This window comes from Lactuca virosa, chromosome 5 (assembly GCF_052849685.1).
Source record: "Lactuca virosa cultivar CGN04683 chromosome 5, Lactuca_virosa_CGN04683_v6, whole genome shotgun sequence".
Classification (NCBI taxonomy): domain Eukaryota; kingdom Viridiplantae; phylum Streptophyta; class Magnoliopsida; order Asterales; family Asteraceae; genus Lactuca; species Lactuca virosa.
Genome location: NC_136430.1, coordinates 393781338 through 393853426, shown reverse-complemented (window position 1 = coordinate 393853426; position 72089 = coordinate 393781338). Strand labels below are relative to the sequence as shown.

At 35.2% G+C, this 72089-nt stretch overlaps 3 protein-coding genes and 1 non-coding gene across 4 annotated transcripts; 2 read left to right on the top strand and 2 right to left on the bottom strand.

The window, feature by feature from the left end:
* The first annotated feature begins 13801 nt into the window (after positions 1 to 13801).
* SIEL (ARM repeat superfamily protein) lies at positions 13802 to 19540 on the top strand. The gene is made up of 9 exons (XM_079047130.1): positions 13802 to 14536; positions 14607 to 14687; positions 15786 to 16019; positions 16169 to 16360; positions 16442 to 16582; positions 16678 to 16767; positions 16866 to 17353; positions 17955 to 19049; positions 19316 to 19540. Exons 1-8 carry the CDS (start codon positions 13859 to 13861, stop codon positions 18742 to 18744), a joined length of 2694 nt encoding a protein of 897 aa, XP_078903256.1. The 5' UTR covers positions 13802 to 13858; the 3' UTR covers positions 18745 to 19049; positions 19316 to 19540.
* Positions 19541 to 28411: 8871 nt separating this feature from the next.
* LOC145110817 (uncharacterized protein At5g02240-like) lies at positions 28412 to 30667 on the bottom strand. The gene is made up of 7 exons (XM_079047129.1): positions 30449 to 30667; positions 29481 to 29752; positions 29359 to 29395; positions 29169 to 29266; positions 29009 to 29070; positions 28795 to 28918; positions 28412 to 28711 (listed from the first exon to the last, which is right to left on the bottom strand). The coding sequence occupies exons 1-7, from the start codon at positions 30627 to 30629 to the stop codon at positions 28592 to 28594; spliced, it is 894 nt and encodes a 297-aa protein (XP_078903255.1). The 5' UTR covers positions 30630 to 30667; the 3' UTR covers positions 28412 to 28591.
* A 30077-nt stretch (positions 30668 to 60744) lies between these two features.
* Positions 60745 to 66035, top strand: LOC145110816 (ammonium transporter 2-like). The gene is made up of 3 exons (XM_079047128.1): positions 60745 to 61474; positions 63331 to 63720; positions 65309 to 66035. The coding sequence occupies exons 1-3, from the start codon at positions 60761 to 60763 to the stop codon at positions 65747 to 65749; spliced, it is 1545 nt and encodes a 514-aa protein (XP_078903254.1). The 5' UTR covers positions 60745 to 60760; the 3' UTR covers positions 65750 to 66035.
* Positions 66036 to 70466: 4431 nt separating this feature from the next.
* Positions 70467 to 70539, bottom strand: TRNAD-GUC (transfer RNA aspartic acid (anticodon GUC)). Its single transcript has one exon. It is a non-coding gene; the product is annotated as a tRNA-Asp (tRNA).
* Positions 70540 to 72089: the final 1550 nt, after the last annotated feature.

Here is a 72089-nt window from a genome sequence, read left to right as displayed (position 1 = left end):
TTTGCCTGTTGATAGACTAGATAATGCTTTATTAGTCGAAGTTGCTAGTGGCAAGTTTATACCTGTTAGCCATCGTATGAAAAAAATCTTAATCGACCTGAATGGGAATAAGTTCCACGAGGAATTATTGCCTATCGAACTTAACGGTTTCGACATCGTGTTGGGAATGGATTGGCTTAGCGCCAATGATGCCGAAATACTGTGCAAGAAGAAGATTGTAAAAGTAAACCCGCCAGGGAAAGAGTCATTTATGGTGTATGGGGACAAACGCAGAGTAAATCCTGGAATCATTTCTCTAATGAAAGCCAAAAAGTGTTTGGCCAAAGGATGTACATCATATTTGGCATTCGTGATCGATGCTAAGAAGGAGAAAAAGGAAATGCAGAGCATTCCTGTCGTGTGTGATTATCCGGAAGTATTTCCCGAAGATCTTCCCGGATTACCGCCTGATAGACAAGTGGAGTTCAGAATAGACTTGTTATCAGGGACCACGCCAATAGCAAAAGCACCTTACTGACTAGCACCGACGGAGATGAAGGAGCTAATGATGCAACTTCAGGAGTTATTAGACAAAGGTTTCATTAGACCTAGTTCATCACCCTGGGGAGCTCCGGTGTTATTCGTGAAAAAGAAAGACGGGAGTATGAGAATGTGCATTGACTACAGAGAGCTGAATAAGGCAACGATAAGGAATAGATATCCATTGCCGAGGATTGATGACCTGTTCGATCAACTACAAGGTTCAAGTTATTTTTCAAATATCGACCTAAGGTCAGGATATCATCAGCTGAAAGTAAGAGAGCAGGATATCGAGAAGACTGTATTCAGAACACGATATGGACACTACGAGTTTTTGGTTATGTCGTTTGGACTAACCAATGCTCCCGCAACATTCATTGATTTAATGAACAGGGTTTGTAATCCGTTCCTTGATAAATATGTGATAGTGTTCATAGACGACATTCTGATTTACTCGAAAAGCCAAGAGGAGCATGGCAGACACTTGTGAGAAGTGTTAGAAGTCTTGAAGAAGGAGAAGCTATATGCTAAGTTCTCCAAATGTGATTTTTGGATTCGAGAGGTCCAATTCTTGGGTCACGTGGTCAACCAAGAAGGAATAATGGTTGATCCAGCAAAGATTGAAGCTGTGATGAAGTGGGAACAACCAAAAAGTCCCACAGAGATCCGAAGCTTTTTAGGATTAGCCAGATATTACCGAAGGTTTATCCAAGGCTTCTCTTCGATCGCTACTCCATTAACAGCTTTGACTCACAAAGGAGCTACTTATGCTTGGAGTGATAAGCACAAAGAAGCATTCGAGTTGCTAAAGAAGAAGCTATGTGAAGCACCGATTCTTTCTCTACCTGATGGAGTTGAAGACTTCGTTGTCTATTGCAATGTGTCTGGTGTTGGGTTGGGTTGTGTTTTGACCCAAAGATAAAAGGTGATAGCATATGCGTCTCGACAGCTGAAAGAGCATGAAAAGAACTACCCCACTCATGATTTGGAGTTGGCAGCGGTAGTTTTCGCTCTAAAGATATGGATGCATTACCTCTATGGCACGAAGTGCAAACTTTTCACTGATCATAAGAGTCTCCAATATCTCTTTAGTCAGAAAGAATTGAATATGAGGCAGCGACGCTGGCTAGAACTACTTAAGGACTACGACTGTGAGATACTTTACCATCCCGGTAAAGCAAATGTTGTCGCTGATGCTCTCAGTCGGAAAGTCAATCTTGAGAGAAAAAGGCCAAGAGCGTTGAGAATAGAAGTTGTCTCGACCATTGTGGAAAGTATAAAGAAAGCTCAAGAGGAAGCTTCTGAAAAGAATGACCGAAAGGAGGAATGTTTGGGCAAAACGTTGGTGTTCGGTACAAACGGTCATGGACTGAAGGTATTCCAAGATCGTATTTGGGTACCTAAGTCAGGAGGAATAAGTGATCTTCTGATGGAAGAAGCTCACAAAACCATGTACTCGATTCATCCTGGTAGCACTAAAATGTATAGGGACCTAAAACCCTATTACTGGTGGCCGACGATGAAGCTTGATATTGCAAAGTATGTGGCTGAGTGTGTGACATGTGCAAGAGTGAAGGCACAACATCAGAAACCCATACGGGAGTTTAGAACCTTTACGTGTGCCGATGGGTAAATGGGAATACATCGCTATGGATTTTGTCACTAAACTGCCCAGAACGAAGAACGGTCACGACATGATTTGGGTGGTCGTGGATCGTTTCACAAAGAGTGCACACTTCATAGCTGCCAACGAAAGGTGGTCTATGGATAAGCTTGCAAATGCTTACGTGAAGGAAATTGTGAGGCTTCACGGTGTTCCGTTAACGATTGTGTCAGATCGTGACAGCCGTTTCACCTCGCGATTTTGGAGAAGTCTACAAGAGGAATTGGGTACCAAGTTGTGTTTAAGTACAGTTTACCATCCACAGACTGATGGTCAGAGCGAAAGGACGATACAAACGCTTGAAGATATGCTGAGAGCATGTAGCCTGCAATTCCAAGGTAACTGGGATGAGCATTTACCTTTGGCAGAATTTTCCTACAATAATAGTTTCCATTCGAGCATCAAGATGGCACCTCATCAAGCCTTGTACGGACAGAAGTGTCGTACGCCGTCTTGTTGGATTGAGGCTGGGGAAAAGCAGTTTATGGGACCGGAGATAGTCCACCAGACTGCTGAAAAGTTAAAAATAATCAGGGAGAGAATGTTAGCAGCTCAGGATCGTCAAAAGAGCTATGCTGACAAAAAGCGAAGACGATGACTTTTGAAGTTGGAGATTCGGTTTTACTTAAAGTCTCGCCATGGAAGGGACTTATAAGGTTTGGCAAAAGGGGAAAGTTAAGTCCAAGGTTTATTGGACCGTTTAAGGTTCTTCAGAGGATTGGGAATCAAGCTTACAAGCTCGAATTGCCCGAAGAACTGAATGGAATTCATAACACTTTCCATGTGTGTTATTTGAGGAAGTTCACGGGAGAAGTTCCCGATATAATTCCAATTTCTGAGTTAAGAATTGATGAGAACAAAAGGTTAATTGAAGAACCAGAGGCAATCGTTGACCGAAAGACAAAGAAGTTGCGACGCAAGATGGTCGAATTAGTGCTTGTCCAATGGAAACATACGAATGGGCCAAATCTCATCTGGGAAACAGGGAGTGACATGATGAGTCGCTATCCGTATTTGTTTGTTGATGTGTGATTCCGGGGACGGAATCATTCTAAGGTGGGGAGAATTGTAACGCCCGTGTTTCTGGGCTAGGCATTAATGTTGTTATAACAGTCTAGGTTAACCTTTGTAACTCGTTTTGAAATAATAAGAATGTGTTATTCGAGTATTATGTGTTTTATGCTAAATTATGTGGCTTAATTGAATTAAGAATAAAAAATAAGTGTAAACAAATAAAATATTAGATAAGCTCGATATCTATGAAGGAAGTTGTAGTGGTCGTGGCAAGGTTTCCGAATATATAAAGAATGCTGAAATCCGAGTTATAACGAAGAGGTTATGACCTGTCGAAGTTTCGCGACGGAACCGGCACGATGCTGAAGCACGTAAAATATGAATTTAATATAGAGCGATATCTAACCTTAGTTATCTAAACGAAAGTTGTAGAATGCGTTAAACCGAGAGCGTGCATAAAAAGAACGTCTAAATCTGACTTCGTATGAGGAAGTTATGATTTTTCTAAGTTTCGACTGAGCGGTATGCAGCCCGAAATCTCGAAATCGAGATCGAGTGATAATCGGCCGAAACAATCTAAACGAGAATCGAAGATCTCGTCGTTAGTAGTCCATCGGTAAAAAGATAGACGAAAACGGACGTCGGATGAAGAAGTTATGATTTTATAACGGAGTTTTCCTGTCCCGGCCTACTAAAAATAATATAATAAAAATAAAGTCAAAATTAGCCGACGAAGTCTAAATGAAAGTTGTAGATCATAGTCTCACCTACGCGTGGATATAAAGAACGTCGAAAACGGAGCTCGTATGCGAAAGTTATGAATTTTTGAAGATCGTGACACGCATACCAAAGATTATCTGAAGAGAGCCTGGGGATGCGAGCTACGCCCAGCGTACAAGGAGGTACGCGCCGCGTACATGTCGACACCGAAGTACGCCATGCGTACAAGATGGGTATGCGCAGCGTACTGCTGCTTTCCTCGGTCCAGAAGAGGTCACGTTCCTCCACCGAGACTTCGCCACGTGGAAGCCTTATCCGGAGTATGCCCAACGTAGGGCCTCGGTACGCCCATCGTAGTCCGAGGTCTCGCTGCTATAAAAGGGCATGCGAGGCTGCCGACTTCTTTTGCCAAAATTCTTTCTTTCTCTCCCCAATTTTCCTCGTTTTGCGTGCAAGAAATACCTCGAAGCCCCGCTATTATTCCCGAGACCCGAGGCAAGTTCCGAAGCCCCGAAAATCCCGAGAAGTGAAGTTTACGAGCCGAAACTCTGCCCGCAAGAAGCCCGGTTTTCAAGAAAAACATCCCGGTTTTATCGGAAAAGATTATTTTAAGAGACGAGGTGTTGTCCGATCATCGTCTTATCAAGTGAGTGTATATTCGTTTTCTTCTAACACATAGATATGAAACATTCTTTATAAAATACGTGCTATGTGTTTATATATTAATTGTTTATTTGAACTAGTTGTTGAATGGATGTTTTATACAGGTTTTAAACTGTATATAAATGCATAGATTTTATCTACTAATATGTTGGGTAGAACATGGGTAGACAGTTGGTGTGTGATAAAATAAAATGATGAGAGGCCTCGTTGTTGTTGTTGATTCAGTCATCTAGCGGAGTTTAGATGACGACCACATACTTTTTTAGACAGTCCAGTGGAACGCTAGCAGGCTCATTACCTGTAGGTGTTAATGAACTTGGGTGTTCATTTGCTGTACTCCATCCCCCTCATGGTTGCCTTTAGGACATCTATTGTTAAGGAAACCCCTTTGCAGTAATGTCCGTCCCGATGAAAATCCTAGATTAGGTCCCTTGTAATAGTTGTTGTTTTAGGGACATAAAGTGAGGATAACGGGAATGGGTAATCGGGTTATTGTTGGTTGATGAACTAAATATATTTATTTATTGTGGGTTGAAAACCCTATATGCTCACCAGGCTCCCAAGCCTGACCCACTCAGTTTCTTTGTATTACAGGTAGTGGCGCGAGAGCATAAGTTGTATGACATTGTCAAGATATTTTTGAATTATAGACCAATAGTTATATGTAACTGTTGTAAGGTCTATATTGTATTGTTTATGCTTTTGGTCTGTATCGGAACATGACATTCCGAGTTTTGATATATAATGAAAATACATTTCTTTAAGAAATGCTTTGATAAACTTTATTTTATCATGTTTTGTTTTGGGGACAAATTTCCGCAACTCTTTTAAATCAATGGATTTACTCTGAAATTATTTTAAAAGCATAAATGAAACCGGTCTTTTCTGGCCGTGATTTTGGGGATGTCACATATGGTTATATGAGGTTGATATTTTGGGGGTAACTCACTAAGCCTTCGAGCTTACATTTATCGATTATTGTTTCGGGTACAGCGGCTGACCGCGGAAAGGAGAAGGCGTGACCGTACACTTCCTCGGTTTATGATTATGATTTCTGGGAACTCTGATATTAAACTATTTTGGAAAACCTTTTTGTAATAAATTTTGGTATTTTGAATGTTTTAAAAGTTTATATTTGGCTTGAATTTTATGAGTGTTACAAAAATTTACATTATCGTCAGCTTTGTGAGTTTTTGGGGATGACCCCCTGGGAAGTCCTTGTGCCGAGTGGCCTAAAGCGGACAATATTGTGATACGTGCCGGAGGGGGATGTTACAAATGGTATCAGAGCTAGGGCACAGGTCGATGTGTTCGACAGGGACGTCGAACCCTATAATGGGGGGTGAAGGTGGGTGGTGGGTTGCACCTGATCCCACATCGGCTTGGAAGGAGAACGAAACATTTCCTTATAAAATGGGTGTGGATACCTTCCTTGTCACAACGCGTTTTAAAGCCGTGAGGGCAACAGATCCCATAAGAACTCTGCAGTTAAGCGTGCTCGGGCGGGAGTAGTACCGGGATGGGTGACCCCCTAGGAAGTCCTCGTGCCGAGTGGCCCAAAGCGGACAATATTGTTATACGTGCCGGAGGGGGATGTTACAATTAGATTGTGGTTCTTGTGGTTTTGAAATAGGTTCATTATTGTGGTTCTTGTGGTTTTGGTGTATGTTGATTTGGTTGTGGAACTTGTGTACTTTCATTAGCCCTATTTTTTTTAAGTTCCTTCACCATTGTTGTCTCCAACATCTAATTGTCTTTTGAAAAAATTGTTAATAGCAACCTACAATCAAAATATACCAACAATCAACTCTAATTCTATAACTTGATTTCAAGTTTCAACAACAAATAATCACTTATTATTGACCATAAGTCTCTAATTTAACAATCTTAATTGGTAATTTCTATTTTTTCAACACAATGCCAAAAAATTGAATTTCAATTAACCAAAAAATAATCACAAAATTTCTACTTACTTGCTTCATTGTGCACCGCTTTAATCAATAATCACCCACTACCGGCCACCGGGGGATTTCACCGGAAAACACCCACCACCGGCCACCGATTGGCGCCAAAAGAGAGAGGGAGCAGCGTGTCGTCGCAGGGCAGGGAGGGAAAAAAATTCTAAAGTCACGATATGTTGATTGTTAGGAATTGACGTTCATAAGTTTTTTTTTTGTATTAAGCACTTGGGCTTTAAGGTTAGGCAATTGGGCTACTTATTAATTGGATTATATATTTACAAAAACACCGAAAAAAAAATTAGGGTAGCCTAAAATATATTTTAGACTTATCATGCATATAAACATTAATTTCTTGGAAAAAATTTTGGGATAATGACTTAAAAGGGTAATATATTTTTCGATTTGTACACATTTTGTCACTGAGTTTTTTTTTCGTCCACATTTACCCCTTCAACTTGTTAAACTGTATACATTCAGTCCTTATGACCGGTTACTCCAGGTTAGCCGGAAAAAATGACTTAATAGGGTAATATATTTCTCATTTTGTACACATTTAGTCCTTATTATTTTTGTACACATTTAGTCCTTAATATTTTTTTGTTTCAAAATAAGTCATTTTTGTTTTTGTACTCATTCAGTACTTATGAATGATTTCTTTAGGTTTTTCTCACGACATCTTACGTGGGACAATTATTGATGAAGTGTGTGAGGTTGTTGATGTTTATGTGTAACGTCATATTTTCACAACAAAAAATTTTCATTTTTAAATAAGACAAAACTCTCTAATTATAAATCCATTATTAAGAAAAAAAACATTTATTCCAAAATACATTTATCGAAAATCAGAGTAATATAAGAAACGCGAAATCCTCGATATTGTTGATGAGTGTGTACATTCATGCCTTCGCCTTCCTATGATAAACGATAGAACCTGAAAACATAAACAACTGGGTAAGCACAAAGTTTAGTGAGTTTCCTCCAATATACCCGATACAACAAACGTATTATCATGTATAACGGGCCCACACTCATCAGATTGGAATACCTTGGCCCAATCAGTCATCAGAATGGAATGCCAACATGCAACAGGTCCAATCAGTCATCGGACTGGAATACCTAGGGTTTGTCGGCATGCTGCCTTAACCCAACCGCTCTTCTCAAGCCTCCGTGCCTACGACTTACAGCCCACCCGTACCAGGTATTTTGGCATACAACATATAACAAGACCACCTCAACCTATCCCGCCACCATATGGCTATCATACGTAAGATGTTGTGAGAAAAACCTAAAGAAATCATTCATAAGTACTGAATGAGTACAAAAACAAAAATGACTTATTTTGCAACAAAACAAATATTAAGGACTAAATGTGTACAAAAATATTAAAGACTAAATGTGTACAAAATGATAAATATATTACCCTATTAAGTCATTTTTACCGGCTAACCTGGAGTAGCCGGTCATAAGAACTAAATGTGTACATTTTAACAAGTTGGAGGGGTAAATGTGGACGAAAAAAAAATCAGTGACTAAATGTGTACAAATCAAAAAATATATTATCCTTTTAAGTTGTTATCCCAAAAATTTATACTATTAATTTTTTTTTGGGGGCCTTCTGTGATACCCATGGTCCTTAATTGGATTCGCCTATGAGCCAAACACAATACAATTACGATCTTTGGGCCAACGTGGAAATCTCCTCCACGTCGACTTTGACACGTAAGGAAAAGCCCTCGATACCGGACAACTAAATAAAAAGACAGGCTCTAGGTGAACACTTAGGCTGGAGGGAGTGGTGCCACCGAAACCGCACTCCCTCCCCCGCCACATAAGCGCCATATCATTTTTTACCACACAAGTGTGGTTTCTTGCCACACCAAGGGAGTGGTGCCACACTTTTATTTTCTTTTATTTTTTTTGTTTTTTTTAACTATTTTAATTTAATAAAACTTCTTTTTTTTGTTTTTTTTAACTATTTTAATTTAATAAAACTTCTTTTTTAATAAAAAACATAATTTTTCATTACTTGAAAATTAAAAAAACATTACATTGCATTACCCAAAAAAAAAAAAAAAACGAAAACCACACACATGACATTTAAATAATCCCCGAAACTTAAAAACACAAATAAAATAACTAAAGCAAACTACATAAAGTCGTTCTCCGAGAACTCGTCTTCGGAGTCATCCGGTGGATCCAATTTAAGGTTAATGTTTTGAACCCCGTAAATGTGTTCCACCAAGTCATTGCGAAGATGGTGAAATGTTTCTGTGCAACGTATCTCTGCTCTCCTGTTCATATACTCTTCGCCACCAATTTCTATTGGTTGTGTCTCTAGTATGGTTTCTTCCTCGTCAAACGCACATATCGCTCTTCCTTCGTCTTCAATAATCATATTATGCAATATGAGACATGTATACATGATTTCTTGAAGTTTTTCCTCGCCTAAATAAGTTGTTGGTTTTTTCAATATGAACCATCGTTTCTTCAGAGCTCCAAAAGCACGCTCAACATCCTTCCTAGCTCTTTCTTGAGCTCTATTGAATTTCTTTCGTCTAGAACCATGTGGACACGTAAACGATTTAACAAACACATCATACTCAGGATAGATTACATCGACCAGATAATAACCATACTTATATGGCGTTCCACGCACTTCAAAAGAAGAATTTGGTGCGTATCCATCGTATATGTTGTTAAATATTGGTGAACGATTAAGAACGTTGATGTCGTTAATCGAACCAGGAGAACCAAAAAAAGCATGCCAAATCCACATATCTTGTGATGCAACTGCTTCAAGTATGACCGTTGGGTGACCATGATCACTTCGGGTAAATTGCCCATGACATGATGTAGGGCAATTTTCCCATGCCCAATGGAGACAATCTAAGCTTCCTAGCATTCCAGGAAACCCATGCACACTAACATGATGAGCTTGCAATTGCAGGATGTCATTACGTGTAGGCTTACGTAAATATTTTGGACCATAAAAGTGAATCACAGTTTTGCAGAAAAAATGGAGATTGTCTCGTGCGATCCTAGCAGACATCCTAAAAGTTTCGTCTAACGCATCAGGCGGAATGCCATATGCTAACTGACGAAGTGCGGCTGTCACACCCCCGAACCAGACGGCGGAAACGTCCGAGGGCTCGTGTGACTTAAATTGAAATATCATCACAATGAATATACATGAAACATAACATAAACATCACCATGCATTAATACATTACAACTGACCTTGTTCACATCAAGTACATTGTTTACATTACAACATCACAGAACATAAATTGTTTAACGATTGACATTGCATAAAAGAAATTTCAGAAACACGCTTGATGATTCTTCATTCTAACGGTTACCTGAGAATACAAGTTATTTTGAAAACGGTCAACATATATAATGTTGGTGAGTTCATAAGCATGTTTGATATAAAAATAGTTTGTATTGTTTGTAAAACCCAGAAAATCCGATATTTTCTGTAACAAAAACTGTTTACAAAAAAGATGTGATGATCCCATAAGTGTATATGTATGTGATTTCAGAACATGTAAAAGTGAATGACTTTCCTAATTGTTCCTTGTATTGTAGTTGTCGTATGTGGAAGTGAATAATGTCGTTCCCCGGAAAACCCGATGTTTTCCGATTTAAATAGTATGATAGTTTTTTATTATCGCATAAATCACTTTGCATGGCCACCATGTATGAATTTGCTTCCCCAAAAATGATGATACGGTAACGGATCTCTATGTGAGTCGTTATAACCATGCATGATGATGAATATTTCGTCTGTCTTGGCATTTGTTCTAAATGTCGGATTTGATCAAGATTTTGTCACCCTAGACTGGCCGAGTCTAACTGTAGCGAATAGCTCAGGTGTGGGGGAGTCACCCCCGTATAGATCTATACACAAACTCCCACTCTCCCTCCAGGAGACTCTGATTATAACTACAGGCTACGACCGACACTTATTGGTGCCACCCAATATTTCTCACTAAATCCCAATGAAATTGAATAACATTGTTTTACAACCTGATTGATGTTTACGTGAATATGAAGTAAGCCTAACAGACACGAAATAGGACAACGGTGGCCCATTAATCATGTATGTTATTCTAGGCTGTCGAGTATGCTACAGACATTATAGCCCATTAAGCATATGATGAATATTTAGGGCCATATTAGCAATGCAAATGGGCCAATAAGGCCCAATAGCATGTTAAAGCTGATAAGGGCCCATTGGGCATGTAATTGGGTCACCAAGGCCCAATAAACATGTTTTGATTATATTGGGCCCAACAATCGTATAATTGGGTCACGGAGGCCCAATAAGCACGAGTAGGAAATATTGGGACCAACCATTGAATCGTTTATCTGTTTGTCGATATAAATTGTAGTATAAGATTTGTTTTACACTTAGTGTTAACTTGCGATATTTGAAATACTTGATGTTTGATTTATAACGACTCTTTGGTTATATATATATATATATATATATATATATATATATATATATATATATATATATATATATATATATATATATATATATATTTAAAACCATACGTTATGAATTCAATATCCTGAGACTAATTGTTTAAATATTAGCACGTTGGACCCCAAAATATTTATTTGACCATTTCAGCCCCTTTTTCACATAAAGTTACATTTTCAGCGCCTTTCTTAATGAAATGACATTTTTAGTCCTTTTTGATGGAAAATGACATTTTTGGTCCTTAAATCACTTTCTTGGCATTTTCGACCCGATCATAACTTATATTACAAATTCGGCCCTGAAATATTTTATTTGCCATTTACAGCCCTTAATTGTAAAAAGTTTAGATTTTTGCCCCAAATTTCGTAAGTTTTACAATTTTGGTCCAAAATCCAAAAACTTTACATTTTTAACTCAATTTAGGATTAAAGGACATTTTCAGCCCCTGAATTGGTTTGTTTGCGTTTTTAGACTCATACTTTGATGAATTTACAATTTCAACCCCAAAATTCTTCATTTTCGAAATTTTGGGCCCAAAAATCCGTGAGGCCCAAATATAAGCCCATTAAACAAAATTTTATATTTTTGGCCCTTTGAAAAGTATTATTTTCATAAAAATCAGCTTTTATATAAATAAATACTTTATAACCCTCATAAAACCGAAAATTATCATCTTTCAACCAAATCTTTGTTATTTTTGCAAAAATGACACTTGTAAAGATCTTTGGCTTTGTTTTTCACTTATTAAACTTAAGGACTCTTAGATCTATGATGTATGTTGTTTATTATGTTTTTGTTTATGAATCTTTCACATTTTAGCTATAGATCTCGAAATATAATAAGTATTAACACATTATCACAACATAAACCAAAGAAATCACATATAACATGCAAACACACATAGATCAACACATAACACTTGTACTCTCCCCCCAAAAACAAGTAAAAACCAAAAACAAGGGGGTATGAACTCACCTTGGGTTTGTGGTTTCGGTTTTGAAGAAGAAATGGAAGAAGATGGTGTGGTTTTCGGCCTTAGCAAGCTTCTTGAAGGGACCTTCAAACTTTGATGAGTTCTATGGAGTATGATCAAGAGATTAAGGTTGTAAGAGAGGTGAATGAGTGTATAAAGAAAGTATGTTTGTAAGATCTTACCACTAGTATATAACTTGAAGTGATTTTTGGATGAAATCCTCCTTGAAGCTCTTATGATTCTCGAAATTTTTGAGAGGAAATAAGAGGTTGTTGTTGTGAGTTCTTGAGAGAAACTTCAAGTGAGTTGTGTGTGTGTGTGATTCTCGGCCGAAACAAGAAGAAGAGGGAAGAAGAGAGAGAAGCTTGAAGTGATAGTTTCTTGGAGATATGGGAACTTGCATGGAAATCCAAGAGATAAAAATTAGGTGTCTACTTCTCCTTAATCCATATCTTTCTCTTTATATATATATATATATATATATATATATATATATATATATACATATGGCCGAGAATGGGCTAAAGGAAGAATAAATGGATTAACTTGGCCCACTTCAAATCTTGGTTCGAGATTTTTAAGGCCCATAGAGAAAGTTTTCGGCTAATTGATTTACGGCCCAAATTGTATAAAGGAATGGATTTATGGCCCATTAAGGCTAATTAGGTTAGTTATGGCCCAATAAGGCTTATTAAGATAAACCAATTCATTTTGGATCCATTATGGCCCAAAATGTTAGTTTCATGAAAGTGGGTCCAATTAGAGCCCATTTAAGGGTTCTAAGCCCCAAAATAGTCAAATTGGAAACTTATTGGTCCATTAGGCCCAATAAGGAAATCCTAGTCCACATTGGACTTAAACAGGAAATTTTAGGGTTTCCAATCTTTCATTGACCAATTGAAGTGTTTATATAGGGTTTTTGATGAAATTTGTTGTCATTGAATAAACACCAAGCATGCTTTCAAAATTTTGGTTACAGTTGCTATCATTGTTATAGTTACAAGGATATAGAATTTCCTAGTTGTCACAGCGGCCGTGCATTTTTGTAAGTAAGTGAAACCGGGTGTACCTCTAGCATTGTAGCCTTGTTGAAGAAAACTACACTCCCTCGTTACATCTTCAACTATACGTTCGTATAAACCTTTAAACATTCTGAAGCGCCTACGAAAATAATACCCTTGATAAGTGGCATTCTCTTCAAAATAGTCTTGCACCAAACGTTGGTTGACTTCTTCACGATTTCTGCAAATATATCTTCGTGTTCTCCGTTGAGAACTTGCAGCTGCGTTGTTGCATAAAACATCATATGTTTGTTCCGCCATTTGAACACACGCAACAGCGGTATCAAAAATAGTCTGAAATTCTTCAGAATATGAAGAAGATGACATTTTTGAGAGAGTGGTGATGTTTTTTTTAAATTTTGAGAGAGAGAAGAGGTTGTATTGTGGTTAAAAACAAATGAATTGAATATGTATATATAGGAAAGAAAGGCAAAAAAAAATAAAAAAAATAAATCCGGATGCAAAGGACCGTCAACGGTCAAAAGGTGGAACATCCAATCAGATTGCGCGGTTGTTTCTAGCCGCACTGCGGTTTTGACCGCAGAAAACCGCACCTTGGGAGCGGTGTTCGTGGTCCACGTGGCTGCACTGCGGTTTGGAACCGCACCCCACACCGTATAGCCTTAGGTTTTTTTTATGCCTAAGGCTTTTGGAGTTTTGTTGAGTACTTACGTGTTTTTCTGCCAATCGGGTCATTTGTGTAATTTTGTAAATTTCTTATATCAAACCAAATATGAATCAATACCCTTTGCGTTGCAGAGCTTCTTGGGGCTCAACCAAGACTCCATCAATATGGAGCAAAAGCTTCTCTCGAATTTCGGACAAATTTGCAAAAACCAAACAAAAATATCTCTAAAACCCTTCTCTATCGCTAGAACTCTCCTTGTAAACCCCTCAACCTCCGATCAGACAATCTCTTCCATCCTCCAAAACCTAGAAACCCTATCAACAGCAGTAGCAGCATCAAACCCTCAATTCTACCATCTCCATGTCATCACCCTCCTCTGTGAAATCTCCATCGTCCGCCGCCATTTCTCCCCCCGCATCACCACCACACTCCACTCTCTATCCCTTCACTGCCCCAACATTACCCCACGTGCCGCCGGACTTGCACTCTCTACCTCTGTTTCCATATATCCCGCTTCCGCGTCCAACTTGGTTTCCGCGTTTTCAGAGAGGACCGAGGGATTGTTTTTATCTCTCTGCTTCGGTTCGTGTGTGCATGTGCGTCAACGGCTGCTATCGGATGTGGAGATATTTAATGTCCGGCCGTCGCTTCTGCTCACGGTGTTGACAGGGTTCACTAAGGATCCGTATCCTTACGTGAGGAAGGCTGCTTTGGATGGTTTGATTGGTTTGTGCAAGTGCATTGTCGTTGAAGATCGTGGAATGATTGAAGGATGTTACCTTCGTGCTGTTGAGCTCTTGTTTGATACTGAGGAATGCGTGAGATGCTCAGCTGTTCATATGGTAATGTATTGACAGTTTCTGTTTATTGAATTGATATTGCAGATGGATTTTAATCATTTTGGTGTGGCAGGTAAGTGAATGGGGGAAATTTCTAGTGGCAAATAGTGAGGGCAAAAGCAAAAGAGATTGGTCAGATTCATTGTATGTACAGGTATCAATCAAACCTTATCATTTGTAATTTAGATATAATCCCAAGAGGGATACACCATTCCCAGGTTTCGATTCTTGACATCATAAATTTTCAATATTAAGAATTTAAGATTATCATATATCAGAAACATAAAAATCACTCATGAAAACTTACTTTAAAGGCTTGACTCATTTTCTGTACTTAGCTTTAGCTGAAACCATAAACACATCACTGGTTTTCATTCTTGAACTCATAGATGTTCTCCTATTTGACCGACTCTTTTATGTTAAAAGATGTTTCCCCCTTTTTTCTAGCCATGTTTTCACTCTGAATTGGCTGTAATGGTTGGCACTTGCATATATGAAGGTGATGAATCACCAATACTCTATGTTGGATGATAATAATTATAATTCTAACCTTCTAACTTCTTTTGTCTTCTAAAGCTCATAACATTTAAAATACAACCAATAAATTTGATACAAGGCATGCCTTGCACTTAGGATATAACATCAAGAAGCTTAATTTAAGGTATTATTTTATTATTCTGAAAACTGAGGGTGTTACATTTCCAGAATGTATAATGCAGCTTCTTTCTAATATTGAAAAAAGACTAAGTTTTATTTGAAAATTTAAGCTAAAAAGCATATTTGACCTAGATAAATTAATCTTCTTGTTTATCATATGACCTTTTCTAGCTCTATAGGAATGATTTATGTCTACAATCCTACAAGAACCACAGAAAAGAACGATAACTTGAAGTGCTAACAATATTCTACTTTCAATATTTTTCTTATTAATGCATTGCACTCTGAAAAATCTGCCCAGTTATAGCATTATACTTCCATTTTTTTTTCTCATTAGGACATTATACTTTACAAAATTTACCAAGTTATAGAGGTGAAAATAGTATTGTAGTAGGATGAAATTGCTATAATTGGATAAACTATTCAAATTACAGTGTTATAATAACAAGAAATTGAAGTAGCATGCTTTAATAAACAAATAAATGAAAGTATATTGCTATTTCTTGCCTTTAATCCTAACTTGAATGAGCTATTGTCCAACTTTCTGGTGTTTATCCCATTTTCCCATCATCTTTTACATCAAATGTATCTGCAGCTCTGTTCAATGGTGAGGGACATGAGTATGAATGTCAAAATTGAAGCTTTTAATGCTCTTGGGAAGTTAGGAATTGCATCTGAGTATATTCTGATGCAAACCCTCTCCAAGAAAGTCTTGCCAATCACCAAAGAAAAGACATTACATGGTCAACTCTCAAGAAAGCATTCCAATTTACCAGCTTCAACTGCTGCTGGAGCTTTTATACATGGATTGGAGGATGAATTCCATGAGGTAACTCCAACATATAGCAACATACATTCGTTTATTTGTGTATTAAAGCATCCTACTTCCATTTTATCTCTTGCATGAGGTAACTATATTAGGAAGAAATGAAAGTACATTGCTATTTCTTGCATTAAATGAGTCTGCCTTGTTTGAAGGTAAGAAGCTGTGCATGTTATTCCATGAGGATGCCTGCTATTCTTTCTGCTGACTTTGCTACTGGAGCCTTAGGTTTGTTAATGGATGTGCTGAATGATGATTCAGTTGTTGTAAGATTACAAGCTCTTGAAACCATGCATCATATGGCAGTTTATGGCCATTTAAAAGTGCAAGAAATGCACATGCACATGGTAAGTTTCTTATTAATCCAATTAAACATGTTTTAACTTTTAATTATATTGAATTAAACTATTAATTGTTTACTTTTACAGTTCCTTGGTGCTCTAATCGACATGAACTCATCAATAAGATTTACAGCAAGGAAAGTACTTCGATTAACCAAACTCCATGATCTGATTCTGTTTAAACTAGTTGTTGATAGCCTCATACAGAGTCTAGAGAAATATCCACAAGTGAGTTTCATGTAAAGTTTTCCATGTTCTTTTTTTAATGATATTGGTAAAGAATGTGTGATGTTGACTATGATTTTGACTCTACTTTTTTTCAGGATGAGATAGATGTTCTTTCTCTTGTATTTGATATTGGTCGAAATCATGGAAGTTTTGCTATTAGCATCATTAAAGAATTCTTTCCAGAGGTTGAGAATTTAGTTAGTTTTTTTTTTTTTTTTTTTTTACAATATTTATTTTTATCTCAAAACTGATATAAAGTATAAACACTCTATACATTCTTTAGATGGACCCTTCTTCTTCATGCAATTGGGATTTCAATAGTTCAAAAACTGCTGCACACCTTGTATTGGCCATATCTGTTCCACTCTCTCATGGAAAGCAACAACAGTTGGATTTGGATAGCATTCCATCAATAATATTTTCTTATGCTGTTACAATTCTTGGAAGAATATCTAGAAGCTTGACTGGAGTGATGAATCAGGACACACTTTTGGCTTATTTGTCACATTGTAGTAGATCAAGTGGACCCCACCCTATAGAGTTGATGAAAGGGGAAGACAAGATGGTTGAAGATGATGTGGCAACTAAGATAGATAGTCAAATAACGTGTCCTGTCAGTGTCAGATTAGACATGGTGCATAATAATAATGATGGTGATTTTGAAACGCATGATAATTCAGATAATTATATTAAGTTTATCCTTGCTAATATTGTTCAAGTATGGCCTTTGATGAAGTTTGGATGCATACATGAAGTGCTTACAACACTAAGGTTAGTTTATTTATTATAATTTCATAATTTATAAGCTGCAATATTTGCACTTTTGGTTCCTATGCTATATCAGCTATTTTGGATATGGTCCAAGAATGAATCTTTTTTGCTTTTTTCGTCCCTAATTCACTGTTTCATAACACATTTAGTCCCTGGCTCACAGCCAAGGTTAAGTTTATGAAACCTGAAAATGACCATTTTACCCTTGACTTCTCTGTTTTCATTAAAGTAACAGCTGGGTTGCTAACTTATTAGATGAAACGTGGACTAAAAGTTTTCCAGAAGTCTGAACTGTGAAGTAGGTATAAAAAGACTAAAGGATTCTTTTTTGGACTAAAACATATGAAAATGACCATTTTGCCATTGCCGTCTTCATCTTCTCTGTTTTCATTAATTTATAAAGATGGGATGTTAACTTGACATTTGATGAACTAAATGATTCTTTTTTGGACTAAAAGTGTTATGAAACGGTAAATCAAGGACAAAAAAGACAAAAAGATTCCTTTTTGGACCATATGAAAAAAAATCGATATAGTCCAGGGACCAAAAGTGTACATTACTATACTATGATATCCATTTTAATTATATCCAATTCATGCAGGAGTTGGAAGGAAGAACTAGCAACATTTATCACTGATCCATCATGTCAATCCAGTTCTCATTTAACATTTACTTCACAATATCTTGATGTGGTGAAACTACTTTCAAAAGTATGGTGGCATGTTATGTGCCCAATGGACTTAATATGTAAAGAATCAGGAAACTTGGGGTACATTTTGCAAAAACTGGAAAATAAACTCCGAGAATTACAACACAGGTTCATCGGGTTGAGTAAAGAAGAGGAGCTACATATCCAGGAGCTGACACATGTCGCCTCTACACTAAAATCGTCTATATTCAATGAATCTTTAATAAAAAAACTAGAGTTTTTTTCCTTAAAAGAAATTATATTCCAGAAAAACATAAAATACATGGATGCAGAAGTTGATGTTGGGGACAAATACAAATACAAATACAATGACTGGTTAAATCCGATTCCCTTTGTGGCTGGACTACCTGTTGGAATACCATTAAAGATTAGGTTACATAATGTAGCAATTGAGACTAAGTTATGGGTAAAAATGACAATGTATGAGAAGTTGAGGGAGTATGTGTATGTTGATTTGAAACAATTTGAAGGTTGTGAGAAGGTGAGAGAATTTACGTTTATGCCTCCGTTCCGTAGAACCCCGAAAGTGAATTGTTTTGTGTTGAGGGTATGTGTAGGAATGGAATGTTTGTCTGAGGAGGAGGTTGATGGTTTTAGAGGGCATGGTGGGCCCACACATGAGCTTGTTTATCTTTGCAAGGAAAAAGAGGTGTTCCTTTCTATGGTGGGTAAAAAAGGTTAAAGGTGGTGTGACACCTTTTTATAGGACATGACAAGACATGACAGATTTGAACAGGTTGTACTGTGTTTGACATGTATTGGACCGAGACTGATGTCAATATGTCGATGGGACAAAACCTACCTACAGCCTTTTGTGCCACCTAAAAAGGTGGTACAATTATGAAGACTCGATGTTGATCTGTCAATTGTGGAAAAGACGTGAATGCCCTCTTCATTCTCTATCATTGAAAATAGCCCTTGGATGAATCTTGAAAGGTTTTGGTTGTTTGTTGCAAGTGAAGAGTTTTGTTGGCTTGAAGGTTTCAGGTATATTTTCTTTCTTCAAACTTTGAATACATATTTTTGTTATTTTAATATTGGCTATAATCATTTAAGAATTGTTTGCTTGGCTCATGAGAGAATGCACATGTGTTTGCACTTTGCATTTAAGATGTTATTAGTATTTACTTCTGATTTGTTAACTTTTCCATGTTTTTAATGACATTGTTAAAGCTGCTTGCAGATTTTCCATCTAAGTTTAAAGTGTTGAAAAGATTGTAGGATAACTATGATTTTGTTTCTTATTTTTTCAGGTTGAGGCAGATTCTTTGAGCGTCCTTGTATTTCCTTTAATCCTTCTTGGAATAACGACAGTGATTATGCACCAGGTTTTGCACCTTGCGATGCACTAGGATGTTTTGCAAAATGATTTTATATGTATTTTTGGTTTGTAAAAATGAATATGTATAAAACTAAAAATTTACATGTTTTTACGGCCGAACATATATGAAACAAAGTATATAAACTTTTTGGGAAAATGAATTTGTAACCAAAAGGGTGAAAGAAAACAGACATAAAAATCAATCCGTATAAAAAAAAAATCTTCAAAAAAACTTGCATAAAAATCTACAGAAGTTGTAAAAATTGATTTGTTTTAAAAAACAAACCGTGTAAAAAAAAAAGAACTTGTGAAACACAAAATTATAAAACAAGTCATAATTTTGTAAAAAAAGAAAAGGTAGTTTGTTAATCCTTTGAACAACAAAGTTGTAAAGATATGTTTTCCTATAAAAAAAATGTTTAGACCAAATTCATAAAAAAAAAAAAAAAATGAAAGTTTGACCAAAATCGTAAAAAATGCAAACCTTATCTGATTTTTAACATACTTAACAATAGTTAAAAAGTTGGCGAAAGTCATGTATATATAATAGCAAAAACATAATTACAAAAAAAAAAAGATTTAGTTATGCATCACAGTGCATTTTTTTTTTGTGGAACAATAATATAAAAAATGAAATTATATATGTTTATACAAATCTACATGCATGAAATCGAATATCTAAAAAATGTCGAAAACTATTTTGTAATAAAAACTAATTTTTGAAAATGCATCACAAAAAAACCTCATTAGAAACAATGATATAAAAACGGAAAAATCGTAAAAACAACAAATAAAAAAATGTTAAAAAGTTGGGAGAAAGTTATACAAAATGTTAGGACCAAATTTATAAAAAGGAAGATAAATGTGTTAAAAAAGGACCAAATTTATAAAAAGGGAAAAAATGAAATATGGGATAAATGTGTTGATAAAAAGAAGGCGTTGGAAAAACTTTTGAAAGAAAGATTGAAAATTTGTATAAAAACAAAAGAAATCTGGCTCAAAAGTGTAATGTGTGGCTATTTTATGAAAGGTCCGTTGTTGTTTTGATTTAACACCCCCTTTTAAAATTGACTATATTTACGAATATCTAAACCCAAAAAGTTCGAACTTGTCTAAAAGATTTAAGAGAAATCAAATATCCTCCGTTTTGTTCTTATCTATATATCTATATTCTTACTGATAAGATCAAGACAAGTGTCAAAATTTAAAAAGATAATTAAGAAAAAGAATTAATAGATGCCATGTCATCCTTCTATATGAGTAGGAATATGTATAAAAACAAAAGGCAGAAAGATATTAGATTTTTTTAAGATTTAAATTGGTAATGAAAACATAAAATAGAAAATGTCTTTATTTAGTAGTTTCAAGATCATAGTATAATGCCTTTTAGTGGTTTCACTTTCACTCACATTCTACATGAGCCTACATAAACAAACCATAAAACATTTAATTAGATTGAAATTGAATATAAGAATTACTATGATATGAGTTCGACAATTTTCATTTGACCATAACTTGCTTCTAAGTATTAAATGGCTTAAACTTTATTTAGAGTTTGGTGTCTAAACCTAAAAGACAAAATCCTAAACTTAACCATGAAAGACAACAATTTATATGTAGGGATGAACTTTAGAACCGGACCGGTTCGAAACCGGAACCAGTTTTCCTATATCATAAGAACCGGGAACCGGACCGCCGGTTCTAGCGCCGGTTCCGGTTCCGGTCCCGGTCCCGGTTTTCCGGTTATTTTTCAAATTAGAACCGGTTGAAATGTTGTAGACGATATGTTATTTTTCGGAGCTTGTAAATAATTCAATATTTAACCAAATTATGACTTTTTACACTCTAAATTGAAGTACAAACTCTAAATTACATGATGAAAAAAGAATCAAGTAATTCCGACTTCATATGAGTGAGTTATGCGCATTTTAAAAGCGGGACAGATTCCAAAAAACAAAAAAGGTTGAATCAAAAAATACGCAGCATTGATATGATGTCTTCCGGGGTCTATTGCGAATTCAATATCTAACCAAAATATGTGTTTGTACAGTCTAAAATGAAGTACAAACACCAAATTACATGTTGGAAAAAAAAATGAAGTAATTCCGACGTCATATGAATGAGTTATGCACATTTAAAAAACGGAACAAATTAAAAAAAAACAAAAAAAATGCTGAAATAGAAAAAACGCAGCATCAATATTTTTTATTCCGGGGCATGTGTCTGATTCAATATCTAACCAAAATACATGTTTGCAGAGTCAAAAATGAATTACAAATTCCAAATTATATGTTGGAAAAAAATCAACTAAATCCGACTTCATACGAGTGAGTTATGCGCATTTTAAAAAACGAAAAAAAAAAATGTCAAACCGGGACCGATTTTTATAAAAATGGAGAACCGGTAACCGGAACTTGTTACCAATTACGGTTCCGGTTCCGACGGTTCTAATGCTCATCCCTATTTATATGTCACACATACTAACAAAAAGTTCAGTGTGAGGACAACAAAGAAGGATGATGAAATGTGTAACGCCCGTAGATCCGGGTTAGTCAATTTAGAGATAATAGGGGTCGAAAACGACTTTTCGACAAAAGATTATTTAGAATAAATAATCTTAACCAAGTTGTAGAATATGTCTCAAGGGTTCTGTACATATAAAGAACGCCGAAATCCGAGGTATAACGAAGAAGTTATGGCCCGTCGAAGTTTTACGGCAAAACCGGCACGGCACCGGGAAGCGTAAATAGTGAATTTACGATAGAGCGAATTTTAGCCTTAGTGATCTAAACAAAAGTTGTAGAATACGTTAAACCGAGAACATACAAAAAAAAGAACGCCCAAATCTAACTTCGTATGAGGAAGTTATGAATTTTCTAAGATTTGGCATAGCAGTGTACGACCCGAAACTCGAATTTTAGTTCGAGTGGTTTTTGGCCTACGCGACCTAAATGAGAGTTTAAGATCTCATCAATAGGAACTCAACGGTAAAAAGACAGACGAAAACGGAGTCCGTATGAAGGAGTTACGAATTCTTCGCGGTCATTTAACAGTTTAATCTCCTCCTACTGTTCAATTTAAGATCGGTCGAGAATTAGCCGACAGAGTCTAAATGAAATTTGTAGATCTTGCGTTTACCTACGCGTGGATATAAAGAACGTCGAAAACGGAGCTCGTATGCGAAAGTTACAGGGTTTAGAAGTCGGTAGGGTGCTGCTGCAAAAGGGGTGACGTGGCACAATACAGGCCACACACGTATGGCCACCAGAAACCTGACATGTGGCATGGACTCGGCGAATCGGTACTTCGACTCGGCGAGTCGATCAGGAATTCACCCTATAAATAGAGGTGCCGGGTTCCCTCATTCTTCACACCATCCAAACTCTTCTTTCTCTCTCTAGTTTCTCTCTCTAAAGCCCCAAACCCCCCCTAAAGTCTAGGTAAACCCCCTAGCACCCGAAGGAAGCCCCGAGGCTCCCGGAGTCCCGAGAAAAGATCCTTTCGGCTCAGAAACGCTGCTCCAGCGAAACCCGGTTTTGAGAAAAACCCGCTGTAAGTGAGCTACGCCTAACCTATCTTTAGTATAGCTTATGTTTTAATATAGTAATGCTATTAGGACCTTATAATAAGTACTTGGGCTATTATTATGGGTTATATAAGTACCGTTTAACGCTTATATAATAATAATAATAGTTAGACTATTAATTTGTCTCGGTGAATATTAGACTAAACTCTAGTGGTAATGATACTAGGTTTTGTCCGAGGAAAATTGTGTTAAGAGTAACGAAGTGCTGTCCGAGTACCGAGTCACCACCTAATCAGGTGAGTGCATAGTTACTTTCATCTTAAACATAGATATGAAGTATTTAATATAAATTACGTGCTATGTGTGAATATTATCTATATACTTGCTATCTATGCTGGATGAACAATTTTTATACATGTTTTAAATGATTTAAACTGTATATGTATTTTATATCTACAAAATGTGTTGGGTAAAACATGGGTAGATGAAATAGTTGCTGTGTGATAACACGATGAAAGACATCAATGTTGACAGTGATCCGGTCATCTAGTGGGGTATAGATGACGGACACAAACTGTACTAGATAGTCCAATGGAACGATAGCAGGCTCGTAACCTGTAGGTGTTTCTGAACTAGGTGCTCACTAGATATTTTTGAACTGAGTGTGTTCACTAGATATTTTTGAACTGAGTGTGTTCACTTAGTATTTTTGAACTGAGTGTGTTCACTAGGTATTTTTGAACTGAGTGTGTTCACTAGGTATTTTTGAACTGAGTGTGTTCACTAGGTATTTTTGAACTGAGTGTGTTCACTAGATATTTTTGAACTAAGTGTGTTCACTAGGTATTTTAGAACTAAGTGTTCACCAGATGTTTTGGACTACGTGTTCACCAGTTGTAATCTATAAACCTTGGCAATGATGGACTTCGTGCCAATTCCTTAGGATGATCCTTAGGAATAAATGAACGAGGAATAGTTGATTCTTAGGGTAGATCCTTAAGAGTAAAGAAGATAATGAGGATGAGTAATTGGGTTGATTAATTGTTTGAAGATTAAACATAATAATTATATTATTGTGGGTTGAAAACTCTATGTACTCACCAGGTTTCCCAACCTGACCCACTCAAGCTTATTTGTATCACCGGTGTCGATATTAAGTTACATTACACTGAGAGATTAAGGAGATATAAATCACTAGTGATAATGAATGTAAGTTCTGTTTATGCTTATGTTTCTGTATTGACAATGACATCCCAAATGTTTTAAAATGAATAAAAATTACATTTCTTCGGAAATGCTTTGATAACGTATTTATCATGTTTTTCTGGGAACAAATTCCGCAACATTTTTATTAAAAGAAGTACTCTGATTTTTATAAAGCATAAACAAAATCGGTCTTTTCTGGCCGTGAAAATGGGGATGTCACAAAATGAACAGTAGTTGATACAATAGAAAGAACACGAAACGTGTAATCAATGTGTTTAAAACCCATTAAACCCTAAGGGTATATTTAGTTACGAAAAAATAGATTGTTTTCTGAAAAAAATTTCCAAGAAAAAGGAGGGTGCGTTTAGTTGCGGAAATGGGTCGTTTTCCAGAAAAATTTTCCAAAAAAATGAGAATTTAAAAAACGCGTTTAGTTCGTTTATTTTTCTAAATTTTTCACGGAAAATGAAAATTTTATGTTTTCTAAAATTACAAAGAAGTTTGAAATTTTTGAAAACCTGATAATTATTGCTTTAAATATTTTTCTAATTCCAAAATTTTTCTAAAATATAAAAACACTCGTTCCTACCCCACCTACCTCTACCTACCCCCGTATTAACACCCCCGACCCACCATACCCCTAACCTACCTACCCACACCCACCCACTCCCAAGCCAACCCCCACAAGCACACACACACATACAAACACACACACACACGCACACCCACACCCATCCGCACCCCACCCCCACCCATACAAACACACACACACCCACACCCACAAACACACACACACACCCACAAACACACATACATACACACCCACCCCCACAAACAAACACACACACACACATACACATACACCCACAAACACACACCCACCCCTACCCCCTCCCACAAACATACACATCCACCCCCAACTCCACCCCCACAAATAACCCCCCCCCCCACACACACACACACCCACCCACCCAACACCACTACCACAATCACCAACCTACCATCACCAGCACCACCACCGCCGCTGCCACCACCGTCACCGCCACTGCCAGAATTGCCGCCGCCACCACCACCGCTTGTCATAACTACCACCGCTCCCACCCCACTGCCGCCGCCACCACCACCACCATCGCCATCATCGACACCACCACTGCCCCCCGCCGTCGCCCCCACCCCCACCCTACCACCACTACCGTTTTCTAAAAATAAAAACGGATAGAAAAATACAAATCTAAACACGTTTTCTAATTTTCTAAAACTGAAAATGAAAAATAAATAAGTTTTAACTAAACGCGTTTTCTAAATTTTCCAATGAAAACTGAAAACGGAAAACAAAAACTGAAAAGGGAAAACGAAAAACGAAAACTGTTTTTCCGTAACTAAATGCAACCTGAGAATTTTGAAAAAATGTTTAGTTCAACAATTTTTTCTAAATTTTTCACGGAAAATGAAAATTTTCCGTTTTCAAAAATTACAAAGAACTTAAAAAATTTTAGGAAACCGATAATCATTGTTTTCTATATTTTTCTAATTCCAAAAAATTTCTAAAATATAAACATACCCACCCCACCCCACCCCACACACCTTTACCTACCCCCACCCCACCCCCACAAATACATACACACACCACCACACACACACATACACACACCACTACCATAAATTCCGACCTACCATCACATCCACCACTACCCCGTCACCGCCACAGTCACCACCACCACCCCGTCACCATCGTCACACCACCCCCACCACTACCACCCCCACCACCATAATTGTCGTCATTATCGCCACCACTGTCGCCACCCCGCTACCGCTGCCGCCACCATCGTCATCATCCTTGCGATTTCAAGAAAATTCGAGTGCTCCATCAAGAATCCAAGAACCACCAGCAAAGGTGAATGAGAGGAAAGTGTACACGTTGCGTTGTGTTTGAGGATTTTATATTTTTATAGCTTATCCCGATGTAGTTGGTTAGATCATTGATTTAGATTCTAATTTTTCAAAAAGTAATTTGAGATTAGTTTTTTTTATATGCACTAAATTATATGTAATGTTACAAAGTTAGAAAACAATACATTAATTTAATAATTTGTATATCAGTTGAAAACAATATATCATATAGAATTATCATTATGACTAATTGTAAGATATTTTTTCGCTTATACAATGACTATTTGAGATTGACATGGTAGATCTAGATAATCTTTACAGCTCCGATTAAAAATTAAAATTTTCTTTAAAAGGCTCAGCCTAAAACGATTTGTGTATAAGGATAAAATGAAATTTTATTTTTTAAACATAACTTTATTCCCTTATTAGGGTTCAAATGATTGGAAAACTCTTTGTTACCTTTAATATGATAAAATCTAAACTTTATTTTAATAATGTTTCGTAGAATATAAACTAATGTTTTTAATTGTATATAAATATCATTTTACAAATGTAACATGAAATATAAAATTACAGAAGGTACAAAATATATTTTGTTCATACGTGTTAATTTTTTTTTTCTATATGTACTCAATTAAATCGTTATTTGAGCGATGTGAGTGTCTCTATCATGAAGTTGTTGACCATGTAACTAGACAGACTTTCATTTCATTCGGTAAAGTATTCAAAAACTTGATCATCAAAAACATTTGCGTAGTTAAACTTGCAGTTCTCATTTGCCTCATAATGCTTATGAGTTTTGTTTTCAATATCTTTCTTGTCCATTCCACTTCTTTTTCGAGGATATGGATCCTTTTATAGGGAAAAAAATTATAATTTTGATAATTGTTTTATATATTTTTTATAGACTATTTATAGGGGAAAAATATTATAATTTTTGATAATTTTTTACAGTACACATAAAAGATAAGAAAGTAATCTAATTAAAAATAGTTTTATTTGTTTTTTAAAATTAAATTCTATTAAAAAATCATATATTTATTATATTTATCCAACATTAGGAAAAAAAATTAATAAAAAAAGGTCCGAATAATGTTTGAAATGGGGAAATATACTGTGGATCTTTGGAAAACTTGTGATTTTTTTTAATGTTTTTTCACCAACCGAACAATCAATTATCTGACAATGATATTTAGTCTTATCATCTAACTTATCAATTAGTTATTATTATTATTATTTTATTAGCTACCTTATCAGACAAAAAAAATATTTTACCAATTAAAACCTAATATTTTCTCAATTTTTTTTGTTTATTTTTCTCTATTAGCATTAAATCTACAAGTTTTTTTTTCAAAACAAAATCTCACATTTTCCTGAGTTTAATGACCAAAGGATTAAAAAAACATTCTCCTAATATAACATCGTTATATAGGTGTATTTGACCCTGAAAACGATGTGTAAAATGTTTGATTTGCTTCTTCTCCATCTTTTTAGATGAGAAACTCGATATGCTTTTTGTTTCTCTTTCTCCATGCCTCCTTAAAAATAAGGCTTGGTGCCTTTGTCATTTGGTATGTCAAATAAGCACACTAAATGTACCTAAACATGGAAAAGAAATCATCGCCCCACGTAATACTCATTGTGATAGGACTTCAATAACACTTAGGGGGTGTTTCGATATGACTTGTTGAAAGTCAATAAGTTAAATTGAGTAATAAGTTAAATTGATTGTTTAGGTAATGAAAATAGCTTTTTCCCCACCTCTAATAAGCAGTTTTTAGAAGTCATTTTCTATTGACTTTTTATGACTTTTGAGTTTTGAAATAAAGAGAACATAGTACCCTTAATGAAACTACAAGTAGTTTTGTCAAACACTTTCCTTCCCCTATTGATCATTTTACAACTACTTAATCTATTTTCCTTCTCCTATTTGATCATTTTACAACTACAAGTAGTTTTGTCAAACACAAAAAATGGTTATAAGTTATAACTAATAGCCTTTTGCAGTCACATAAATTAATCCAAACATTTTTAATTTTTTTTGTAACACATATGCTAATAAATACTTTTACCAAAAAGTGTTTTATTTTGAAACACAATCCAAACACCTCCTTAGATTTCTTATTATAATAACGTCTTCGATATCTAACACTTTCTTAGCATATGCTCTTAGTACAATCTTCAACATCCATAAAAGTAGAGTATATAATTCCTAACTCATCCTACAAGTGGGTTAATCTCTCTACAGTGAATAAAATTGACTGGTAGTTAATTTAAACTAATTTAGGGAAAGGGAAGCACTATTTATGGGTTGAAAAGCCAATTTGGATGCTCCCTCTACTTTGTGATTGAATTGTATAGCATAGTACTTAGAAGCACATACACAAATACACAAACACCAAAATATAAACTTCAGTCTCGAAATGCCTTCCACAACCTTTTACCATCTCAAATATCATAATTCTCAAATTCAAATTCTCGAATAATTCTAATTTGAAAATATCCGAAATTATTACAACTCATCATTGATTCTTATAATCAACATTCCTGTCATTGCACAAATGGCAAGACATGTATGTATGTAGCTTAAAACCGAGTATTGACTTGTGAAAATAAAGCCTTGAAATCTTTTGTTGGGGTCCCACTTCCCTCAGGTTTGGATGCAAGATCAAACGCCTTAAATTTCGCCTCCTCAAATTGCAATGCCTACATTTACAAAAATGTCACAAGACATGTCCCAAAGGGCAAAAACGTCATTTTTCACAACACAAATGGATGTACATCTGTACCTGAATACAGACTTCAGCCACATCTGGTCTTGCAATGGTTTTGGTTTCAGTCTCAAGAAGCTCATCATCTTTCCCAATAAGCAGCTCGCGGACCCCACCTTCCTTGTCTTGCAATCCCCCAGCCCTACATCATCATCATCATCATCATCATCATCATCATTTGTGACAGTTAATTTAGTTAGTTAAAAATTTTAACTGTAATTCCAATTATAACCTTATAATTGTGTATGGAAGGCCAGAGTCTGCTAGATACTGTTCAGCTTTTCTCTTCCACACCTGCAACCAATAATCACAGATGAAAAAAGTTTTTATTTAATATTAATTATACAGACACTACAACTGTTATCTTTAAATAAAAAAAAAATTAAACAAACCAGTATATTCCCATTTCCCAAGCTGTTTAAAGGGTGGTTAATATTTGTTCCACCCATGGACCCCACAAGAACAATTTGCTTCACTCCAGCAGCTTTAGCTGTATAATTTATAAAGATTCACCAAAATTAAATAAACACAAACCAAAAATATAAAAATAGGTAATAAGTGGAAAGACCAAAAGACCCTTACCAGCATCTATCTGATTTTTCTGCCCTTCCCAATCAACCTAAAACATAACAAGTTTAATAATTTATATAGTAACTAGTTAAGAAACAACTATTTGAATGTAAGGGTATTAAAGTAATTAATACTTGTTCAGGGTTTGATCCTTCTTCAAAATAGAATTCAGGTCTTCCACCTTTAGTTGGATCAAAACCAGGTTTCATTTTAGGGACTGCACTTGTTAGAATTACAAGAGCATCGATTCCTTGAATAGCAGGAAGGATAGTTTCGGTATTTCTTATATCACCAATGAAAACATCATCTTCTCCACCAATTTTCTCCTTGCTTTCTTCAGTTCTAACCAAACCTCTTGCAATATACTCGGTTGATCTCTCCTTCAGCTTTTTATAAACTATTTGACCTACAAAATGAAACAAGTAATACATGTACACACCATTAAAGGAGCTAACACTTGAGTTTCATTCAAACAAAGATGAAATGGATGCATAAGTCAATCAAGAATAAGATTGTGAGTGTATCCTTTGACTTGAGAACTACAAAAGTTAGTATGAAATCATCCAGTCTTCTGGTAATGAATTAATCAACTACATACAAACAGGAAAGAATTGTATTTAGAATGTACAGAAGCTTATACCATCTCAAATTATGAAACAAACGTTTGGGATTTTGGAAATAGAAACTCTAAGATCTTCTTCCTTTCTACAACACAAGAAGATTACAAACTCCAAAGAACAGATTGATTCGATAACTTAAGTGAGATTGTACTGTTTTTGTTCGCTAGTGATTTACTTTAATTCAGATCTACAGTAACTAATTTGACTCGGACATTTTCTGTTTGAATTGTTGGGAAATCACAAGTCAACCAAAGATGAAACTCTGCTGTTATCAAAACCGCTGAACCCTATAAAACTCAAAACCGATAGCAAGGCTACTCAATTCCATAGCAGATAACCGAAAAGCCGTCTACTTCTACCAAAAATTACGCAATTCAATATAAAGTGTCAAAAATGATAAGATATTTTGGCGAAAAAAGCAAATTTATGGGCGCAGAATTGAGGAGATAAGTAGGAAAAGTGGTGTAGATGAAAGTTAATACCAGTTCTGCCACCAGCTCCGGTGACGAGGACGGTGGTGCGGTTGGATTCCGACATCGAGAAAACTGAGAATCTCCTTCGGGTTGTGGAAGAAATTGTATAAATTTTGGTGCAGGTAGAAGTGGAAGAATGATGAGGAAATTGTGAAAAGGTTGGTAGGAGGACACGTGTGAGAGAAGCCATGGAGAGAGCTATCCAATGGATTTCAAGGAGGGTTTAAAAAGAATTTGGGCAAAACTCCCTTATTTCTTAGTTTCTTTCATATAACATAAAAAAAGATATTATTCACTTATTTACAAGATTTGTTTAATATTTCAAATTATTTTGTTTATTGACTTCATATATTTTATCTTAGAGACGATTTTGGCTTTTGGCCATTTGAGGAGTGTCGAGCAGTTATGGCACAATGTTGCATGTACCATCAAAGACATTCTTTGAGATGTCGACATGAATCAAGGAAATAAGGAATGGAAGGATTTGAAGAACCAAAGAAATAAACGATAATATGGGCAACAAAATGATAATCTCTCAGACCTAAGTTTCCAAAATAGCTTACTAACCGGTTGGTAAACGATATAGTTAAGTGGAAAATGTGGGTGTTTCAAAAGCTAAAGAAATTGTCAAAAATGGAAGTAAAGCAAAAAAAATAAAAATAAATAAATAATAAAAAAAAAATCACAAAGTGTTGGCTTTGGGCTTCCCTCCTAGTTAGGTTGCCAGCTTATTTGTATCTATACTGCTAAGTAGTTTGGGCTTTGTTGAATATTGGATCAACTAGTCTTAAAATAAGATTTTTCTTTAGAACAACTCCAAGTCTAACACTAAAAATCATAGTAAAAATCATTTTCAACTCCAATTGCATATTAAAAATTAACATTATAAACATATTTTAATATTATAACTATAAAATAATATTTCTTTTAAAATTATATGATTTTATTTAACTAAGTTTATTATAATTTATTAATTATTATTAATAATAGTATTAATTGATTTTACAACATAAATAAGATGAAAATTACATTTTAAAATTAGATTAGAAATATTATATAACTAAAAAAAACATTACACTTATTTCAATATTCGAATACAATGTAAATAAAAACTAGTTGTATGAGTTAGTATACTTATCCCACAAATGTTCAATTAATGCATTTATTGATTTGAATAATATCTCTGATCATGAGTTTCGTGACTATATTCAAAATGAGCAAAAACGGATAATGAGAAAAAGAACAAAAAAGTCTTAACGAGAAGAACAAGGTCAAGGATCTCACGGATAAGGATTTCAATATTAAGGATCTCAATATCGAGCATCTAAAAACCAACCACATCAATATCAAGGATCCGGAGAAGATCATGGAGAAGGAGTTCAAGATCAAGACCAACGATCTCAAAACTATAACCATACTTTGAGTACCTTGGAGGAACGGGAAATGATCTTCACAATCTCTATATTTTTATTTTATTTATGTTTTTCATTTACTATCTATGTTGTGTTTGTTAAGGTTGATATATATATATATATATATATATATATATATATATATATATATATATATATATATATATAAGTTTGTTATTTCATAAAACCATTTTGTATTAATTATTTTATTTTGTTAAATCATCAAAACTATAAAATATATAACAAACGAGTGGTTTGTATATTTTTTAAAGTACTTCCATAACAAATGAATAAAAATAATCTTTTCTTTTATTATTATAAAAGGGATAAAAAAGAATATATGTAATATTATAATATGTATATAGATTTAGTGGTGATAATAGTTTCACACCAATTTGTTGGGATACCATAGCGCTACATCAAAATGCCGACAAGTACAGAGGTCTATTGAAGGAATATGGGCCTACAAAACACAAATTTGCAGGTTCGTTGGAGTTGCTCTTATGCGGAAAAGGGAATGCAAGAAGGCAAAAAGAGAGCCATAAGAAAGGCATAGCTTAATTTGAGGGTTCTTAAACTTTCGTCCAATTTTATGTGTCAGAAGAGAAGCATAGCTTAATTTGAGGGTTCTTAAAATTTCGTCCAATTTTATGTGTCAGTGCACATTCTTTAATCATTAGATCATCCTAAAATTTGGTGTGTGGCTTCAAGACTAATAGTTATTTAATATGGATGAGGGAGATCGTCAGTGGAGTCTTCGATAGAGTTTTGTAAAGGAATATGTTCGCACAATAGGTTTTATTTACCAGGGAACTCTGCTTGTTCATTCTTCCTTCGGGGGTTGTTTAGTCATTGGCTTTTGGCTGGTGATTTATATCTAGTTTGTCCTAGAAAATAACTCTCTTGTATTCTCTAATTTGCTGCTATTGGATTGGTTCATGGACTTGGTCTTGTGATTTTTACTCATTGTTTTGAGGAGATTTTCCACGTTAAAAAATTTGGTGGTTTGCATTAGTTTATTGCATCGATATTAGTTTACTTCTTGTTGGATTTTTGGAAGTTAAAGAAATCAGAAAATGGTTTTGAACCATTTAATTAATTCTCATTGATAATGCTAGAAGGTATATTTCAAGTTGCCAAAGAAACCTAAATAAAATAGGAGACTAAATATTCACTAAAAAAAGATAAGTATAAGTTTTTGTTGTTGTAATCAAATTCTTTTACCCCCCTCCAAGTTGGAACATGAAGACCGCGAACGCCCAACTTGCCATGAAGATATCGAAATTTCTCTATCTCAAGTGGTTTGGTGAAGATATCGACAACTTGTTCATTACTGTTGACAATGCAAGTCTGAATTTCTCTAGACTCGATGCGTTCATGCACAAAAAGCAATCCTTTTTATATGTTTAGTGCGTGCATCAAATATGGGATTGTCGAAAATATGTTTAGCTGCTTGATTATCGCAATAAAGATAAGTATGACCAGATTGAGGTGCTTCAAGGTCTTGTAACAACCAACAAAGCCACAAAATCTCATTGAAAATAGAGGTCATGGCTTGATATTCAACCTCTACAGATGACCTGAAGACGCCATATTGTTTCTTCGTCTTCTAGAAAATAAGAGCACCACCCAAGGTGATAAAATAACTAGTCTTGGAGCGTCGAAAACCAAGCCAATTTAAGTCACAAAAAGCCTTAAGAGCGAGGTTACCAGTTGAGGGAAAAATCCTTTTTGGCATAAGGATTATGTAACACATTGTTCAGAAGATTCCACTCGTAATACTCAAAACCCCGAATATTTCTCATTACCTCATTTCATACCAACATTTCCATATATACAATCTAGAATACTTACTTCTTGCCACAAAAGTTTGTTAACATCTGTATCAAAATTAACGAAACCACATTGTATGATGAAACATGTGAAAGTTTAGAATTGGTAAAATCTATGGATATTGAACTTAATGCATTGGAACATAATGACACATGGAAAATGTTTTTTTTACCACCAACCAAGACACATATTGGTTCAAAATGGGATTATAAGGCCAAACTACACCTTAATGGTACTGCTGAGAGGTACAAAGCGAGACTCGTCGTGAAAGTTACAACCAAATATATGGTATTGATTATGTTGATAGTTTCTTACTAGTGACAAAGATTAAAACCAGTAGAGATATTACTCTCATTATATGCATCAAAAGATTGGCCTTTACATCAAGTAGGCATCAAAAATGCTTTTCTTTATGGTTTTCTTGATTAAGAAGTGTACTTATCTCCACCATAAGGTTATTTCAAAGAATATGAAGGTGAAATATTTAGGCTAAATAAATAGCTGTATGGTTTCAAATAAGAAACCAAGCAATGACATACTAATTTCTACAACAAAATCATCATTTTTGGATATAAACAGACTTAACGTGATCATTATTTGTTTGCTAAAGGAGAATAGAGTGATTATATTACTTTGGTGGTTTATGTTGATGATGTTCTAATAACAATACCTAATCTAAAAATTATTGAAAAAATACAACTATATCTTCATAAGATGTTTACAGTCAAAGATTTAAGACATGTTAGTTATTTTCTCGGGGTTGACTTGCTTAAAACAAAAGATAGTTTATATGTAAACTAAAGAACATGTGTATTTGGATATTCCTGCGGATACAAGATTAAGTGGAGTCAAACCATCTTATACTGAAGTTGTTAAAAATATTCAACTGTGACAGGAAAATTACTGTAAGATTTGGAAAGGTATATAAGACTTGTGGGAAGATGACTATATCTCAATTTTACAAGACCACACATAAGTTATATAGTATAACTATTGATTCAATTCTTACACTCCCCAACTGATTTACATTGGAAAGCTATTATGCATGTTCTGAATTATCTGTAAGGAAGTCCTAAAAAAGGTTTATTCTTTCCAAAAACATCCTCGACAATCACGATTAATGCATACACTGATTTTGATCGAGCAACTTGACAAATACAAGAAAGTTCCCAGTTAAATAAACATTTTTGAAATAATGAAAGTTATTTTATTAAAACCTTCGGGATGTCATTCGTTTATATCCGAAAATACGTTGCAACGGAAATAAAAAGGTCCTAAAATAACTAATGCAAGCCTATCATTTATTCCACTCAGCATCCTAACTAGGCAATTTCAACTTTGGCTCCACTACCTGTGATGCAATAAAATGATTGGGTCAGGTTTGGGAAACCTGGTGGGATACGTAAGGTTTTCAAGTCCATAACATTTTATTGATAAAATATCATTCCTACAAGACATATATCAGGTATAAATATATAACTTGTCCTAAGACAATCTACCCAAGCCCAACTGATCCTCACAGATCCTAATTTGATAATCATTCGGAAGAATTACCTTACCGGATGAACTGTCTAAGCAACTTTTTGACTACACCTACTAGGGGAGTCCTTGGCTAGTGTAAGTCATATAGGGCAACCAATGTTCAGAGATTTTGATGAATATGGTTTTCCTTTTCATCTATGTCCATGGGTTATAAAGCCATGCTAGCAACGTAATTCACAAGACCGTCTAAAACAGCGAAGTAGTGGTCATCTACTATGGTCGATGACCCAGACATACCGTCCGGTTGTCTGATCGGGACCCACCATTTCTGGTCATCCCAAGATGAGGAGGATTACACTCTGATCTGGTCCCACACTCTAACCCAACTATGAGACTTAATCGATGTTAAGCCTATTCGACACTAATCAATCCTTTATAATTCTTATTCATAATCTAAGGCAAGACCTACATCTAAATGCAATTGATTTCTACAACAATTCCTAATCCAAATGTTACTATCTTACCTTTACAAATAGCATATAATATAGATAATACAAGCAACATTTATTATAGGGATATTTTTAGGTTAAGATTATGTTCTTGATAATAACTACGCACTTACTTGACAAAGTGTCTGGTGTTTGGTGAATCGGGTAGAGCTTCGCCTTACAGCTTTCTTGAAGGACATAGATGTACATAACGCTACATCTTAGTCTATTTTCATACTACGTGGAACTATTATCTTAAGAGTTTAGATTCCTCAACAATTCCAAAGTCTACTTCAAGATCAAACAAGTAAGGATCATCCAGCCAGGACAGTCGGGAGGCAGGATCATTTCGACATATAGTCTTTATGAAATCCAACAACCAAGCTGACATGACCATTCTAGACACCTCTCCCATAGCAGATCAATCAACATAACAACTTGGGATCGTTGATAAATCTTAATTATAAGATCCTAGTAACGACTTAAAAGTATAATTATAAATTACACAGGGACATAGTAAGTGTAGCTCACTTATAGAGTACAATAGACGAGAATCGGGATCTAAACGGGCAGAATACCGACTTAAGTCCTTCCTAAGTCGGTATAAAATGCATAACTCTCACATCTGTCGTCCTTTTTCGATGGTTTTTATATCGTTGGAATCCTAACAACGAGATCTTCAACTCTCGTTTAGATTTTTTTGGCTAACAATATATCGATCTAAAATTCGATATCGGTGCGTCCACTACTACGCCGAATTTTAGAAAAATCATAACTTCCTCTAGTGAAGTAAGATTTAGACGATACCTATACGCACGAATTCGCTTTTACGACATCTATGAATTCCGTTTAGACTTCCTAAGCTAAAAAGCAATCTAACCCAGATTCACTTTTTACGCTATCCGTAGCCGTGTCGGTTTTATCGCGAGACTTTGGCGCTTCCTAAATTCTTCGTTCTAAGTCGGATTAAGGCATTCTAGATATGTAAAGGATCCTAATTACGAATGCTATAACTAGGTTGCTGTCACACCCCCGAACCAGACGGCGGAAAACGTCTGGGGGCTTGTGCGTGACTTCATCTTGTAATATCATCACTATGTATATAATTGAAACAAAACAACACCATCATCATACATATCAAAATACAACCAACATTGTTTACATCAAGTATAGTATCATAAATTACATGCAAAAATATTCAATGTATGATGATAACAAAATATGACAAATTCCACATGTTCTTGTAGATCATTCCGCTCAACGATTCCCTTTGAATACAAGTTATTCTGAAAATGTCAACATATATAATGTTGGTGAGTTCATAAGCATGTTTGAATGAAAAGTTTTGTATCTTTCGTAAAACGCCAGAAAATCCGATATTTTCTGAAAAATGGTTTTCAAGTGAAGTGTCAAAATCAAGTACTAATGCATGTGTGTTTTCTGTTTTTAGAATGTATATAAGAATGTAAACCGGAAAGGATCCTGAAATTTTCTGTTGTAATTAGAAGGTATTGTTTAACTGTATATTTCCCCAGAAAATCCTATATTTTCTGTTTACAAAAGTGTCGTGGTCTCAAAACCCTAAGACCGAATATCACTGTACGTATGTTTTTGTATTAACAAAATTCTATATGTATTCCATAAAATTATGATGGAGAGGATCTCTATGTGAGCCGTTTTAACCATACTTGATTATGACCTAGTTTAACTGTAGCGAACAGCTCAGGTGTGAGGTGTCACCCCGTATAGATCTATACACAAACTCTCGCTCTCCCTCCAGGAGACTCTGATTATAACTACAGCCTACGATTGTACACTCGAGAGGTGTCAACCGACATGTCTCACTAGCATCCTTAACTGAGTTTACGCGAATATTGTATTATGTTATGTATAATGTTTTCCGTGTACGCTTTATGTTTGAAAAGTCCAACGAGTATGTATGTGAATGTATGAGGCCCAACAGACATGTAGAAGGATTACTAAGGCCCAATAAATATGTAATGTATAGTCTAGGCCCAATAAGCATGTAAATGGGCCACTAAGGCCCACTAAACATGTATTGTATAATCCAGGCCCAAAAAGCATGTAAATGGGCCGCTAAGGCCCAATAAACATGTATCGTATAATCCAGGCCCAAAAAGCATGTAAATGGGCCACTAAGGCCCAATAACATGGATTGTAGGTATTTAGTCCACTTTGTGTAATGATGATAGTTTTGGCCCATTAAGCCGAAAAATTACCATTCAGGCATATTTTTTATGAAATTGACACTTTAGGTCCTTCAAGACCAAAAATTTATATAAATGGGCTTAGTTCAAATAAAATGACATTTTTAGCCCACTTTTGTTAAAAATAACACTTTTGGCCCAATATCATGAAAATTGACATCTTCGGCCCAAATATATATAAATAGGCAATTTCGGCCCCTTTATATAGAAATTTACATTTACGGGCCAATTATATAAAAGTTTACATTTTCGGTCCAATTTAATAAAAGTTTACATTTTCGGCCCAATTTAATAAAATTGGCATTTTCAGCCCCTTATTAGACGAAAACAACATGTTTGCCTCAAACTTGTCTAAAATGACAATTTAATCCACAAAAGTCAAAATTTTGCAAATTTGGCCCACAAAACCGTGAAGGCCCAATTTAAGCCCATTTTGTGAAAATTTACTCTTTTGGCCCTTTTTAAACCATGGATATCATAAAGGCCCATATATATATATATATATATATATATATATATATATATATATAATGACTCTTTTGGTCCTTGAAAAAAACGTAAATGTCATAAAAGTTTCATTTTTTTTCGTTTATTTGTCAAAAATGGTCCCTTTATAAAATTTTGTTTAGTTTTTCAACAATCTTTACATGTTTAACACTTTCATCTTCATGGCATATTGTATAAAGTGTTTAGTTTACAAATATCACCAAGTTTTGTTAGAGTTTTCGAGATTTATGAAGTTTCATCACATATTCACAACTTATACCAAGAAAACACACATAAACATGCACAAATACATAGATCTAACACATAAGCAACTTGTATTCTCCCCCAAAACATAGTAAAACAAAAAACAAGGGGGTATGAACTCACTTTGGGGTTTGGATTCGGTTTTGATGAAGAGATGAGAGGAGATGATGTTGTTTTTGGCCTTGAGTGCTTCTATGTAAGGAAGAGTTCTCAACATAAAATGGAGAGTAAATATTTGTGTATGATAACAACTTACCAAGAGTGTGAAAACTTGATGAAAACCTCTTGAAGACACACACCAAAGTTACGAAAATGGCAAGGGAAGTGAGGGAATTTTCCTTGAGCTTGAGAGGAATTATGAGAGAGCTTGAATAAATTTTGAAGTGGAGTGTGGAGTGAGGGGAGGTCTCAGCTGAGAGATAGAGTGAGAGATAAGAGTGAGGAGATTAGTCTTTACTTAGTGGTTAATTTGCTAGTTGCCTCAATATTTATGGGGTAATATGCATGTTTACATGCAAAATAATATGGAGGTGGCACAATTCTAGCCATCTCCACATTTCTTTTTTTTATAGTTGGGCCGAGAATAAGGGAGAAGAGAAGAAAGGAGAAATAGTTTGGGCTTGATTTCGATAATATGAGGCCCAATTGGATGGTTCTCGGCCCATTGGGATAGAAGAAATGGAGTTTATGGCCCATTAGGGCTAATGAAATCATTTATGGCCCATCATGGCCCATTAGGGATAAAATGAACTATTCTAGGCCCGCATGACCCAAAATGTATTAGTTTCATGAATGTGGGTCCACTTAGAGCCCAAAGTAGTCAAATTGAAAGTTTATTGGTCCATTAGGCCCAATAAGAGGATCCTAGTCCATATTAACTTGAACCGGGATTCCTAGGGTTTTCAACCCATAGTTGACTATATGGAATATATTGTATTAGGTTATGGGCTTCTTGAGTGAGGTTCGATTCAAAAGGATGATTTTGATTAAGCATAGAGTATGATTTTCACTTAGAGTACATGCCTTATAGTAGATGATGTTTACATGAGAATAGAATTTCCTAGCTAAAAATGCTAGTTGTGACATCATTCCCCCGTTAGAGGGAATTTCGTCCCGAAATTCTTTCGAAAGGTAGGATCATGAATGAGAGAATAAGTGAGGGTACTTCTGTTTCATTTGGTCTTCGCGTTCCCATGTGAATTCCGGTCCACGCTTGGCGTTCCATCGAACCTTCACAATCGGAATGCGACTATGCTTCGTACGCTTCACTTCTCGGTCCATAACCTCGACTGGTTCTTCGACGAACAGGAGATTCTCGTTTATTTCGATTTCTTCTAGAGGAATGGCAAGAGTTTCATCTGATAAGCACATTTTCAAATTCGAGATGTGGAACACGGAGTGTACGTTGCAGAGCTCTGAAGGTAGCTGCAACTTATAAGCTACCAGACCAATTCGGGCAAGGATCTCGAACGGTCCGATGTATCGCGGGTTCAGTTTTCCCCGTTTCACAAAACGGATCATTCCTTTCCAGGGAGAGACTTTCAATAGCTCCCGATCCCCGACTTGGAATTCCAGAGGCTTTCACCGTTTGTCAGCATAACTCTTTTGTCGGTCTCGCGATGCTTGAAGTCGGGCTTTGATTTGGATTATCTTTTCGGTTGTTTCTCGGATGATTTCTGGCCCTGTGAGAGTGCTGTCTGGTGATTGTCCTTTTGCTAGTTGGGTGTCATCCACCTCATCCCAGCATAGAGGCGATCTGCATTTGCGACCATATAAAGCCTCAAAAGGAGCAACCTTAATGCTCGTGTGATAACTGTTGTTGTATGAGAATTCAACCAAAGGCAAGTGCGTATCCCATGACTTGCCAAAATCAATCACACAGGCTCGGAGCATGTCTTCGAGTGTTTGCATGGTTCGTTCGCTTTGGCCATCGGTCTGAGGGTGGTAAGCAGTACTCATGTCTAGTTGTGTTCCCATTGCCTTCTGAAGTGACTGCCAAAACCGTGAGGTAAATCTACTATCTCGATCCGAGATAATAGACACTGGCACCCCATGAAGTCTTACGATCAATTTGATGTAGATTCGTGTCAACCTTTCCATCTTGTAATATTCTTTTATTGGCAGGAAATGAGCGGATTTAGTTTACCTATCGACGATTACCCAGATAGTATCCAATCCGTCTGTCGTCTTAGGTAATTTGGTCACGAAGTCCATAGTAATCCTTTCCCATTTTCACTCGGGTATTACTGGCTATTGTAATAGTCCTGAGGGCTTTTGGTATTCCACTTTCACCTTCGCGCAAGTGAGACACTTGCCCACGTAAGTGGCGATCTCTGCCTTCATATTTGGCCACCAATAATGCTGCTTTATGTCTAGGTACATCTTATCCGAACCCGGATGGATGGAATATCGCGTCTTGTGGGCTTCGTTCATGATCACTTCTCTGAATCCCCCAAGTTTAGGGACCCAGATTCTGTTCATGAAATAATAAGTTCCATCCTCCTTGGCTTCATAGTTCTTGTCCATCCCACGCAGTGTCTCATTCGTGACATTCTCCGGTTTCAATGCATCTGTTTGGTCTTCCTTGATCTGTGAGGTTAGGTGGGATTGGATGGTTATTGATAAGGTTTTCACCCGACGACCTGAGTATTCTTTTCTGCTCAGGGCATCGGCTACCACGTTAGCCTTGCGTGGGTGGTACTTGATCTCACACTCGTAATCATTTAGCAGCTCAACCCATCTTCGCTGCCTCATGTTTAACTCTGTTTGGTTTAGAATGTGCTGGAGCCTTTCGTGATCGGTGAAGATGGTGCACTTTGTACCGTAGAGGTAGTGCCTCCAAATATTTAGGGCGAAGACCACATCTACAACCTCGAGATCATGAGTGGTGTAATTTACTTCATGCGTCTTTAGTTGTCAGGATACGTAAGTTATCACCTTTCCATGCTGCATAAGGACACAACCTAACCCTTGATTCGAAGCATCACAGTAGACTACTAAATCTTCGGTTCCCTCCGGTAAGGATAGCACTTGTGCACTACAAAGGGCTCGCTTCAGGGTTTGGAAGGCGGCTTCTTGCTTTTCCGTCCAGTTGAAAGACACACCCTTTTGTGTCAAGGCGGTGAGGGGTTTGGCTATCTTAGAAAAATTCTGGATAAACCTTCGGTAGTAGCCTGCAAGACCCATGAATTTTCGGATTTCCGTTGGGGTTCTTGGGATCGCCCAACCTTTAATGGCCTTGATCTTGGAAGGATCTACGTGAATCCCCTCCTCGCTGACTACGTGACCCAAAAAGTTTACACTGCGGATCCAGAATTCGCATTTGGAGAGCTTCACATATAATCTTTCAGCTCTTAGGGTTTCCAAGATTTGTCGGAGATGTTGACCATGCTCTTCTTTGCTTCGAGAGTAGATAAGAATATCGTCGATGAAGACAATCATGAATTTATCAAGGAATGGGCGGCAAACTCGATTCATGAGGTCCATAAATGCAGCGGGGGCATTTGTTAGACCGAAGGGCATAACGACAAATTCATAATGTCCGTATCGAGTTCGAAAGGCAGTTTTGGAATGCTCTCTTCCCGAACTCGGAGTTGATGATAACCGGATCTCAGATCTATTTTTGAGAAATAACTAGCTCATTGAAGCTGGTCAAATAGATCGTCAATTCGAGGAAATGGGTATCGGTTTTTGACAGTGAGCTTGTTTAATTCTCTATAGTCGATGCACATTCTGAAGGATCCATCCTTTTTCTTGACAAACAAGACCGGAGCTCCCCAGGGTGAGAAGCTTGGTCGGATGAATCCCTTGCTCAGCAGCTCCCTTAGTTGGCTGGATAACTCCAGCATTTCGGCGGGAGCTAACCTGTAGGGTGATTTGGCAAATTATGTGGCTCCTGGTATTAGGTCGATTCGGAATTTGACCTGTCTTTCTAGGGGTATTCCCGGAAGATCTTCTGGAAATACTGTTGGATTAATGTCTAAGTCCATAACTATAATTGGTAAGACTTGACCCGACCCGGCATGGTCCATTTGGGTTGCATGGCATCATGCATTTGGATAGACTATAATGAGAGAAATAACACTTAAGGTTGGTTAATATATTATAAGTTCTAATATATTAATAAGGTTATTTAATTAGTATTGATCAAGAATTAATTTGGAATTAATTAAGTGATCAAAAGGAGACTAATTAAATATATGGGTTGATTGTGTAAATCATTCATTCTTATATATGTGGGCTTGTGATCCAAGATTCCTTATGTTGGACTAAGTCCATGGGGTGACCCATGGATACTCCATGGAGGTTAAAATCCATGGAGCATAAGGAATGGGTAAAGTTATGAGTTACATGGTGTAACCCTAATAGCCACCATATAAAAGAATCCCATGGCTCAAGAAATCGTGCACTAATGTGTGAGTGTGAGGGCTAGACGATTTCAAGGAGTGTTCAAGTTTCTCTCAAGTTATTCCAAGTGTATTTGGTGTTGTGTGAACCATTTGAGGTGTCACACTTGAGGCACTAGGCACTCAAGCTTCATGAAGACATTCTACATCAAAGAGGTATGTATTCTATCTTGTTATATTTATTATTTTGTATGCTAGATTAGGATAATACCTTGGATGTTCATAATTGTATGTATAATAGAGAAAACATAGATCCAAGGTATTTAGGGTTGCATGTACACTTAGGAGTGTTAGAATGCTCATAACCCAACAGTGGTATCAGAGCCTAGGCTTGTTTTCTTGTTATACTTGCAAAAGTAGCTGAAAAATCGAGTTGGATGCATATATTCGATTGTTTTGGCTGGAATTGGACTAGGAACATTACCCTAAGATGTTTTTGGACTTATAAACTTGTTTTTGATGTGGTAATGTTCATGCTAATCCAATTTCTAAGATAATTGTCATAATTTCAAGATTTGTATTAGTTTGTATGTTCATGCTAATTTCTTGAAGATTGATGATTTGAATTATCTTGTTCTTATGAGGTTCTTAGATTAATAGAAAAGTTGTGTGAAATAGTTGTTTTCAATCCATTTTAATCTAAGAGTTGATTCCAAAGTGTGTTTTTGTAACTTGTCCTCAAGTTATATGAAAAGTCACATTTAAGAATCATAAAACTCATAAAAGTTGGCAAAGGTTACAAAATGAAGAGTCTAGTTCTAATTAAATGGTTTTATGACTCCATAACTTGTCCTCAAGTTATGGAGGTTCAAGAGTCTCTTCATTAAATTAAAAAAAAGTGTAACCTTAATTAGTTCCATAAGTTACAATAAAAAAAAGTTATTTTTTTTATTAATTAGTTTAAAGTCTTCTATAACTTGTCCACAAGTTATGGAACTTGAAGAGTTTTTTTTTTAATTAAAACTAATTTAAACTCATAAGTTATGGAATTAATTAGTTTTGAATAGTTTCAAAACTTGCCCTCAAGTTTTGGAATTTGAAAAGTTTTCACTTATGAATACTTTAATTCCAAGTTAGCCCTTAGAATTTTAAAAGTTAAAATTCAACCCTTATACTTTATAATATTATAAGTTAATAATATTTATATATATGTATAAGAGTAAAGTCAGTCTTACCGTTAGTAGGCCTAATTCACGAAGCCGGTCTATAAGGGGGGTATAAGGTTACTGCCTATAAAATGGCAGTTTAATGGGTGTCCACTCTCACCCACCGCTTCCTTGACTGGTGGAGGGTCGTTAGCCGAACGGGTAGGACACGGACTATAATTCTCCTTTCATTAAAAGTATTAATGATAAATACTATGTAACTAAACTCTTATTAATACCCAATCTTAGTTACTTAGGAAAATGTGAATTTGGTGCTAACCCATGAAATTACACTTTGCACTTTGCTTAAGTCGTTAGTGGAGCGTGTGTGGTTAACCGGCACACTAACCTGGATTTAACAAAGTAGGCAAAGGGTAACTTAATATTTATCATAGTACCGGTGGAGCTCGTGTGGTTAACCGGCATATCGATTGAGGGGTAAATATTAAGGGTACCAAGTATATTTGCATGGTTACTTCACACCTTGTTTTGTGATCCTCGGCATCCCAGTCACAAAACCTGAAGGGTACACTCGAGATTGAAACATGCCATTGAAAAGTTCAATGAATCTCAAAAGATCTAGGAGTTTCAAATCCAATTAAAAACCTAATTACATTATTTCGTTTTTCATGGTGGAAATTGGTAAATCGTCATTTACCTACCTTCAACTATTTTATAACTCGGATTACGGCATCCCTCTTCCAGTTATAAATAGGTTGTTGGATCCTAGCCTTAATATTTCATATTGGGTGTTATATTAAGGACTTTAGATCAACTATCTTGAATATCTCCCAAAAGATGTCTAGTTCAGACATCTATGATCTTCCCAAATCTCTTGGAACTTTACTTCCTCCACCTCCTCCAATTATTCTCCCTAACCCACAAGTTCAAGGTCACTCAAGCCCTAATGGCAAGCAAGGTCTATGTGTGATCACATCTTAGAGATGAAGTCACATATTGACAAGCTGGGAGAGTTGGGTGTCAAAGTCTTGAGAAAGTTGGTGGCTCAACTACTTTCTAAGTCACATAGTGAGTTCTTTTGGGAATCCTATGAAACAGACTAAGACAAGACCCTTAATGATCTTATCTATTTGCTAAAATCAACTTCCTAAAATGCTATGGACATTGACAATGATGACATTGGATATCCAGTAAAGCTCTCTCTTCCCAATGGAAAGGGATCGGCCATAGTCAACTCGGTTGACCCAATGGTAAAGAGAGAGGCGAAGTCTGAGATAGTCCCATTATCAAGGGTCCATAGGTAACTATTGCCAAAGGAAGGGGCATTGGTTACGAAGCTGCCAAATTTACCTAAGGATGTTAAAGTCAATAAGTTTGGCTCTACTTCAGGTAAAGTCCATTGTCTAACTCTATTAAGTACATGCTGATTCTGATCGCGAAGATGGATTTCAATCGCATGGTTCGGTGATCAGAATTTTAGGCTATTACTTAAGAGTTATGATATTTATATTGCTTAGGAATAGATAACAACAAGGTTTTTATATGGATTGTAAGGATAAGTTTTTCCGCAAAGTTTTAAAATAAAAGAAAAAGGTTTTGATTTTATTTATTTTAAGTATCCTTACAATGGCATTTGTGAAAAGTTGTTGCTTATACGATTCCATTGATAGCAATATTGGAAAAATGGATTTGATTCTTTCGGTTGTGGTAGTGTCTAATATTACCAAATAAGGAAAGATTCTCATCACCCAAGGTTCAATTGGACCGAAACTTGGAATCATGCAAGTTGTATAGTATGATGAATGAGAACTTTCAGCTTGGAAAATTAAGACTAATTCCTTATGTGAATAAGGAAAGGACTAAGGGATCGAGTACACATTCTTGTGCACTGGTCAAGTCCACCACAAAAGATCAAGAAGACTATTCGTCATGATTTACTTAAGTTCAGTAAATATGGTTATACTTATAAGTTTAAGTATAAGTCTGTAGCATTGGAGAAGTTTCAATGTGAGACAGAACGAATAAGAAGAATCAAAGTATGGCAGAAAGATAAAAGTTTCTCAAATCTGAAAAGATGGGAGAGTACTTTAGTATCATGTTTATTATCATCTTAATGATTAAGATACCATATCACAATTGGTCCTCTAAAGTCATCTTAGTGCATTCTTATGACTAAGAAGAGGAGTCATGAATTGTTGAAATGGTTAAATCAAAAAGATGAGTCATACTTCGTCCCAAAACAATTCTTAGAGTCATACTCCAAGATTGTAACTTGAGTGACATATCTTAAAGAGGGTTTGTTAACACTAGTCAAATGTAAGAGTAAAAGGTTATCTACTCTTGTACATTTGAAATTGGTAAGTTGTGATGTTTTGGATAAAACAGAGACCAACTTAGGCCAATTGTGTAAAGTGTTAGTCTTGATAAAGAATCCGCACTATCTCTTGAATATTTGGCAAGGGAGTCTTATATGTCAAGAGGACAGTGGGAGTCTTAAAGCTCTTGAAAGTTTCAAGACTTAATCAAGAATAAAACCTAAAAGTCCTTCACTAGCACACGACTTGAGGTTTATAACCTATCGTGTTGAAATTTTTGTGCCTATTCAAGTTGGCTTTGCATACGAGTTCTGAGAGTTCTCAATTGGTTGCACAACTACTTGGAAGCAATGGCAGGCACCTGAGCTGCCAAATGGCAAGAATTTAAGATTGCACAAGTTTAATCAATATGAGTTTGGATTTGTCACTAACCTTGTCTTGTGATTATGGTTTTGACAAATTCACATGGATAAGAACACATACACTATTAAATATAAGTGTCATTAGGTTTCTCTCCGATTCATGAAAATGATGGTGAGGAAACACTTTCACTAAGTAGATTTTAGCTAGATAGCAATTGTGATATTTGCATTCTCAAAGTCGTTAGTGGAGCGTGTGTGGTTTACCGGCACACTAACATGGACTTGTGAGAAGTGGCAAAGGTCTAAACAATTGAGACTATGATTACGGCATCCCTTTTCATAGTTCTAAAATTGTTTAGACACACATGTGAGCTATCTAAGAGAGGTGTATGATTTTGATAAATTTTTATCAAAACAATCTAGTATCAGAAATCTGAACTTTGGTAAGAAAGTCAGCTGATTTCTGAGTACATGTCAAAGCTAGTGGGAGCATAAGTGTTATGCTAATAATCATCATGTTAGTGGGAGCATGATAATTATGACAAAGGTTGCAAGTTAGCAATGTTAATTATAGAAAACAAAAGTTTCAATTCGTGAGGTTGCAGGGGTTGAAAAAGTTGTTTTGCTATAATTAAGGGAGAGGAAATTATACTTCATTTCAATTCTAAAAGCTTAGATTGAGATTTTAATCGTATTTAATCAAGGATATATATATATGAATTTCATGTTGGAATGGCTCAACATAAGGAAATTTTATATATGGGTCCATTATTTGCGTTCTAAAATTCGATTATGATTACGGCATCCCTTTTCATAATCTGAATTTTGAGAACTTGGCAAATTGAAATGGAAATATTATAGCAAAAGACTGGTTTAGTCTTTATGTAAGACATCATGAATCGTGTCCCATATGCTTCGGATATAGGATCGATTACATGTGCTATATTCATCCTTTCTAAAATTTTCCAAATGCCTGGGGCATTATGAAGGGAAAAGGTCTAGAATTGGATATGACTAAAATGATTAATCAATTGTCGAGGACAATCTAAGGGTTACCAAAGATTGGTTGCTCAAGGACAGTTGGAAGTATAATGTTAATTCTGGAAGGACCATATTGACATAATCTGTAAGGAGGCAACTCTTGTTCAGAAGTGATAGTCAAAATGGAATATGGAAATGTTTCAAAGTTAGAAATTATTCAATCTGTGTAAGATTAGGAAACTTAATGAAAGAAGGATGTTTCCAAGGAGCTGATCTCCTTTGGAATGCTCTGTAATGATTGTTGTCAAGTCTTTCTGACTTCGTGCATAATCATTAAGAGGATCAATGCATATAAGTTTAGAATCTAACAGATTTCAGTAAATGGCATGAATTTGGAATTCTTGCATTTGCAGTAAGGATTTGGGACTGTGAAAAGAGGATCATTGGAGTGATGTTCAATTGATCTATTTTACAAAGTAAAGATCATAGACAAACATAGTATGCATACTTGGTGTATGACATGACTAGTGTTTAGAAAACATAGTGTACATGCTTGGAGCATGGGACAACTATTGTTTTAAATTCAAGTATAAAGTTGATAAAACCGAAACAATGAATAATGAGTAATCAGTATGGTGATAAATAAAAGTGTTTATTTATATTCATAGGGTTTGATACCATATTTGATTCATTTATTCTTGTGTTTCACCTTGCATGTTTTGACTTCCAGAATAACTAAGTCGCTCTTCCTGAATGATTAAGTTATTCAAACCATCCACGGTCGGTCATATGTTGGAAGTAGATATGAATCAAGACTGTCATGGGTTGGTTTGTAGAGGTCCAAGTTGGTGGACAAAATGGTGCTACAACACTCATGAGTGCTCATAAGTTCTGAGTATTAGATTCAACCCGCGCTCATTTGAATCACTTCATGGATTTTATCACGAGTGATCATGAGACGATAATATCTTATATTCTTCAAACCTAGAGATATGAGTTGTTACTATGAGTTGGTTGTACATTGATTGCACGAAAACGCATTCGGTAACTCGATGTTATAAAACATGCCTTTGTGTATGATTCAACAAGTAGTAGAACAAGCCATATGAGTCGAAGTTTATCCATTCCTTTTACCTTCGGGATAAAAGCGATATCTGTGGGCCCCTCGATGATTTAAAGATGATACATGTGAGTGCTTGGCCAAGCCAGGACTGATTTGATTTGTTCAATCAGTCAGTCATCATGAATCGGAAATCGGGAAACAACAAATGGACAGAGAGAATGATTGATAATCCATGTCTCAGTCCATATGATATCTAGAATGGAGGAATATATGATCCCTTATCTAATGGACAAGTCATTGACAAAGGTCAAAGTTCATCGACAAGGTCAGAGTTCGACAGAAGCTTTTGAGAGCTACAATTGCTGATCGGTTCCTGAAGTCATACGCAATAATAGTTTTAGACTTATCCAAGTGGGAGACTGTTGGATTAATGTCTAAGTCCATAACTATAATTGGTAAGACTTGACCCGACCCGGCATGGTCCATTTGGGTTGCATGGCATCATGCATTTGGATAGACTATAATGAGAGAAATAACACTTAAGGTTGGTTAATATATTATAAGTTCTAATATATTAATAAGGTTATTTAATTAGTATTGATCAAGAATTAATTTGGAATTAATTAAGTGATCAAAAGGAGACTAATTAAATATATGGGTTGATTGTGTAAATCATTCATTCTTATATATGTGGGCTTGTGATCCAAGATTCCTTATGTTGGACTAAGTCCATGGGGTGACCCATGGATACTCCATGGAGGTTAAAATCCATGGAGCATAAGGAATGGGTAAAGTTATGAGTTACATGGTGTAACCCTAATAGCCACCATATAAAAGAATCCCATGGCTCAAGAAATCGTGCACTAATGTGTGAGTGTGAGGGCTAGACGATTTCAAGGAGTGTTCAAGTTTCTCTCAAGTTATTCCAAGTGTATTTGGTGTTGTGTGAACCATTTGAGGTGTCACACTTGGGGCACTAGGCACTCAAGCTTCACGAAGACATTCTACATCAAAGAGGTATGTATTCTATCTTGTTATATTTATTATTTTGTATGCTAGATTAGGATAATACCTTGGATGTTCATAATTGTATGTATAATAGAGAAAACATAGATCCAAGGTATTTAGGGTTGCATGTACACTTAGGAGTGTTAGAATGCTCATAACCCAACAAATACATCCGGGAAGTCACATGCCACTGGAATGTCTTGAATGTTTACTTCTTCCTTGGTCTTATCTACTACATGAGCGAGGAATGCGTAGTTCTTCTTGTGTAGGCACTTTTGTGCCTTGATGCACGAGATAAGATGAAGATTGGTGTTTATCACCATAGATTATTAGGGTTTCATGATTGGGGAGATGAAGGCGAACGGCCTTCTCGCAACACATAATATCAGCATGGTGGGGGCTTAACCAATCCATGCCGATTATCACATCAAAACTCCTAATATTTACTGGCATCAAATCTATTTGGAAAGAGTGATTATTTAGTGTTAATGTGCACCCTACATAGACATCTTTGGTTGTTTCAGTTTTCCCATTAGCCATTTCCACCGTGAAGGCTTCGTTGAGCTTCTGGGGTTGGATATTTAGTAAGTGCTTGAATTTATTACTAACGAAACTTCACTCGGCTCCGCTATCGAATAAAATGCATGCGTATGTGTTGTTAAGTAGGAACGTACCAGTAACAATTGTTGGGTCCTGAACCGCTTCACCTTGACCCAATGCCAATAACCTTCCTGATGTTCCTGCCCCCTGGTTGTTTGCTTTGGGGCATTCACGCTTGAAGTGACCGGTTCCTCCACACCCATAACAGGTGTAACTGGCCCCAGCATTGTTATTGTTGTTGTTGTTGTTTCTGTTGTTGCGATTGTTGTTGTTGTTGTGGTTCGACTGTTGGTTCTGCTGAGGCTGAGTTCGACAGTATCTTGCAGTGTGACCCTTGCGATTTCAACTTGTGCAATGCATCTCCCTGCATTCTCCATGATGGTGGAAATTGCATTTGCTGCACTTGGGTAGGGTCCCTGAGTATTGCTTGGGAGCATTTGGTGTGGATGAGGCTGGAGCATGTGGTGTTGTGGTAGCTTGCGTAGTAGCAGCATGGACAGCTACTGTTTGTTGCTTCTTGGATGACTCTGAGTTTTGTCGCCCCTTTCGCTTGTTGTTCTTACCCTTCTTGTTATCACCTTCCTTTTTAACTTCCGCTTCTCCTGCTTTGGCACCCTTTTTGTTTCCATGGTCGTATAGTTTCTTGGCTAGACTTTTTGCACTGTCATACATGGTCGGGTTTGCTGCTATCACATTCCCTTGGATTGGCGCGGTCAATCCCCAAATAAATCTTTCAATCTTCTTCCCTTCAGATGTGATCATTCTTGGACACAATGGAGACAACTCACTAAACCTTGATATGTAAGCATCGATGTCAGATTTTTGAACCGTGAGGTTCCATAGCTCCTGCTCCATTTTCTGGATTTCTCCCATTGGACAATATTCGGCCAACAACATTTCCTTAAGCTCCTCCCATGGCATAGCGTTCGCCACCGGGAGTGTCATGGCCTCCACGTGTCCATTCCACCAGGAGAGAGCTTGATCGACGAATGTGCAGGCCACAAACTTGACCTTGCACCCCTCCGGACATCCGCAGATTTCAAACACTGATTCCACCTTCTCTATCCATCTTTTCAGGGTTATTACGCCTCCCGTCCCGTTGAAGGTTCGAGGCTTGGCGTTTGTGAAGTCCTCGTAGGTGCAGGTCCTTGTGGTTCCGTGATTTGTTCCCTGATTTGTGCTTCCGGTTCCCTGCCCGTCACCTCCACCGTTGTTTCCGTTGCGAATCTGTGCCAGTGCTGTAGTGACCGCAGCTGACACTGCCGCTTGGAATGCGACTGAGTTTATTTCTGGTGGCGTCGGTGTCGTGTTGTTTCCGCGGTTTGGTCTTTCAGGCATCTTTCTGTCATGGAACGGAAAGATGTTGAGTATCCAATGTATTTAGTTTCACAATTTCTTGGTTATAGCACGGTGTCAGTGATTCGGTTGTGTATAAGTGAGTGAATGCATACAATCAACATGTAGTAAAAGTAATAGAACACATAGCAGATAACAACATCATGAAAATATATATATCTGTTTTCATTAATGATAATCTTTTTAGTACATGAAAATTTGCCTATATAAGGCATACAATACATGCAGTGAAATAAAATTTGACAGAGTAACGACTCCATGAGTAGTGTAGTCACTTAATCATGTAGTCGATATACATAAGGTAGTACATAAAAGAAAACTATAACGGTGGTACACGAGCGGGTACTAGTCGCGACGGGATGGGTCTGGCGGTGCTGACGACGAGGTAGATGCGCCCTGAAATCTAGCCAGGTGGTGCTCGGCGGCCCGAACCCGGGCTTCCAATGCTGTCTGGCGCACCTGGTAGTCCCTGACTACCTCATGTGTCATCCTTTCCGCGCGCTCAACTGCGGATCTCATGGCGACCATCTGACCAACGGTTGCCTGCGCCTGCTCGCCGATATTGCGTGTCCTCCTTACCATCACAGATAGGGCTTGGTCTGCAGGTTCATCGTGACACAAGTCGTAGTAGTCCCGGTTCATACCAAATGGGGGTCGCACCCCTTGCTGGCGGCTCCACCTCCAAATCTAGTGTGCCCATGGGGGCGTAGGACCATTGGGACCCATCCGGTATGGGGGCACTCTGGCCATGTAGGGCGGATCGATGACTTCGGACTCCACGTCCGAGTCATCTGCGTCGCTGCCATCAGCCTCCTCCTCGTCTGATTCAGCTAACGGTTCTACTAGTCCTCCTATAGGCTCTTCCTCGGGCTCTTCCTCTGGTTCTTCCTCTGGCTCCAACCATACACCATTCCCATGGTTGGGGAAATAGGGATCTCCAGGATGATGAAATCCAGCCATAGTGTCTGCACGAGGGGTGAGAGACGTTGTAAAAAGAGTATGCATATAGTATTCCCAAAAATACTCCTACAGTATTTTTAATTATTTAAGTTTGAGTTCCTGAGAAGTTTTGGATACGAGGTAAGATTCTAGATCCATTTACCACCATGATTACTCCCAAACACATGTTGGTCATATTTTGAATAAATATAGTTGATCAGGCTATATTTATCCCCAATATGACTAAATAATTGTCTAGGTTTAATCACAGTGTTCCACTTCCTCCAGAGACTTTTAGTGTTATAGTTTTAATGTACACTTAGGTATTCATTTTATTCAGAGTGTTTTAGTCCCATTGTATTTATAGTTGCATATCAAGTATGATTAGATATGCCAGTTCACTATAAACAATGCTCTGATACCAATCTGTCACACCCCCGAACCAGACGGCGGAAAACGTCCGGGGGCTTGTGCGTGACTTCATCTTGTAATATCATCACAATGTATATAATTGAAACAAGACAACACCATCATCCTACATATCAAAATACAACCAACATTGTTTACATCAAGTATAGTATCATAAATTACATGCCAAAATATTCAATATATGATGATAACAAAATATGACAAATTCCACATGTTCTTGTAGATCATTCCGCTTAACGATTCCCTGAGAATACAAGTTATTTTGAAAATGTCAACATATATAATGTTGGTGAGTTCATAAGCATGTTTGAATGAAAAGTTTTGTATCTTTCGTAAAACGCCAGAAAATCCGATATTTTCTGAAAAATGATTTTCAAGTGAAGTGTCAAAATCAAGTACTAATGCATGTGTGTTTTCTGTTTTTGGAATGTATATAAGAATGTAAACCGGAAAGGATCCTGAAATTTTCTGTTGTAATTAGAGGTATTGTTTAACTGTATATTTCCCCAGAAAATCCTATATTTTCTGTTACAAAAGTGTCGTGGTCTCAAAACCCTAAGACCGAGTATCAGTGTACGTATGTTTTGTATTAACAAAATTCTATATGTATTCCATAAAATTATGATGGAGAGGATCTCTATGTGAGCCGTTTTAACCATACTTGATTATGACTAATTCGCCTGTCGTGGCGTTTTCAGGCGCCGACTTGTTTAAGGTAAGGTTTGTCACCCTAGACTGGCCTAGTCTAACTATAGCGAACAGCTCAGGTGTGGGGTGTCACCCCGTATAGATCTATACACAAACTCTCGCTCTCCCTCCAGGAGACTCTGGTTATAACTACAGGCTACTATTGTACACTTGAGAGGTGTCAACCGACATATCTCACTAGCATCCTTAACTGAGTTTACGCGAATATTGTATTATGTTATGTATAATGTTTTCCATGTACGCTTTATGTTTGAAAAGTCCAACGAGTATGTATGTGAATGTATGAGGCCCAACAGACATGTAGAAGGACTACTAAGGCCCAATAAACATGTAATCTATAGTCTAGGCCCAATAAGCATATAAATGGGCCACTAAGGCTCACTAAACATGTATTGTATAATCCAGGACCAAAAAGCATGTAAATGGGCCACTAAGGCCCAATAAACATGTATCGTATAATCTAGGCCCAAAAAGCATGTAAATGGGCCACTAAGGCCCAATAACATGGATTGTGGGTATTAAGTTCACTTTGTGTAATGATGACAGTTTTGGCCCATTAAGCCGAAAAATTACAATTTAGGCATTTTTTGATGAAATTGACACTTTAGGTCCTTCAAGAGCAAAAATTTATATAAATGGGCTTATTTCAAATAAAATGACATTTTTAGCCCACTTTTGTTAAAAATAACACTTTTGGCCCAATATCATGAAAATTGACATCTTCGGCCCAAATATATATAAATAGGCAATTTTGGCCCCTTTATATAGAAATTTACATTTTCGGTCCAATTATATAAAACTTTACATTTTCGGCCCAATTTAATAAAATTGGCATTTTCAGCCCCTTTTTAGACGAAAACAACATTTTTGGCTCAAACTTGTCTAAAATGACAATCTAATCCACAAAAGTCAAAATTTTGCAAATTTGGCCCACAAAAACGTGAAAGCCCAACTTAAGCCCATTTTGTGAAAATTTACTCTTTTGGCCCTTTTTAAACCATGAATATCATAAAGGCCCATATATATAAAAATGACTCTTTTGGTCCTTGAAAAAAAAACGTAAATGTCATAAAAGTTTCATTTTTTTTCGTTTATTTGTCAAAAATGGTCCCTTTACAAGATTTTGTTTAGTTTTCAACAATCTTCACATGTTTAACACTTTCATCTTCATGGTATGTTGTATAAAGTGTTTACTTTACAAATATCACCAAGTTTTGTTAGAGTTTTCGAGATTTATGAAGTTTCATCACATATTCACAACTTATACTAAGAAAACACACATAAACATGCACAAATACATAGATCTAACATATAAGCAACTTGTATTCTCCCCCAAAACATAGTAAAACCGAAAACAAGGGGGTATGAACTCACTTTGGGGTTTGGAGTCGGTTTTGATGAAGAGATGAGAGGAGATGATGTTGTTTTCGGCCTTGAGTGCTTCTTTGGAAGGAGTTTCGAAACTTAGATAGTCCTAGGAAGCTAGAACACGAAATGAACCTATGTAAGGAAGAGTTCTCAACATAAAATGGAGAGTAAATATTTGTGTATGATAACAACTTACCAAGAGTGTGAAAACTTGATGAAAACCTCTTGAAGACACACACCAAAGTTACGAAAATGGCAAGGGAAGTGAGGGAATTTTCCTTGAGCTTGAGAGGAATTATGAGAGAGCTTGAATAAATTTTGAAGTGGAGTGTGGAGTGAGGGGAGGTCTCAGCTGAGAGATAGAGTGAGAGATAAGAGTGAGGAGATTAGTCTTTACTTAGTGGTTAATTTGCTAGTTGCCTCAATATTTGTGGGGTAATATGCATGTTTACATGCAAAATAATATGGAGGTGGCACAATTCTAGCCATCTCCACATTTCTTTTTTTTATAGTTGGGCCGAGAATAAGGGAGAAGAGAAGAAAGGAGAAATAGTTTGGGCTTGATTTCGATAATATGAGGCCCAATTGGATGGTTCTCGGCCCATTGGGATAGAAGAAATGGAGTTTATGGCCCATTAGGGCTAATGAAATCATTTATGGCCCATCATGGCCCATTAGGGATAAAATGAACTATTCTAGGCCCACATGACCTAAAATGTTTTAGTTTCATGAATGTTGGTCCACTTAGAGCCCAAAGTAGTCAAATTGAAAGTTTATTGGTCCATTAGGCCCAATAAGAGGATCCTAGTCCATATTAACTTGAACCGGGATTCCTAGGGTTTTCAACCCATAGTTGACTATATGGAATGTATTGTATTAGGTTATGGGCTTCTTGAGTGAGGTTCAATTCAAAAGGATGATTTTGATTAAGCATAGAGTATGATTTTCACTTAGAGTACATGCCTTACAGTAGATGATGTCTACATGAGAATAGAATTTTCAAGCTAAAAATGCTAGTTGTGACAGTTGAAATTATTTTCCCTAAGTGATCTTTTATTTTTGACGTGTATTTTAAATCTTATTTATTTTATTATATAATATATCTTAATGTCATATAAAACACATAAGCACAAAATATATGAATAATCTTATCTTATTCATTCACAAAATGTCTACTTGACTTGAACATAAAGGTTACATGTTTAATTACTAAGCCTAGCTGGAAACGCGGGCATTACAAAATCTTAGCTTCTACGGTGTGTGAGCTCTTATGGATTAGTTACATTCTTAGAGATCTGAAGATTAAAATTAAAATTCCAGTCTCCAGTCTCCTTATGGTGTAATAATAAAGTTCATATCCACATCATCGAAAATCCCATATTTGATGAAAGAACCAAACACCTTGATATTGATTGCCATCTAGTCCGTGACCAATAGAAGCTTGGACTTGTTGTACCAAAGCATATTCCCATAAAGCAACAAGTAGCAAAAATATTTACAAAAAGATAATGGAATCCTCAGTTTCAGAATCCTATTTCTTGTAACGACCCAAAAAATAGTGATAAATTTTTTCGTTTTAAATTCAATAGTTACAATCATCGAATTGTTCCAAAACATTCACAATGTACAATATCAAGATTATTATAGTAATAATATCCAGAAAGTGCGAAAATCACGAGGGGAGGATGTTGTGCCATCACGTCAGGCCCTTCCCTTTCGAATAAAGCTTAGTGAGTTCCCCAAAGTACCACATACCAACATACAATTGGGCCTAGCCCTGGGGTATATTCCAACCCGATAAACAAATATGGGCCCCGCCTTGAGGTCTCGCCCTGGGGTATATTTCAACCCGAACATGCCATAGTGGGCCCCGCCCCGAGGTGTATTTCAACCCGATAATTTGATAGTGCCCCCCGCCCTTGGGTGTATTTCATACTGATCATACAAACAAGTATATTTCACATAACAACTAGTATTCTACATAACCGAATAATGGGTCGGCATTGGTTCCTTTGACCCATGGATATAGTGAGGAGACTCACCTCACAGACAGATGAAAAACTAAAATAACACGCTGCTCCAGAATCGACTCTACCGACCACCTTTATAAATACAGTGACCAAAACTCAGAACACATATCAAAATACCTAAAATACCCTTAGGTCAAACTTTGGTCAAAATCCAGGTCAAAGTTAAAAGTCAAAAGTCAATCCAGCTAGTCGCCACGTTGTGGCTGCAAGCCGATAAAGCAGGTGAGTCTTGACCAAGTCACCACGCCATGGTGATGCGTCTGGACATCTTAAACCATTAAGTCCTTTTTTCCTTCAACTACAAAAACTCTAAGGCTCAGTTCTGGTCCTTCCCATGGTCTTGATGGGTAAAGTTTCCAACTTTAACCCTCAAACCCTTCCATAGGCCAAACTCCCAAACCCAACCATTAATGGTGATTTAATGCATCAAGATTCTCATTAAGCACCAAATCCTTAGAGTTGCACCTCTAAAGTTTCCAGAATGGTTTCACACTCCAAAGTGACCTTAAAAATCGTGGCTTTATGGACTTGCATGTCTAAAACATCCCTTTTCTATTTTAGGGCAAAAATAGGGTTTAATGACTAAAATCTCATGCATGACATCAAAACTTGATTATAATCCAGATCCAAGACACTACTTGCTCATTTTGACCTGGAGATTCATAAAGTTGCAAATTTTATGAGATCACATCACTTAAGTCCATCAAAATCATGGAAAAGGGGGACAAAAACAAGAGATCTAGCAACATGGCAAGAAAAGGTTGAGTCTTGAGCACTCACCAAGGTCCAAGAGATGAGCGTAGCGGAAGAAATGATGCTTGTTACATAACCACCTCACCAAAAGCTTCCTTCCCCTTCTAAAATCACAAAAAGCACCAAAAATGAGCTCACAACCTCAATGGAGGCTAGGGTTAGTGTTTCTGAGGTTGGAAGGGAGATGGAGGCTAAAACCCTAGCCTTAATGTTCCTTATATAGGGTCCAAGACCTGAGATTAGGGTTTTTACTTAAAACACCTGCCACGTTATGGTGCCCTATGACCACGTCGTGGCGGGTCATTTAAATCTCGCGATCCAAACTGAAACGCCACATCGCGGCCACCCATTTTAAAGAAAATACAGGAAAGTTGATTCATACTTGGACCGGATGTTACATTTCTAAGTTAAACCTTGATGATATTCATCAAAGTTCAACTTGAGGGGAGGATGTCGATATTTAACACATGTCTTATTTAGAGATTAGTTAGCTATTTGTTAGTTTGTTAGTTTGTTTACTTAGCCATAGTTAGTCCATGTGTAGCTATAGAGAGATTTCCACAATGTAACTATCACATGATCAATAACAATCTTCTTACATTCCCATTTTTCTCTTTCTTCTTTATACTTAAAAACTAGCAATATTTTTAGATGTGTCAGGGTGATGTGGAGCAGATTGATGGTATAACTCATGTTTTCATTGATAGATGGGAGGAAGACAAATGAGTTTAAAAGAGACCCAACTTAAAACATATGTAACTTTTGATCCGTAAGTAGGATCGATCCGTTGACTTTCAATGCCCAATACGAGATGCTAAATGAATGCCCTTATATGTAAAAGAAATATAGCAAAAGTGAAATAAAAATTTATAATCAAACTCAATCATGGTTATACAAACAAAAACATTCAAAAAATCGTCTAAACCGATGCCTACATGCATTTTTTGTTTGAAATAAAAACAAGTCTTATTTTATGATAATCAATACTTTGTAGCAAGCGACTTTCGATACTCAAATTGCTAATCCGTTTAATCTTTCATGACACATGGTACTTCAAAGATATGATTTCAATAACTTCAATTTCGAAAAACTTATTTCCGCGGTAGCTACTATAACCATTAGTATGGACAAAACCTTATATGCTATCAACACATTTGGAAACATGACCGTAAGAAATTTGAAGGCCTGCAATATATCATCGGAAAATTACTCTGTTTAGGTCCTCATTGTTAGTTTTCTCCAATTTTAGTTTATTTCTTTATTTTCTTTTACTATGTTGTTATGGTAATATATTTGTTTTTCGTACTTTTATTTCCCCTTAATATAGTTTGGAGGTAAATCATGAAAACTTCATGTCAATTTAAATGTTCATAAATTTGCTCTTACTTGCAAAATTTAGCTTCATTCTTTATAAAAGGTTTTTGGTAAGCCTTAAAGGGCATCTTGACTTCAATAAACAATTCCCTTTGGATAGTTCTTGTTCTTTGCTTTCGTTACGTGTCACATGTTTTGAACCTTATACCTTCTATGTAGAATTTCATATCTCAATCGCTAGACTCTTATCGAGGAGGCGATATATCTTCTATGAGAATGACATTCTTGAGGTTATTTAAAGAGATTTATATAAAGTTAATTAAATTTTAATATAACTAACGATCGTTACCCTTAACAAGTTAAAAATAGTATTTAGTTATCTTTAAAACGATCAACCATCCACAATCCCAATCCCATAATGTACGGACGGGTATAAATATTAGCCCCAACCCCACTTCATTACCCTATTTCCATCTCTAGTTGTCTCAATACCCCATTCCATTTCCCCCCTTAAATGAACAAAGCTGCCGCGAGACGTTCACTCATTGACCAATTATTAGTTGACAATACCAAAAGACCAAAAGACTAGCGCCAACCCTCAGAGACCTACGACTTTTTGCATTATTTTTCCTATTACTTTCCAAAAATTTCTTACGTCTAGATTGTTAACTTATGTATGAAACTATGAAATAAATACTTATGTATATATATAGAGAGAGAAACTCAGAAGCTATATTAAAATTCCTAATACCCCCTTTGAAATATCATGGTATACAAAATCACTTACCTAACCAATTTATAACTACTACCTAATTAGGCATTAATTTTTCTAAAATCAGCGTCTGAATTTCATTCTTTAACCATCCAAAAAGTCACCAAAAAAATGTTGGGGAGCATAGTAATGAAAAAATTGTGCTAATATTGACAAAATTTTTAATTTCTACAATAGCGTCGAGCTTTTCCATCTATTAGCATTTTCAACGAAAATTAACGAGGAAGAAAGAAGTCGTTGTTAAATGATTTATAAGTCTTATAGAGAAGACTATTCCTTTTACAATTCATTTCATATACATAAGAACTAGAACACAAATTCAAAACAATAAAAAATCCGAGTAATTGTTTCTTTATTTGGTTGGTGTGCTTAGCTATCCATTTCTAATTTCCAACTAGGAGCTAGTTTTGTCAAATATTTAAAAGGATGATTTAATTTATTAACAAGTTATGAATTGTACGTGTTATTTCTTCAAGAGAAAAATACATGTTCACAAATGAGAATTATTTTTGGGTTAATAATTTATTTATTTACATATTTTATCAATTTAAGCAAAAGAAAATACTATATTTCTGTCGATATCAAATTGTGCAGACATGATTCCATAAATAACTCATTATGCCCCTATTTTTACCATTCACAAACTTCCACCTACTTTGTCATCAATCTAGAACAAATCTCGGAACAAAAATGGCGACACCGGGAGCATACGAAGAACACCTCCCGGCAGTTCCCGATTGGCTCAACAAAGGCGACAACGCATGGCAAATGACAGCATCTGCACTCGTCGGACTCCAAAGCATGCCGGGACTCGTCATCCTCTACGCCTCCGTCGTCAAAAAGAAATGGGCGGTCAACTCCGCCTTCATGGCCCTTTACGCCTTCGCCGCCGTCCTCATTTGCTGGGTCTTACTTTGCTACCGGATGGCTTTCGGCGATCAACTCTTTCCTTTCTGGGGGAAGGGAGCACCGGCGTTGGGTCAGAAGTATCTCGCCCGTCAAGCCGTCCTGCCTGAGACCATTCACTATTACAGCGACGGCAGAGTTGAATCTCCGGCGACCAAGCCGTTTTATCCGATGGCTACGATGGTGTATTTTCAGTTCACTTTTGCTGCTATTACGATGATTCTGCTGGCTGGATCTGTGCTTGGGAGGATGAATATCAGGGCTTGGATGGCTTTCGTTCCTCTGTGGTTGGTGTTTTCATACACCGTCGGAGCATTTAGTCTGTGGGGTGGTGGTTTTCTGTATCATTGGGGTGTTATTGACTACTCCGGCGGCTATGTTATTCATCTGTCATCAGGGATAGCCGGTTTCACTGCTGCCTACTGGGTATGTACACGTTTACTGTCTATCGTTAATTTCATTATTTAAAATAGATAATACATATTGTATTTATGCATAAATATAATTTTAATAAGAGGAGATATGAAATTTAATGAAATGAACTTTTAAATAGTTTAAAAATACGAAACACGGATTATGAATTACATATACTATACTTTTTAAAATACAAAATTGAGAAAGAATTTAAAAATATGATTTCGCCTTATTTACCTTGCAAGACTTTTTACATGAGTTGGTGAAAGATTTTTTAACTTTCTATTTGATCGTGTTTTTAATTAGGGAAAAAACTGTTTATTTATCCCTTAGACATATTAAATAAATAAATAAGTTGTTGGTTATTTTATTTGCTTATAGAATTAATATTTGGTCACGTATATAGCTTTTGGTCAAACTTCGAACATGTTAACCACCGATGAAATTAATAAATACATGATAATCTTTTCAAAAGATATAATATGATTATTAATGATATTTTGATGACAACATTGTTTTACCAAGTATCATGTATAAAAAAAAAAAAAAAAAAAGTCTATACAAATGTATAATATTAGTTTTATAAAATGACCAAATATTTATTTTTGTGTGAGATTTTATTTTATTTTTTCATTTTTAATAACAAAGTTGTTTTTAAAATTAAATATTTAATATTTTATCTTTTTAATTAGTTGATCAATATAGTTTGCTTTCATGCAAAACGTGATACATTTTGTAACAAATATAAAATATAATTTGTATAAATGAAGTATTATAATATAGAGTGTTATTTACTCGATATTAAATCATAAATTAATAATCGTATATTTTATCTGAAAAACAATTTTATAACAAGCTAAAATATACACAATACTATAGAGATGTAAAAGGGAAAAAAAAAAAGCATTGTAAACGCGGAGACTTTTTAGATAGATATATAGTCAAATTTTTATATGTATTGTCGACCATACATTCACATGATATTCCATATATGATACCAATTATTTAAAGACTTCATTTTCTTTTGATCAAGTGGTTGTTTCGATAGATACTATAGGGTCATAAACTGATGACGAGTTGACGAGCCAACTCTCTGCAAATCCAACACCATTTTGAATCAAATATGTTATGCTTATATTTACAAAACTTATTAAAAAGAGTATGTAGCTTATATAAATAAACAATGATAATACGCCTACCAACCTTTTTCACAAGTCAAGCTTACATGGTTTTTGTTTCACATTATCTTTTTGAAAAGAATTAAAGAATCATAATGGAATTGAATTTAATCAAATCATGTATTCAACTTTTCTATAACCTTATGTTCATTTATATACTGATACATCTTTCGAGTTGGAGCGCAAATAGTGAGAGTCCGTCTAAATTACTTCTGATATCTTATTTCAATTAGGAACCAATATTTAAAAATTAAAATTAAATTCTTAGAATAAAATAAAAATAAATTTGTATTTAATAATATAATCATTATAGTTTAATAAAAAATAAAAAATTATAAAAACTAGTCAATAGGATATGTAATTTCATTCCATCATGTTTATCACAATCAAATGAATCAAATTCCCTTTATTTGACAATTGTATACAACATATTTTTTGTAATACATAACAATATAATGTTTTTTTTAATTATATAACCCTACAAAACCATAAATTATGTATGATTAAAAAAAACTATTATACAGAACAAAACACAAATTATTGATAACGTTTTAAATAGTCAAAAAAATAGTAACTACAAAAGAAACATATAAAATATCTCAAAATCCATTTATATTTATGATTTATTGAATTATTTTTAAATTAAATTGCTATTCAAATTAACCGTATATAATATTTTTGGCATTGAAGGTTGGGCCAAGGTTAAAAAGTGATAGGGAAAGGTTCCCTCCAAACAATGTATTGCTGATGCTCGCCGGAGCCGGATTACTATGGATGGGGTGGTCTGGTTTCAACGGCGGAGCTCCATATGCAGCTAACGTTCCTGCTTCAGTGGCGGTGTTAAACACAAACATATCCGCCGCCACAAGTCTTCTCGTTTGGACGACTCTCGATGTGGTTTTCTTTGGAAAGCCATCGGTGATTGGAGCTGTTCAGGGTATGATGACAGGCCTAGCCTGCATTACTCCGGGAGCAGGGGTGGTGCAATCATGGGCGGCGATAGTCATGGGGATACTTTCCGGCAGCATTCCATGGTTTACGATGATGATCCTTCACAAAAAATCAATTTTGCTTCAAAAGGTAAAAACTCACTTCTAGAAACTTTTTAGTTTTTAAATTCTCATACGACATTTAAAATACTTTCTAAACTGAAAAGGTGTTTAAGAATAATACGTCACATTAGATGGGTCCCATAAGAATAAAGAATAAAGAGTATTATTATCTTATTATCTTATATCTTATTTGTATGCAGTTTCTTATTACCGTACAGACATTTGTTTATTAAGGATATTTAACTGAATTATAATATCTTTTTACCTTTTTTTTTTCCTATTAATTTCCAATCTATTTTAACTGAATTATAAATGTTATTTAATTTAATTTAAATTTGATTCACATGTTAAATTTATTCATTTGTCATCATCTTAAATAAATAAAAAGAAAAATATGATCAAAAGATATGAGGATATTTAATTTCTCGTTATGAGAAATAACTACGAGATTTTGAATTCTAACCTGTATATTCTAAACTACTAGACTATTTTTTGTTATTAAACCAAACTAGAACATATTTCTTATTTTAATAGTTATCTTTTGAATAAATATAATTAGCAGCGTAGCCAAGATTTTATTTGAGGGTAGGCCAAGTAATAAATATGAACAAATAGCAAAATACTTCAAATGATAACAAAATGTAACAATGTATGATTTTAAAATGAATTGTTTGTTTAAGTTGAAAGTAATTGATTAATTAATATATTAAAAAAATATTAATATACGAATCTGATAAACGAGAAATTCACTATTAATATTGAAATGCAATTTGATATATTCAAAAAATTATTATCTCAATTCTTTAATCGACGTGTCTCAACAGACAAATTCTTTTCTTCCTTATCAATTTAAGTAGTTTTGAGTGAGATGAATCATATCATAATTCAGAGCCTAATCATTTTTTATTCAAAAGAAATATAATTTTTATATATAATATATATTTCACTTTAAATTTGTGTGAGGTGGGCTAAGACCAACTGTCACACTCATATAGCTACGCCTCTTAAAATAATTTAAGGGTATTTGAGATTTATTATTTGAAATGTTTATTGATTTATTACACCATTAATAAATTAATATAAGTAGTTAGATAGAAAAATATTAAAAATACTTATTAACTTAAATATACAATTTTTAAATAAGCAATCACAAACACAACCATATGTTCTTATCGTATTATGTTATCACGGTGGTACTTATAATGTACTTCTTTCTTATTACACATAACATATATAATAAATATTATTTCATAGATTACTCATAAGTACAAATACTAAACAGCATTTGTTTTACATAACTTATCAATCGATTTGAACCATTTTAAAACAAACATATCGATTGAATAGATTAGTCATCATATATTGTAGTTCTAGAAAAAGAAATGGTAGTAATACATATATAGATAACAACATATATATGAAGGTGGTTTAGACTTTAGCGGTGTTTCACATAGTATGAAACACTCGACCTAAGTTTTAAAATTGACTCAACGTGTTCAAAAATAGTATGCTACATGCATATTAAATATATTAATTAGCTATATATAGAATAAGAACATAATTTTGGATTTTCCATAAAATACATATATAACGTGTACTTGTCTTAATAATTATAGGTGGATGACACCCTAGGTGTGTTTCACACACATGCAGTAGCAGGTCTCTTGGGTGGTCTATTGACCGGTCTACTTGCTGAGCCGACCCTATGCAACATGGTTTTACCAGTTAGCGGTTCAAGAGGTGCATTTTATGGTAAAAACGGAGGCAAACAATTCCTAAAACAACTAGTTGCAGCCTTATTTGTGATCGGATGGAACCTTGTATCCACAACAATTATTCTTCTATTTATCAGAATTTTCATGCCATTAAGGATGCCTGAAAACGAGTTGATGATCGGTGATGATGCTGTTCATGGAGAAGAAGCATATGCATTGTGGGGTGATGGTGAAAAATATGATCCAAATAGACATGGCTCTATTTTTGGAGCAGCTGAGCTAACGCCAAATGATCATAATTATAACCATACCACAGCTAGAGGCGTTACCATTAATTTGTAGATTCATCATTCATCATTCATCATTCATTGTTTGTTCAGTTCCCACATAATTAATAGCCTTCAAATTCATATTTAATATGAGTGTACGTCTATGTGGACACATTTGATTTACCACCACATATTGTGAGACATGTTTAGGTCATATTCCCATCAATGTTGTTGTGTATATACTATATAGTGATGGCTTAAAAATGACAGTAGGGTGTGCATTAAAACTTAAAAGTTGTTTACATGTTGAAGAGTGTACGATTATTGTTTTCTTTTTGCAATAGAAAACTGTTTTTCCATCATGACTTTACAATATTTTATAACTAGGTTATAACCCGTGGAAACCACAGTCAGTATATTGAAAATTTTTATATAAATAAAAAAAATAACAAATGTCAAAAAAACCCAAGATATTGTCGATTGTAAGTAATTATAAATTAATTTGTTAAGTAAAATAAATATAATAATGTTATTAGGATATGATTTTGTATTTTCAAATTTTGAATTGAATTTGATTTGTTACCAAAAAATGAAATAATAAAAATCATAGAAAATGTCACGTGTCAAAGAGACATTCTAAAAAACTGACAAATGTCAATTTTAAGTTTCATTTATTAGAAGAGGTAGATTAACCGAATATCTGTGTGTTAATATGAAAAATATGTTAGTTGAAATGACTCCATCGTTGTCATTAACCATGACATAGTGGTTCTTATACTAAATTACCTTAAAACATTGTGGATATTTTCATCATATGACAAAATAAAATATATTAAAATCATGTCATCTTAGTCACTGTATTATAGTCGTACATGAAAAAAAAATAAAATTATTATATGTTAACTATTATTATGGTTAATAAATTTTTATGGATGTCTTTTACAACTATATCATAATAATATTATCGATGTTGGAGTTATATGAGGACCAAATCTTAATCTTTGATCAAAACTGATCTTGTGGCTAAAAAATAACCCAGATTAAGGTGCCTAATTAAGTTTTTAGGGGCAGTTTAGTCAATGTTCTAATCATAATAACTAATCATGATTTATCTCCTATTCATCATTTAACGTAACAAGATGTCGTCCCATTCATCTGATGATTTTCTCAATCACAACCAAATCGATCAAATCCTCCACATAAAGTTATCTCTTTCACCTGATGAAATCGCAACTAAAAGTATGATATTCAAGAACTTCAAGTTTCGATTGTTAGTCTATTCAATGATTTTCATCAGATCATCATCATCAGCAAATCGATCATCAATTGATATCGATTTCCAACAGTTTTCAAGCTTTGATTTTTTTACAATCAAATCTGTGATTTTAGCAATTCATCATCATCTTAGATGTATTCTCAATTAGAGGCTTTGATTTCAGCTATTAATAATTTGTTTCAAGATGTATTTTTTTCCTGCACATTCGAGCACATATTACGTTAAGAAAAGCAAGCAACAACAACGAATCTTTGAGCTAATATGCATTCTTTCTATAAATTAATGAGGTATGTACAAAAAATTATTATTATTGAGCAAATTCTCTTAAACTAAAAATGCACTCTACCTGTTTGATGAAAGTCCTGAATGAATAATGAGTCTGATGTATCACTCCCTCCTTCCTACGACTTAAGTCCTCTTTAAGAATGTGTGTATACTTACAAAATATGAGTCACAATTGGTGAAAAATGATATAATGTTTGCTTCTCATATTAGCTTCACTACAGTTTTGTTTAAATATGATTTTTTTTTAAACACAAAAGGTTGGAGATTGATTTTAGCAAAATTTTGTTTAAATCTTGATAGAATTGTATATTATTATGATTAGAATAATAGTATGTTTTATGTTTTATTTTAAATATCATGATGTATATTTATGCATGTTTGAAAGATTTTGAAAGATTGGTGCTTGCATCATAGGGAAATATCTGACCATGTTGATGCTTGGAGCTTGGAACATGTTTTATCATTGGTTTGCCTCTAAATGATTAAATCATATTCTTGTTGATATAAATGTTGCTCTTTTTCCATCATATTTAGACAAGTACACTAAATGGTGCATATATGAAAGATTGGTGTAATCATTGTAGGGAAATCTCAGACTATGTTGATGCTTGAAGCTTGAAAGATGTTTCCTCATTGTTTTTATTATTTTGATTATATGAGTGAAAGGTTTAGGTTAGTTACTATCCTCCTTGTCAGTAGCATGTGAAGTAAAAGATGAATTTGGATCAGTTTAGCATGAAACAGAAGTGGTACTTGGTCGCATTTCATCATATTTTTTTATTACATTACATAGTAAATAGTATATTATTCTGATTAGAATAATTGAAAAACATTACTCATACGTCCTTCTATATTCAGAAAATTAAGTTTAGAATACAATTTTGTAAATATTTATACAATAATTAATATTAATGGAATACTTTTTTGTAGGTCAAATTAATGATGGTGCTGAAGAATCACACTCAAGCAATGAACTCGTTTCAACTAATGATTATTTAGTTTGGATTCTGGATATTCTACATGTACATATATATAATGTTATAGTCTACTTTGATTTTTGTTTGTTGAACTACTCAATTAGTTCCATATTTCGTTTAGAATATAATACATGATATAGTGCACATATTTAATGATATAATCTATTATTATATGTTCTATATTGATGATACTGATATCTTATTGAAGTGTATAATTCTATTTTTAATAACTTATAAGTGTAATATTCTAATACACGTTTATAAATGATGATGTAATTGAATGTGTTTTTTTACTATGACTAATATTCTAGATTTGATTATTGTTATGTGTTATATTCTACATTGATATTTGTTGTTGATATAATCAAGTAGTTTTATATTTTAAAAAGCTCATTATGTATAAACCTCTGAAAAGTAACAACATATAACATTATTATAATAGAATTTTCTACATATACTACACATTATTTTCATGTAATAAATTAACTTATTTATTTAAAAACCTATAACATAATTCTATTAGAATATTCTACATATACATTTATGAAAACAAATAACACATAACATTATTCAGTTTGAATATTCTACATATACATATTATTTTTATTTAATAAATGAAATTATTTAACAAGAAACCTATAAAATTATTCAATTAGATTATGAATATCATACATCATGCGTTAGATTCAAATGAGATGACCTTAATACTGTGAGGCCATGAGACCATGAGACCATGAAACTGATAGTTTATTTTATTTCCTTATTTTTATTAGTTTATTTTAGATTTTTAGCTCTTTTTATTAGTATTGCATTGTATATTCCTTATTTTATTTATCATGGATCGTACCCGAGACTTTTTATTTTGCATGAGGAATTTTGTAGGGTTTTGGAGCTCATTGTGGTTGCAGTTCGACTGGAGTTAGGCTTAGTGGGCTTTTTGATGCATTATTGGGCTTGGCGGATCCACCAAAGGAGATTTGGGCTTAAAAAGTTAAAGGCTTGGATGAAGTGGGCTTGTGAAGATGGATCATGGATTGTTAATTTGGGTTTGGAGCATCCATATTTGAAGCTAAAAGATGATTGGTTAATTTGAATCATGTGGGATATGGAGGGGACCAAGGGAATCTTTGGTAGTGGGATGGTTAGTGGAGAAAAAATGAGCCAATAGCATTCCAGCAGCACTTGCGTGGGTGGAATTTCCGCCGCGCGGGTACCCGCGCAACTGCCCAGTTTTGGGCATTTTGGTCATTTGGCTTGCCATTACCTTGGGGGATTGGATCTATCATCCATACTCTCGATTTTACACCATTGGAGACCTGTAGGAGGCGATTTTGAAGCTCAAGACTCATCTCTTTTCATCTTTCCAAGTTATTGGTAGTTTCTGTATGCAATTAGACTTTTGTGATTGTTATTCTAGTGTCATGAGTGGCTAAACTCTCTATTTGGTTAACTTTGGCTAAAAACCCTTGAATGTTTGTGGGTTTTTGAAGGATTCATGTTTGATTATCAATTATCTCATGTTTATGATTCTAGTTCATATTTCTTATGCTTGTTTGATACTTTGATCATGAGCTTGGTACTTGAATGAGCAATTGTTGGTTTATTTCTTTGGTTTTGCATTGAATCATTGAATTTACTTAGAACAAGAGCTTTATGATGGTAGAAATCATCTCTAGCTTATGAATCATAACTCCTTTATGGGTGTGTAAGCATTGACATCCTCTAGGAATTGGGGATTCCTTCATTCTTAAGGCTAATTAACTTCTTGGGTTCAATTGCTTCAATTGGATCTTTGATTTTGATTAAGAAGGTGTGTTGTGGGCTTCCCCAACCTCCATACTACCTATGAGGAATCTTGGCATATCATGCTTCATGATTTCTATAACCAATTTGGGATGAATGATAAGCTTTGTATTGAATCCTAATGATAAACACACAAATGTTCATTGTGTTGAATTGCCTTGGTTAACCAATTATTCTCAACATTTGAGCATCTCACCATCTTGCCTAATTGCAAGCTTTTTAGTTATTCAAGTATTTTAGTTTTCAAGCAATCAAACACCACCCCCCTTTTTTTAGTTTAATTGTAGTTAATTAGTTAAATTTCACTAGATCTATTGGATTGCGTTGGTGATTGAATACAACCATTTCCCCGAGGATCGATACCCATTTTTTTTACCATTATATTACGTTTTATTTGCAAACAAATTGTGTAATTTTCTTGGTGGGCTTGACATCCCACCAAGTTTTGGCGTCGTTGCCGGGGATCGAACCCGGGTCACCCGCGTGACAGGCGGGAATACTTTACCACTATACTACAACGACATTTCTCTAGTGAAATATTCTAATATTTTAGTGTTCTTAAAAATATAATATATGTAATATTCTAATGTTCTAAAACATATAACATTATTCCAAAAGAATTATTATACATGAACATACAACTGGTAAAATTATTCTATTAGAATATTCTACATATACATAGTAAATAAGTCTTATTAACATTACATATAACTATAAATTCATTTTTTTTTTGTAAAAAGTTCATTACATATAAATCTATAAAAACCAACAAAATTTAACACTATTCTAATAGAATGTTCTAAATGTCAATTTTTTGAGACCTTAAGACCATTAGACCACTTTTCTCTAGTGAAATATTCTAATATTTCAGTGTTCATAAAAATATAATATATGTAATATTCTAATATTCTAAAACATATAACATTATTCAAATAGAATTATTATACATAAGCATACAACCTATAAAATTATTCTATTAGAATATTCCTCATATACACAGTAAGTAGGTTTTATTAACATTACATATATCTATAAATTCTAAAATATTATTGTAAAAAATGTCATTACATATAAATCTATAAAAAACAACATTTAACATTATTCTAATAGAATATTATAAATATACAGAAAACATATAACATCACTTTATTAGAATATTGTACATGAACTACAACAAAAAATGAACATTTGACCATAAAAGCATGATATTTCAGATTGGTCAAAGCATAACTATTTTTTAACCATGACTATTATTTTGTGAAACATTCACTGGCCATTGAAACAACCATACCTATTGTTCAAAACTAAAAAAAGATAACCAATATTCAAACAAACAAAACACTACCATGTCATTCATAATCAAAGACTTTCAAATATTCTAAAAAAATTATTCACGTCCTTCCAGTATGTTTCTTGCATCGATCCATTCCCTCATCATTTTTAATGACCATCCTTATCAACCTTTCCCTATTCCTTTGCTTCGTCAGTTGCTTTCTAATGGAATTGGAATCTGATTGGTCAAAGCATAACTATTTTGTATGCTTCTTATTCTGCAGAAAACCTTCTTTACCCAAGTCAATATTTCACATTTCCACTTACTATTCCAGAAAAATTTCCATCTGCACATTAAGAACACATCAGAATCGCATTAAGAACACATCAGAATAAATTTCATTAGCTTTCAATGTGTATCAAACACTAATCCTAGCTACAGTAAATAATTTCAAAAATATTTAACCGAAACTACAATAAAGAAGTTCATTTCTAGCCCAAGCTATAGTGAATCAGGATCAAACACTAACCATAGCTACGATATAAATTTCAGAAAAATAATTCCTAAATTAGAATAAATTGTTTAACAACTTCCTAAAGCCTATTACAAGAGATGATTTAGAACCTACATTATGTAGAATCTAAATCTGAATCAAATATTATCGAACTAAAACATAAAGAGACGAATTCAGTTATGTCAGGATAGAATAACAAATTCTCAAAGTTTTAGTTTTGACTTATCAAAGTAAGCAGTAACATCTGGTTAATCAATAAAATAACATTTTAAATCAAATTTATGA

What these genes read in the sequence shown, in the direction of transcription:
- SIEL (XM_079047130.1), top strand. Translation starts at nt 13,859, where the DNA reads ATGGAGCAAAAGCTTCTCTCGAATTTCGGACAAATTTGCAAAAACCAA. An exon ending in GATGCTCAGCTGTTCATATG is followed by an intron (nt 14,537 to 14,606) that starts GTAATGTATTGA and finishes TTGGTGTGGCAG; the next exon opens with GTAAGTGAATGGGGGAAATT. An exon ending in CAGATTCATTGTATGTACAG is followed by an intron (nt 14,688 to 15,785) that starts GTATCAATCAAA and finishes ATGTATCTGCAG; the next exon opens with CTCTGTTCAATGGTGAGGGA.
- LOC145110816 (XM_079047128.1), top strand. Translation starts at nt 60,761, where the DNA reads ATGCCCCTATTTTTACCATTCACAAACTTCCACCTACTTTGTCATCAA. An exon ending in GTTTCACTGCTGCCTACTGG is followed by an intron (nt 61,475 to 63,330) that starts GTATGTACACGT and finishes TTGGCATTGAAG; the next exon opens with GTTGGGCCAAGGTTAAAAAG. An exon ending in AATCAATTTTGCTTCAAAAG is followed by an intron (nt 63,721 to 65,308) that starts GTAAAAACTCAC and finishes TAATAATTATAG; the next exon opens with GTGGATGACACCCTAGGTGT.
- LOC145110817 (XM_079047129.1), bottom strand. Translation starts at nt 30,629, where the DNA reads ATGGCTTCTCTCACACGTGTCCTCCTACCAACCTTTTCACAATTTCCT. An exon ending in CGGAGCTGGTGGCAGAACTG is followed by an intron (nt 29,753 to 30,448) that starts GTATTAACTTTC and finishes TTCATTTTGTAG; the next exon opens with GTCAAATAGTTTATAAAAAG. An exon ending in AAGGATCAAACCCTGAACAA is followed by an intron (nt 29,396 to 29,480) that starts GTATTAATTACT and finishes GTTATGTTTTAG; the next exon opens with GTTGATTGGGAAGGGCAGAA.